This window comes from Quercus suber, unplaced genomic scaffold (genome assembly GCF_002906115.3).
Source record: "Quercus suber isolate HL8 unplaced genomic scaffold, Cork oak 2.0 scaffold_4, whole genome shotgun sequence".
NCBI classification, from domain to species: Eukaryota; Viridiplantae; Streptophyta; class Magnoliopsida; order Fagales; family Fagaceae; genus Quercus; species Quercus suber.
In genome coordinates, this window is record NW_027069470.1 from 2,020,720 (window position 1) to 2,084,801 (window position 64,082).

A 64,082-nucleotide genomic window follows, 5' to 3' on the forward strand; every position below is an offset into this window, starting at 1 on the left:
TTATTATGTGTTTTTACTTTTGACACAAACTAATCATTATCCTGCCATAAGTATATATACATATATCTTTATTTACGAATATGTGTATATATTTGAGAATATGCTAACCCATTTAAACTAACATTTGTTTGATGGGTATTTTATTTGGGTCTTAGATTTGTTTATGTGCAGGAAGGGGAAAAGTATTTTTGCAGTAAAAATGAAGAATAGTCATTCACACGGCATAAGGCTTTAAAGTACAACAGACGGCTTTAATGCACAGCAAAAGGCTTTATGGCAGGAGGCTTTACGACAGGAAGCTTTACTGCACAGCAGAAAGCTTTATTGCACAGCAAACAGCTTCACTGCATAGTAGAAAGTTTTACTGCACGGCAGACGATTTACTACACGGCAGAAAGTTTTACTGCACAGCAGAAAAGTCAGACCTATGTTAGAAACTGGAGAAAAGTTCCTTCTGCGGCAAAAACTTCAATCCTGCGACAGAAACTAGTAGCAGCAGAAATAGAAAAATCAATCATGCGGCAGAAACTGGAGAAAAGTTCCTTCTGTGGCAGAAACAGAGGATAAGCCCACTTTACAGCGTCTTCCTTTGGACTTGGACTCAACGTTTGCGCATAAGTCGAAACAAATTGAGTTGCAGTTGGACCGATCTAACTCCCTTACTCAGAATATTTGGGCCTAGTACCGCAAGAGCCAGCCCAGCCCAATATAACAAAAAGGCCCACTACATTGGGCTCCTTCTTTCTTTTGACTTTCAAAATGACCATTAACACCAGTCTACCCTTTGCTATTGTGTATTTAAAACAAAAGGAGACCTCTAGTTAAAAAAATACTTGAGGTAAACTAAACCTATTTTTCTATATATTATATTAACTACTCAAGAGTTTCTCAAGATGTTTCTCTCCCCAACCCATACCTATCTTAACTCTCTTGTCTCTTACGTTTTGGGGGTGGGTTAGGAGTTGGTCATGGTGGTGGTGATAATTGTTGTAGGGTTAGGTGGGTTTTTGATACAGATTTCAGGCAAGTTACTTTATAGAAGACTTATTTTATAATATTTTAATATGATTTATTGGAAAAATAAAGAATGAGATATAGAATGAGTTGTAAAAGTAAATATATAAAATGAATAGAATGGTTTTTGATAATGCAACATGCATATTTTTTTATGCATAAGCAAGTAAAAATGCTCTAAAACAAAGCTAACAAAACACTGTTAAGTGGGTCCACGGGACCTTACTTCTTCCAAGTAGAAGATAAATAGTCATGTGGCATAAGTGCATAACCATTGGCCGATAGGCATCTAGATTTAGAATTCTTTTTCCTCATAAGGGCTACGTTTCACCATATTATTTTAATTTAGAGAACTTTAATCTTGCCACTTGGCAAAAAGGGAGCTTTTTCTCTCTTTTTTTTTTTTTTTTTTTTTTTAAAAAAAAAAAAAAAAGGGGCTGAAGCGTTGTCACTAATAGCTTTAGCGACGAACGTTTTTGTCGCAAAAAATTAATCTTTTAGCGACGAAACGGTTCGTCGCTGTAGCTTAACTGAGTTTGGCGGAACTCTTTTTTTTTTTTGGCGCCTAGTTCATATATGTACCAAAGCTTTTAGTGACGAAATATGGTTTCGTCACTAAAAAAAATCTATTATTGTTTTTAGTGACGAAATTCATATTTCGTCACTAAAGCATATTTTTAGTGACGAAATCATATTTCGTCACTAAAAAATCTATTATTGTTTTTAGTGACGAAATTAATATTTCGTCACTAAAGCATATTTTTAGTGACGAAATGTTATGTCGTCACTAAAAACATATAAGTGCAAAATCTTTATTTTTTTAGTGACGATTATTTTTCGTCACTAATACTTACTTATAGCGACGAACGTATTTTCGTCACTAAAACTATCTATAGCAATACTTACAGTGACGAAATATTTCGTCACTAAAAATTTTAACTTTTAGCGACGAAATATTTCGTCACTAAAAGTTAATTAATTTGGCGCCAAAGTTTCCCTCCATGGTGCTTATTTTTCAGATCACAATAGCGACGAAATTTATTTTTCGTCACTAAATGTAATAATTTTTTTCATTATTAGTGACGAAATTAATATTTCGTCACTAAAAGCTGTATTTTTAGCGACGAAAAATATTTCCTCACTAATTTTCGTCACTAAAAGTACATTTTGTTGTAGTGCAAGCTCCATAAGCATATAAAGAGTTAGTGGGGCGCTCTTCTATCCGATGTGGGATTCCAGGCTTGGGGCTGAGACTACGAAACCCTCCTTGCTTGCCTGCACTCGGGGACGAAGGCAAAAACCGAATCGCGCCTGGCACCACGGACGGACAACAATCAAATGTAGGGTGTGAACAATTTCTCCCCTACAAGTCTTATTTAGTTTTAACTAGCCTTTGAGCACGAGTGTAGAGACTCTTTTATTTTTTTTGGGTAAAATTTAATAATTTGCATAAATTATAATTTGGGATTAATATATTTTTCAATCACAAGCAATACCTAGAAGGTGTGATGAAATAGCCATTCTGATTTCCTCCTGATTTTTTCATCACACTTCTAGGTATTTTTTGTGATTGAAAAATATATTAATCTCAAATTATGATTTATGTAAACTATTAACTTTTACCCAAAAGAATAGAAGAGCCTAATTATCATCAATTTTAATAATATGTGCAATTCTTATAAAATTTTAGTAAAAGTGGAAGCATGTGCTATGTTAAAATTTATGGACATAACAATAGTACTCAATAATTTGTTATATAAAAGTTACACAAAATAATATTTCAACCTTATTTTTGAGCTGTGATCGTTTGACACTAAAAATATGTAAACACAATATTTTAGCCGTAATATAATGTTTTTTTTTAGTAATAGCTCAATTGAATTGTGAACTTTGTGATGACATAAAAAGATATTCTGGTCATAGAGTGTCCCAATTATCATTTTTTTTTTTAAATGAGGGTTATCAATTTTTTTTTCTTAAATCCTTAAAGGCAACTGCTTAGTCCTAAAGGCTTAAAGGTAGCTAGTTATTGCACATGCATAACAAAATTTTCAAATGCTAAAAACTGCACGTTGTAAACTCAAATTTTTTTTCAATTCAATTTTTTTAAAAGATTGCCTACAAAATAGGACCACCATTTTTTTTTACAATTTCAAGAAAAGAAAATACTAAATTTTAGGATTTTAGAATCCTCTACTAACAGCCTACTTGCTGGTTTTCCATTTAAAAAAAAAAAAAAAAACTAATGTTTTAGGTATTTTATTCTTAAGTTTTTCCTATTATTTAGAAGCAATTTTCTCCATAATTTTATAATATAATTTTATCTTTAAAGAAAAGAAGAAGAAGAAGAAAAAAATAAAAAATAAAAACCCATGTTTTAGCTTTCTCCACGATTTTTAAATCTTATCTTTAAAGATAACTTTCCCAGAATCATTTTTCTTTTTCAAGATTTACGTATATAGGTTTCTCATTAAGAAAAAAAAAAGATTTATGTATATAGTAATTGCTTACAGAATCATCAAATGTGCAATGAAAGACATAACAAAGGACAATATTAAATTTCATATGGTAGCATATGTTAGGATTAATGCCCTTAAATCCTATTGTATGATGCTATGTATGACATTATGTATGACTTAATGTTGTGATTAATAAAGTTGTTTTATTATTATCTGAAATAATGGTAACAAGAATATTTGGACATTATCATATAGTCCATGAGATGCATAGTATGTGATTCATGTGATTTAGTCACAGAAGATATAAGTCACAAGTTCTTTGTAAACTCAGAATTTTAGTTTATAGTCGGTGATGAAATTGGGCATTTAATCTGCGAAGACTATAACATATCAACTAAAATGATTTGTCTTGATCATGGAAGTGGAGACTTCTAGTTGATGTGTTAATATGTTTTAAGAGTTAAGACATATTGAACTGGACCGTTGTGAGATTTATTATTCTCCTAACGACTGTCAATTGAATAATAAATCTCACAACTTATATTTGCATGAACTCTTAATCCTGAGAGAATAATGGACCTAATCATGAAGTGTAGGTTGCTTTGATATATCAGGAGTGAGATCTAAAGTAACGGTCAAAATCTCAGTATGTTGGGCAGCCACATTTCGTGTTGATGGAACATATATTCTCAAGATGGAATTCATAGTCTCTTAACAGAGATTTAAAATATTCTCTTGAGATAAGTTTAATGGGTTTAGTTATTCAGAGAGTTAGGCCTAACCACTTTTGTAAGAAATTACTAAAGTATATATTTATGAAATTGGATTTCATGAATATATAATGAATAACTTAAAAGGATTAAACCGGGTACTCAAGGATTAAAACGTAGTAATCTTCAAAGTGATAGTTTATATTTATGACTTTGAATTACTATGAATATTTTATGAAGGGGTTGCATGTATTATAAAGTTTTGGGATATAATTTATTAATAAGGCCTAGAGTGCAATTATATTTATATAGTGGTATTAAATATAATTAATGGTAATTTTGGACTTGTCAAGAGTTGACAGAAAAGCTCAAGGCCCATTGGAGCTAGTGTCTTATTGGTCCTTTTGGTTCCACTCCAAGCCACAAATTAAAGCCCAATTGGAAAGGCCTAATAGGCCGGCCCAATTAGATAATCAGTTATATATAAAGGGAGAGACATACAGAATTTTTATTAGAGAAAAAGTGAGACACCATTGTGAAGTGGTGTGTATGTGCGAGTGAAACCACTCAATTATTCTCCCTTGGAAATTGATTGAGAGACCACACTTCTTGGGTGTAAAGTGGAATTGGAGTGAAGATTGAAAGTGTTCCCAAGGACTTATAATTTTTTGTTTTGAATTTCACCGCACCAAGGTACGCTAATTCTGAAATTTACATAATGCAAGTTATCAATCATGAATGAAATAGATCTTTGTTTATTGCTTCCGCTATGTGTTTTGTATGAGATACAAAACCAGATTTAACCAATAGCATATTCACAAAAAATGGTCTTTTAACAACTACTTGATAGATTGACTACCACTTTATTCACCCGAATTCATCCAATGTGACTGCTATGTAATCTAACAAAATTGCTGATATGTCACCCTAAAAAAAATACAAAAATATAGAGAGTAAGGCATAAATGTAAGAAAAATAACAGATAAAAATAATAGGAGAAAGAAAGAGCACCACTTAAAACACATACACTAAAATAATTAGTCAAACCTGATAACCACAAAAAAAAAAAAAAAAGACAAAAAAAGACAAAAATATATATATCATTACCACTCTTTAAAAAAGAGTCATTAATTAGAGAAAATATTAAATATTCATCAAATTGACCAAATAATAGAAAATATTAAAAAAGAAAAGTGTGGTCCTATTTATAGGCAGTATTTTACGTAGGAGTTAAATGATTTTTTTTTTTTTTCTCTTTCATACTCTAAATCACGATAAGAGAATAAAGTTTTTTTTTTTTTTTTTTTTTCTAAACTCTAAGTTAGCATTCAATTAAATTTTTTTTTTCTTATATTCCCATTTTCAAATGAGTTCTATTTGAACACAAATTTTCTTATATTCACCATCTGGCACCTTAAACATGGAGGAATGGACGTTGGTTAGTAGTAAAATATCTTGTACTTGATGATAATTATCCTTCTTCTTATTTATGTACCCATTTTCAAAGGCAAATACCTCAATCAAAATATAACCATTACGTTGATATCCTTTTTTGGCTAGATCTCACTCAACAAATTCGACTGCTTTTACCATCATCTCCAAGAGAAGCTAAACAACAATTGATCTTGCTTTCATGATGATCATATTTGAACAAAACAATTGGAATATAAGAAAATGTGGTCGTGTAATAGAAATATAAGAAAACGTGAGTGATTTTTTTTTTTTTTTTTCTTTTAAGATAAGATAATGATATGAAAAGAATAATAATAACAAAGTAAGGAAAACAAAATATAAACCAAATACAGGAAAGCAAATATTGAATGGCAACTCATAAAAGCAAACATAATGCAGAGAGCCCAATACGCATGAAGCATCTAAATAGAGGTGATCAAAGATACTTACATTTTTGTCGTTGACTACACTTCAAGTCCAAAGTCCAAACAGTCTGTTAGAGTTAGAGGACAAAAAACACGAAAATCTTGAAGATCAACACCCTAGTCATGTTCTTTGAAGTTTAGATATAAAAATTTTGAAGATAGACACACCAATGCACGTTCCTTGAAGAAATGTGTGAAAGAAATTAAAGATGAGGATATAAGGGCTATTCTACACAAATATTTGATTTGTTTCTAGAATATAAGAAGTTGTTCATGAATTAGAAAACCAAAATAGAAAAGACCAATACATTAACATACACATACCGTTAAGTAGGAGCAAATTTGAGTAGATCAAATAGAAAAAATGATGATAATGGTGAAAAGAAGATTAACACAAAATTGAGAGAATTTGAGAACTGAAAAAGAAGCAATATGAGTTTGAAAACCAACGTGAGTATAATGGGAGTGAGGTCATATTTTGAAAATAGTGTTTTACATGGGAGTTAAAGAAGCATTTTTACCAAGTTTTATCCTTACTTAAACGTAGGCTATAGGGGTATTTTAGGAAAAAAAATCTGGTCCAAACAGAAGAAGCCCCTTAAATAGTAGTGTAGATGAGAAGCTATCATATCACCCACTAACTAAATAAAAGATGGAGAATAAAGCTCATTACCAGTTGTAGTGAGCCTTTTTATTATATTGGGCTGGGCTGCCTCCTACGGTACTAGGCCCAAGTATTCCAAGTAAAGAAGTTGATACTAGTCCAACTGCAACTCAATTTGATCCGGATTGTGCGCAAACTATGTCTCGTCTACCAAGAGCATGCTTATGGCAAGCAAAGCTATTTTAGATGAGTCGTGGTAGATAGACATGATAATAATAAAGAATAAAAAAAAAAAAGTATTTCGGCTTCTTAATTAAAGTGAGTAAATAAGCCCTAAAGAAGGATAATCATAATAACAACAATAACTTTTATAAAGAGAGCAAGGGAATAAGTAGATTGCATATGGGTTAATTAAAAAGAAAGAAATCAGATCAAGTCTGATCCGCAGGACCGAAACCAAACAGAGAATAGCGTTTTTTTCTCAATGCGAATAATCTCCTAGGGAAATCCTACTGTGAAAATTAATCACTTTGAGAGAAACAGACCTGAATGGTTGGTGCCCAAGTGAACTCCTTGCTACTAGTAGAAAGCAGGACTTTGAGAGGGAGAGAGAGAATCAACTTATTGGTGCATGTCTGCCGATCTAACTCTTTGTTTATTTCCTTCTTCCTTTTTTAATTTTCCTCTTATTTTTCTTTTCTTTCCTCCACACTTGTTTTCTATTTCACAGTTTTCCTTAGAGGTTCTTGTTACCGTGATTGTGATCTCCCCCTCTTATGCATGGCAATGGTCTCTTTTTATAGTGCCTGTCGTGACCAAGTTTTACTGTTTTAGTCCTTAACCACATTTTTCTGGTTTGGGTGTACTTGCCAACCACCACTGGTCCGTTTATGTGCCACTCCCCATTACCAAGCAAAATAAAACTATTTTGTTTGTTTGTCTGTCGTGGCACCCTTTCTTGCTATAGTGTGGGTGCATTCTCTCCCCCTATCCCTCATGGTATGCGCCTAGTGGTTCTAACTCAACTTTACTTCTTTTGGGCTGTATGTCATCCCAGTAGGAAACTTTCCCCAAAAGAGCCTGAGAAGGAACCTTAGAATAGGGTTTTCCCCTCTCCCCACTACCAAACTATGCTCTCTTACCTCTGACTCGTGACCTCACCATATCCCGTATTGGCTAGGTACAAGTTGGTGATATCTAGGCCTTGCACGTGCCTCCCTTCTATATGTGTCAAAAATTTGTTTGTTGCTTATGCGTTCGCTGCGGTCTGGAGGCTTGCCTGCACAGTCTACCGTCTGTCCTTTACCTTTTATGTGAGCTGCTTTCTGATTTCCCGCTCCCTTTAGGAGCTGGGCTTTGTTTGATGTTGGGTTTTGCCTTCTTTCAGTCTACTTCTTAACTGCTATCATTTCTTGTCATATCACTCTGTCATTCCTACTGTGATATTTATTTAACCCAATCCTGCTGGATGTCTTTGGGCCTGCCGTTTATTCTTTCCCCAGTGGCTCAGTATGACCATTGGTTTTTCATCACATTACTTGTAGGCTCCTGTGTCCCATTCGTTTTCTCTTGGGCATCCTTGGCCCATTTACTTTTTCTTGGGCTTCCTTGGCCCTTTTCCTAACTCTATATTCCCATAAGTTTTTACTAATTTCATTGGGCTTCCCCAGCCTAATTACCTTATCCTCATCCTTGGGGTTCATGGGCTTGCCATCAACCCTTTACTTTCTTTACTTTCATTACTTCGAGCCTATTGTGGCCCATTCTCACTCTTCTACATAATATACTACCCATGAGTTTTCTATTTCTCTCTTTTCGGGCTCCTTTGAGCCCATTTGCTTTCTCAAGACCCATTTGTTTATTTTATGGACCTGTGATTCATTATTCCTGCCGCTTGGATTTAATGGTTTTTTCTATCTATTTACCAACTCCTTTTTGCTCATGTTGCTGGGTGTTGATGCCCATTTTTGCAAATCTGTCTCCAAAGGCCCATGAGGAAGAAAGCCCAATGAGAAGCAAGGCCCAAAGACCCACCAGGAACACCGAAGAGTAAGAAAGGACCAAAGAAAGAAGTGTAAGTGAAAGTCATCTACAACAAAACTCAAATCTACAGTAGAATACAAATCTACTGTAAAATACAGCTTTACCGCAGAATACATTTTTCTGGGAAAATGGTTTCGGCAAATGAAGATAAATTGGGCCCAAGACCCTTTTGATCAAATCAACATTATTTGGCCAACAAATCTGCTGCAGAATACAGCTTTACTGCAGAATACAGTTCTCTGGCAGAATGACTTCGGCAGATGAAGATAAATTAGGCCCAAGACCCTTTTGATCCAGTCAATATTATTTGGCCCACAAAGGCCCAAATCCTTTTGTATAAAAAAGATAGGCGTGAAAACTGATATGAAGAAGCACGATGAAAAGAAATAAGGAACAGCAGGAAGTATAGTAGCAGGAATTACGTGAAGGAAAGAAAAGCCAAACCAAAGGAAACGACAAAAGCAGCAGGAAACGCATGAAGAAATAAGACAAAAACATGCAATAGGACGAAACAAAGCTAATCTGCTATGACATAAATAGTGTGGGAATGAAAGAAGACAAAAACAAAAGGGTCGGAGCACCACCAGCATGTACCCAGCCAACACAAGGAAGGTGGGCCCACGATCAAAGGGATTCAGAGGGCGTGGTTTGGTGGTGGGGAGAAAAATGTGGTCTATATTTGGTTTTCTGCCATGACTTCTTTTGGGAATATATCCTGCTGGAATGGTATCCTACCCAAAAGAAGTAATATATGGTTGGGACCATCTGATGCATGCTATAGAGCTAGGTAGTGAGGTAGCCCAATCTTTATCTTTGAACCAAGAGGTAGAGGTATATGGCAAGAACAAACAAAAGGGAATTTTGTCGCGAAATGAGTAGTGGTGCGCAGACATGTACTGGAGCAATGGTAGTAGTCGGGGCAACCAATGGGTTGGTGGGTAGTCTTGAAAGTATGCTCACAACAAATCAAAAATAGTTGGTGAAGCCCTAGGGGTAAAAGAGAAAAATTTCATTGAATCAATTCACTATAAAAGAAGGAGCTGGCCATGGATAGGAAGGAGACCCAATGGAGACCAGGGGGGAGAACCACCTAAGGGAGAAAATCCATTGTTAGAGAGTAGTAAGCATCTAGAGAGAGGGACCCAGGAAAAGGAAAGACCAAAAGATGGAACAATCCACGACAGGAGAGTAGTAAGAAACTAAAAGTAAAAAAGAACGGAGAGAAAGAAAAGGAAGAAAGAAAATGTGGCAGGAATAGGGGCATGCATCAATAGACTATCTTTTCCCTCCCTCTTAGCAAACCCACCCTTTGAAGTCTCCAAAAGTAATAGCTAGTAGCCATTTAGGCCTATTCTCCAAAATGTACAATTTTTATGGCAGGAGCCTATGATAAGGTTGTTCAAGTTGGAGTCTGGGTTTCTTCTTAGTTTACTTATTGTATGGGCAGATTCAATACTTGATTTTGATTGCAAATATATTTGATTTCTCTCATTATAACTTATATCTGTCGTATTTAGTCATCCTGCTGTAGCACGTTTTTATCACGTCTGTTGCATCAATTGTCTTGCTGTGGTGTCTTTACTTGCTGTACTAGTTATTCTACTGTAGTACCTTTTTATTATATTTACCGTGTTAACTATTGTACAAGCTAAACCTTTCCTGCCAAAACTTTCTTCTTTATTTGTTATTAGGTGTTTTTACTTTTGACACAAACTAATCATTATCCTGCCATAAGTATATATACATATATCTTTATTTACGAATATGCGTATATATTTGAGAATATGCTAACCCATTTAAACTAACATTTGTTTGATGGGTATTTTATTTGGGTTTTAGATTTGTTTATGTGCAGGAAAGGGAAAATTATTTCTGCAGTAAAAATGAAGAATAGTCATTCACGCGGCAGAAGGCTTTAAAGTACAGCAGACGGCTTTAATGCACAACAAAAGGCTTTATGGCAGGAGGCTTTATGACAGGAAGCTTTACTGCACAGCAGAAAGCTTTATTGCACAGCAAACAGCTTCACTGCATAGTAGAAAGTTTTACTGCATGGCAGACGGTTTACTACACGGCAGAAAGTTTTGCTGCACAGTAGAAAAGTCAGACCTATGTTAGAAACTGGAGAAAAGTTCCTTCTGCGGCAAAAACGTCAATCCTGTGACAGAAACTAGTAGCAGCAGAAATAGAAAAATCAATTATGCGGCAGAAACTGGAGAAAAGTTCCTTCTGTGGCAGAAACAGAGGATAAGCCCACTTTACAGCGTCTTCCTTGGGACTTGGACTCAACGTTTGCGCATAAGTCGAAACAAATTGAGTTGCAGTTGGACTGATCTAACTCCTTTACTCAGAATATTTGGGCCTAGTACTGCAAGAGCCAGCCCAGCCCAATATAACAAAAAGGCCCACTACATTGGGCTCCTTCTTTCTTTTGACTTTCAAAATGACCATCAACACCAGTCTACCCTTTGCTATTGTGTATTTAAAACAAAAGGAGACCTCTAATTAAAAAAAATACTTGAGGTAAACTAAACCCATTTTTCTATATATTATATTAACTACTCAAGAGTTTCTCAAGATGTTTCTCTCCCCAACCCATACCTATCTTAACTCTCTTGTCTCTTACGTTTTGGGGGTGGGTTAGGAGTTGGTCATGGTGGTGGTGATAATTGTTGTAGGGTTAGGTGGGTTTTTGATACAGATTTCAGGCAAGTTACTTTATAGAAGAGTTATTTTATAATATTTTAATATGATTTATTGGAAAAATAAAGAATGAGATATAGAATGTGTTGTAAAAGTAAATATATAAAATGAATAGAATGGTTTTTGATAATGCAACATGCATATTTTTTTATGCATAAGCAAATAAAAATGCTCTAAAACAAAGCTAACAAAACACTGTTAAGTGGGTCTACGGGACCTTACTTCTTCCAAGTAGAAGATAAATAGTCATGTGGCATAAGTGCATAACCTTTGGCCGATAGGCATCTAGATTTAGAATTCTTTTTCCTCATAAGGGCTACGTTTCACCATATTATTTTAATTTAGAGAACTTTAATCTTGCCACTTGGCAAAAAGGGAGCTCTTTTCTCTCTTTTTTTTTCTTTTTTTTTTTTTCTTTTTTTGAGCAAAAAAAAAAAGGGTGCTCTTTTCTAGTTTTGTTAGTTGGACTAAAACGGTAAAACCGACCATTTTCACTTTGGATAATGCTTTAGACGTTGTACTAAAATTTTAAGATTATGTTTGGATATTTGGACTAAAACCGACCTTAACGTGCATTAAAACGGTTCAATTTGACAAGGTCGGACATTTGCTGACATAAAAAAATTAACAAAGTTCCCATAAAAATAAAAAATAAAAATTAAAAAAGAAGGGAGAGAGAGAATTAACAACTTATATACACCAAAATATTTGTTCTTATAAATTGAAACTGTGAACAAAGAAAACAAAGCAAAAGCAAGACCAATGGTCCTGAAACTCCTGACATAATAATAGGAGTGTAAGTCTTCGACTTAAAACAGAAGACCATAACAAATTGAAAATTGGTGACATATGTAATAGGAAAATCTTCAACTTAAAACAGAAGACTTCCAAACCACACAAATAAAAACCAATCCTGTACCCATTACTTATAGTCCTACACAACACAAGCTTCATTTCCATTGAACTTAAAACAAGCACTAAGCAGCAGATGGGGCATTAATGTAGTGACCAACAGTCTCGGACACTGCTGTCAAGAATCGTTTCAAGCCATTTTTCTCAACTATGTAGTGACCAACAGTCTCGGACACTGCTGTCAAGAATCGTTTCAAGCCATTTTTCTCAACCAATGTGTTCTTGTAGTCCAATGACTTTACAGAAGCCAATGTGTTCTTGTAGTCCAATGACTCATCATTATATATGTCCCACCATTTCTTCACTAGTAACTTGATGTCTTCCCTGTCCATGTTCTCTTCCTCACCAGTGTACCTCCATGGCTTTGAGCCCTGTAAACCAATCAAAGACATATTTCATTAGTATTACATATTAAAAAACGAATTGAAATTTATTAAAATTTAAGATTGTGACTATAAACAAAGTGGATACTTACATTAGCACAGTAGTGAACAACTTTAACTTTGTCAAACTCAATGTTTTCTGGATGACGCCATAACATGGCAAGTACAAGATTGTAAACCGAAGAGATTGGCTTGTAAATATCTTTAAAGAACATGTTCAAAAAGTCCTGAAAGAATAACAAATTATTTTAGTAAGGTAATATATATTACTAGTATTCACCTTTAAAAAAAAAAAAAAAGTCAAAGATTTATGTGCTTCAAAGTCAATGAAGCACATCCACAACTTAATAGTCCAATAGCTAGAAAGTAGCTTGATATGAATCTATCAAATCAAGCCACATGACCTCCAAAATGGGTCATACAAAAGCAAGGAATTAATGTGACAATTACTGTGAAAATTAAGATTTACCTGCTCAGCAAAAGTTGTAGGAGAGGTAACTTGAAGGGTCTCAAGGAGTTCATGGTATGTGGATAGGTTAGGCTCATACACAAAGAAGCCAGCATTGAAGTAAAGGGGAGGCTTGGGGCCAAGCTCAGCAGGCCAGTTAACCTTGTCAGGGCACTGCTGGCAATAGCCAATCTTGTATTGTGGAGTGTTGCTCCAATTTTTCTCACAAAAGCAATCCATAACAGCATAGAAGTGGTTGTCCGGTAAGTCAAAGAGGTGATCAATGTTTTCAAACACTTGAATGTCTCCATCTAGGTAAATCATCTTGCTGTACTCCACAAACTGCACACAAAGAATTGGAATAATTCAATTGGATAACAAAAAATCCTATTAATGAAATCAAATAATTGAATAAAAAGAGATTAAATTATCTTATAAGTATATCTCTTTGTCATTATATTTTCCCTTGTCACAATATTACATCAATTAAGAATAAAAAATTAATAAAAATAGGGCAGATTACAAAAAGTTCTTTAAAGATAAAGCAAACCCTTAGACTAGATTAGGAAAATTCCTAAAACATGAAGGCTCTGTTGGGACCGAGTGAAATTGTACATTTTGAAGAGTTTTTCCCCAAATATTTAGAAGAAAGATGCACACTTTCTCATAAAAGCAGTCAAACTAGGCGTTATCTGCAACCGAACAGACTCTTGATACGAAATTACAAAAATACCCTCACATGCATTTTTGACATAACACGTCAGAAGCCCACAACCACAACACGGTTTCAAAAACAAACATCTTGTCGCTCGCAGAAAGCAGAAACTACGTGTAAGTAGTCACACATGCAAGCAAAGAATGGTAACATCAACTAATATACATACCTCCCAAATACGAAGCTTGGAGTAGTTGATGACATAGTAGGCCATGGCGAACTGGGTTTGGTTCTCAGGTGGGTACACAGGCTCAATCTCCCTCACTATGCACCCTTGTGAAACCAATATTTCACGGTGGTCCTCTGGGACATCAGGCAAAACAGCAACCACTAGAGGGTACTTGGTCTTGACCTTTCTCAGGCCCTTGGCTAAGCCAACCACACCTTTCACATAGTCACCGTTACCAGCCAAAAAAGTGACATAGGCCTTGCTAGGCATGCTAACGGGTTTGGTGGTAACAGTGGTGGTGGTGGTGATGTTAGGAGCCATTTGAAGTGGGTTTTGAAAGAAAGTGAGATCTGAACAAAGGTTTGAGTGCTTGTGATTTGGTTTGAGAAGGATTTAGAGTGTTTGGCTAGAAAGAAAATGGGTTTCTCTAGGAAACGTAGAAGAAGGGTGTATGTTTAAGGATTGTAAAGGTTGAGAAAGAAATGGGTTTTTGAGTGTTTTTGGTTTGGATGAGAGTAGGAGAGGAAATTTGTGTTTGCTTGAGAAGAAAAGTTTGTACTCTGAATGGTTTTTTGTGATGGACTTGGGAGTGGTACCGGGGGTGTTTATATAGAGTTTGGGATTGATTTGATTATGGTAAAATATTGGGATTAATTGGTAATTAATAAAAAAATCGTTGTCGGTATGGAAAGAAAATTAAGCTAGAGATGTGGGTCCGATTGGTCCCACTTTTTGCCAAGACCGCTTCAATAAGAACTAACAAGGAATCACCCATTTTCAAAACGACGACTTAACTAGGAGTAATGGCTAATTCATGCCATGGTATCTTTGACCTCAAAATTTACGGTATGCGTTACTCAATCCCAGTGAAATCGGACTCCTGCGTGTGGAATCGACCTAAATCTGAGGGTTATTAAGAGGCTTCATGAATTGGACGGTGCACCAAATGTAGGGATAATAAATAATATATACTAGCCTCCTGCACTTTGCATGTGTGATGATACTTTTTTATTTTTTTGTTTTTGATATAACGTGGGGGTGGGTAGTTTTTGTTTTTTGATAGGAACTATGGGTAATTTTTTTAGTTTTTAAGTTATAAGAACGTTTTAACCAAAAAAAAAAAAAAAGTTATAAGAACGTGGGGTAGTGGAAGTACGAAGGAACTTTTTAATAGGGATTTTTCATATAGAAGTAAGGGCCGTGGGGTAGTTTTTCTTTTATGGGAATATTTTTAATTTTTTATTGATTTACTATTTTAACCCATGGAATAATAATAAGTTAATTAAATTATGAGTATTTTTTATAGTAAAAAAAGACAATAATTAACTTTTTAAATTCTCTTAATATATACTAGCCCTTTGAGCACGCGCGTAAGTGCGAACTCAGAGGCTCTTCTATTTTTTGGATAAAGATTCATCATTTGCATTTATTATAATTTGGGATTTCTACTTTTTCTAATCACAAAAAAAAAAAAAAATCTTTTAAAAAAATTGAAAAAAAAAAAAAAGGAGGACAGAAAAACAAATACATCGTGATGAAGTAAAAAAAAAGGAATACGTGGGGTGAGTTTTGTAGATTTTAGGAGTTTTAAAACTAACAAAAGATAATAATATTATAAGATAATAACATTTCCAATTTTATGACGAAATGAATACGTGGGTGGATACTTTATAAGATAATAAGATTGGCTACTTTATAAGATAATAACATTTCCAATTTAGTTTGCCAAAAAAAAAATGTGATTTTTAAGGTAAAAGTGATTTATGATAAGATTTCATATCAAATGAGATCCTTATATGATAAGGTTTCAATTTTTTTTTTTTTTAGAGAGATAGATTCAACCTATGATAAGGTTGAACTAATTGAAAGTCATGATAAGGTTTTATAACTAAAAGTTAAAAAAAAAAAAAAAAAAAAATACTCAACCGCTAAAAAGTTTGTAATTATAGCATTCACAAATGTTTAAATCTCATATTCATGTGTGAAGAGTCTTGTAATTTAATTAGTTGAATGATATGTTCTGATATTTCCAATAAAGATATTTAAGATTCAAATCTTTCTCCCCAGCTATCGAATCATAATAAAAAAATATATTAAAAAAGGGTAAATTATAAATTTGGTCCTTAATCTTTACACCAAATGTCAATTTAGTTCTTAACATTTTAAATGCGTCAATTTAGTCTCTAATCTTTTGGTATTGTGTCAAAATAGTCCTTACCATTAAGTGATTGGTGGAAAATGCTTACCTGAATAATAGTTAAAATAAAAAATTATTTTTATGCCAATTCATATGACATGTGTACTACCATTCGGAATTTTTTTAAACAGTTTATGTTAAAATTGGGATCTCAAAACCAATTTATGTTAATAAATCACTGATTCAAATCTTTACTCAAGCCTTGTGAAAAAGACCGCAACTTTTTATGGACATCCTTTTTTTTCTTTTCTTTTTTTGAGAATCTTTTATGGACATCTATTTGGTTGCTAAGAAACTTGAGAAAAACAATGGAAACTACGATCTTGAATGTTTGTTTTGTGATTTTTTCATGTTTTCAAAAATTGAAGGTTTTCTTCTACTGTGCCTGAGATAACTGAGCTATATATAGATCTACAATATGATTGTGTTAGGTTGAGATTGAAGTAATATTGTTTGGTAAGTTTAAAGATGGGGATAAATGTATGGAATAAATCTATTAATTATAATCATTTTTCATTGCTGGTTAACCAAACACCAACTCCCAAGTGTTCTACGCTCAGGAGAAAATCAAGCCAAAGAAAGTGAAGCACAAAAGCTTGCCGATTCCTTCTTTTCTTACAAGTTTGATTGCCAAAACCAACAAGTTATTCCAAAGCTTGAAGCTTTCTTGGTGACTCATAGTCTAATTGGAAAGCAATTGAGAGGTCCACATTCTTGACCTTGATGCTTTAGAATTCAGATGATCAAGGTCACTTGTATGGGGTACAATGATTTTGAGATCCTAATTTTAACAAAAAACTTTTTTTTTTTTAAATAAAAATTTATTTTAAGTAACAATACACATGTCATCTAATGTGGCATAAAAATAATTTTATATTTTGACCGTTAGCCACCTCAACATTTTCCATCTATCATTTAACGGCATGAACCATTTTGACACAATATCAAAAGGTTAGAGACTAAATTGACACATTTGAAATGTTAGGGACCAAATTGACATTCAATGTAAAAGTTAAGAACCAAACTTATAATTTACTCTAAAAAAAAAAAATAAATCTTCTATTCATACGTTGTAAGTGAAATAAGAAGAAACAACAACAAAAACAACAACAACAACAACAAAAAAAAAAAACTTTAGTCCTAAATTTTAGGGTTGTTTATAAATGTTGGGTTTTGTGAAACCTAGTTGTGTTTGATTCGGATGATAACCTGATTCGAAATAATGTGGTTTTTTAATGGGAGATTTTCTGAGGTTTAGTCCATGGAGCAGAGGCTTGGGCCGATAGGCCTAAGCCGTAGCACTCATAGACAAGCCTTTTGGGGGTCTAGGGGCAACGCCCCCAGTAAAATTTTTTGGCCCGTTTTGTAGCCCATTGTGAATCCTGTGCGCAGAATATAGAAACTATTGTAATGGTGATTATGGTTTTTTTGATGTCATTTTTTAGAGAGAAAAAACTGTACTGCCGCACTTGTATTTTTCTTTGATAATAGTGAAATCCCTACAACTCTGTGGACGTTGGCAAATTGCCGAATCACTTAAATACTGTCTTGTGCATGTAATTATTATTATTATTTTTTGGCGTATGTTTTCTCTATTTTATTTTTCACAGGTTTGGGAATTTCATGTTAATTTCCTTCAATAAATCTACCGCAAATTAGTTAAGATTGGTCACGTGTATTCTTTTCCTCCATTCTCTTCAATTTGAATTCATACTCTCTTTTATTTTCTTTATTGACATGTCTTTTTTTACTAATTCTACATATGTTATTTTTTTGTCTTCCTTTACCCATTTTCGTTTCCCAATATTAAATCAACTCAATATTTCTTATCGATGCATTAGTCATTCTTCTTTAAACATGAACAAATCATCTCAAGCGACTTTAGCTCATATTTTCATCGATGAAGACTAGGGGCAGCGCTATACTATATTAAGGGGGTTTAAATGAACCCCCTAACTTCAAGAAAAAAAAATTATATATATATATATATATATATATAAAACATATATTTTTTGTTAGTTTGATACTTTAATTTATTCTTAAAAATATTTTTGCACACCCTGACTTAAATTTTGCACACTCTTATTACAAGTATTTTCAATTCTAGTAAAGAGTAAGTGTTTGTGAATTGTAAGTGTCACTCTTTTTTATAAATTTATATTATATGTGTAAGTGTGTCTAATATTGATTGTATGCATTACTTTTTGTTATAATATTATTTTTGTGAATTATGATGTGTGTGGATGTTTGTGTGTACAATATAAATATAATATAAATTTATATAATTTAATAATTAGAAAATAGAGATGGTTTGTTACATGTGTGTATTCTTATCATATTATAATAACTTTTTTTTTTTTTTTATAAATTTAGTAAAATTCAAGAAAAAAAAATGTAAAATTAGTGATTGTCCAATCATTTGATTGGTTAAGTAGACATATAATATATCATTTTATGTATGAATGAGTGTGGTTGTGTGCGTCAATAATTAATACAAAACTAAAGAGTTTAGTTTAGTCATTTAGTTTAAAATATTTTTTTATAAAAACAATAAAAAATAGATAATAACAATTGCATAAAAATAAAAATGTTAGATAAACTTAACAAAATAAAATGGTTATAGGCTCATAGCTACCCATATTGGCAACAGATACTCGTAATGAACTATTATATAACAATTCAAAATTTGAAAACTTGTAAAAGAAATTTGTAAAGCTTTGTATTATTATCATTTTTTTGTCGATAACTCGATATAGTTAAGTTCTTTTTTTATTAAATTTTTTTTTTTAATGACCTCTCTAAACAAAATTTCTGAAACCGCCACTGATAGTGACCACTCATATCTTTAAGTAAATATCTTCATTTCAATATTATCTTTTGTGTATTTTTACTTATCCATCTTAACGTTTATATTTCACTTATAATTATTTTATAAATATGTTGCTTCTTAACAGCCCAACATTCAATACTATAAAGTTGGTCTTATAGTTGTTATAAAAAAGGTTATCAAAATAACTTTTTCTATCTCTCTTTAATATATAACATTCTTTTACCAATACACTTTAATCTTCATCTTTAATTCCATTCAAGTGTATTTTGACTTTTATAGTGGAAAGAGATTGTGTACACTATTAGGTTTTTACTATCATCTTGTTAAAAATTGATTTCATGTAATTATAATAAGTATAATATTTGGTATCTATTACTTACACTCCACGTTTATATGTAATCTATAATATATATATAAAGTTAAAGTCTCTAATTTTTTTTAAGACTTGGTTTCAAAAAATAATTTTGTAGACTTCTTTTAATATACAAACACATTCATAATAAATGTCTATTAATAATCACTACAATTATCAAATTATATATTAAAAAAAATTAAAACATGAACCACACAAGTGAGCATCTGGAGAGAGAGAGAGAGAGAGAGAGAGAGAGAGAGAGAGAGAGAGAGAGAGAGAGAGAGAGAGAGAGAGAGAGAGAGAGAGAGAGAGAGAGAGAGAGAGTCTTTCCTCAACTCGGCTTCGACTTGAGCCTCTCTTCACCTTGTCAAAGGGCATTCTCTGTGCCTCTTATGAGGTGGTGTTTTTTTTTTTTTTTTTTTCAGCCCTTTGTGGCAATGTTTTCTCCCCTACATAGGTCTTGAGCCCATTTTATGTGGCTATGTCTCTCCCGTTGATGGCAATCAGGCCACCCGTAGTAGCCTCTATAAGGTGGTTTCGATCTAGATTTACATTGAATCGGTTTAGATCTAAACTCCTTCACACCAAAAAGTTTGGATCTCAAGGCTAGATTTTTAGTACTAGATGGATTCCTACTCATGGATACCAAGCATCTATGTTTCACAACAAGGTGGGCTCTCTCTTATAGATATGGCCCATTTGGTACTATTGTTTAAATAACAGTTTTCAATATTTAAACAACATAACACTTATTTCCACAATATTTTTTAACCCACACATATGTCCACAATACTTAAACAATGTTACTAGAAATTTCTTACCATATAGGCCTGGTTTTTCCTAAGTTGCTTTGTTGGCTTTAAGCTGGATAATTGGAGAGCTTTTTTTTTTTTTTTTGGTCACTCAATTTATATTTATTCTTCTATTGATTTTGATAAAGTTTTCTTGTATTTATATTCTAGTGTATATAAATTTGTCTTGAGAGTTTTGTTCCATACCAGCATATGCTACAAATGTAAATTTCTTTTACTTGTATATCTTTCACATGTATTATACGAGTTACTGGCCAGTGTTAAATTTATGGACAAATTCATATAAATAGGGTGACATAACAATATTATAGTCACTTAATTTTTTTTTTTTGTTGAATAATATCATATTTACTTATTTACTTGGATATAAAAATAAAACATTAATTCTAATAAAAAAAAATTAAGTTTTAACTATTTTGTAATAAATTTCTAATAAACTAAAAATTTCAAGAACCCTTCTCTAATTTCAAAAGACATGTCACAATTTTTCAATAGTTTACTAGCGAACAAATCCGATGTATATTTCATTTTCTTTAAGAGCTTAGTTATATAATTTAGTCCTAACCATTAATATTTAATCAGTAGCCAATCGATCCATGAAAACTATGAAAATTGTGAATGCATAAGATTCTATTGAAAATGTTAGGAAAAAAAAAAAGATTCCATTTAAAATTTAAAATTGAATCCCAATTATTCAAGATATTTTTCTTGAATATGTCTTTCCATTCAAAAAAGTGTTATTGATTTCATCTATATATCCCGAGTCATGACCTTTTGAATTAATCATAGCTAGGATTAAGAGTTGTAGAATTTATCATAATCATTAGTTTTTCCTTAAAATTCATGATAGTCATACCCAATTCTCAAACTTTGATAACTAGTATAATATATGTCATTTTCGAGTCTTTTGACTTCCTAGTGTGAATTAAAACCTCATCTAAACAAACAAATAACAAACTCACAATTTCCAAGATCCCAATTGTCTTCTACACATGGGTGCGACTCTATGATACAAATTAAAAAAAAAAAAGGGTAAAATTACAAATCATTTCACAATTTTTTTATCACAACTTTAACGTAATCATTACTTACACTTAAATCTATTATTTTTTTTGTACTAATTACACTCTGTCACAGTACAGTTAAAAGAAGAAGTTGTGAAAATTTTATAATTTTGTTTTTTTTTTTAAAAGAAAATTAGAAATTCATCATCATGAAGCTTCCTTTGATTTTCTCCACTAACAAAAGGTAAACCCCATCATAGAAAATACATTTACTGCCTAGTGATCATAGCCGACGATGGCCTACCATGTTAGCAACAAGAAGATGAAGCAACATCCTCTAATTACTACACACGAAACTCCCATAGGCCATGAAGTTGAAGTACGTAGACTCATTCTTGCAACACATGGCCCTCCCATAGATATCTCTGTGTCATGTCAATGTTTTTCTTATTAAACAAAGCTAACTTGTTTACTAAGCAAAAGGAGGGCAAAACAGTAAAACAGTCTTAAGTGGGCCCATGGAATTCTTCCACGTAGAAAATAAATAGCCATGTGGCATAACTTTGGACATCTATTTGATTTATAATTCTTTTTTTCCTAGTGGGTCCACGTGTCACTATATTATTTAGAGGACTGATTCTTGCCATTTGGCAAAAATGGTTCACTTTTCTAGTTTTGTTAGTTGGTCGAAAAGTCTAGGACCTATCAAATATTAAATTAAGAACTTTTTTTTGTTTTGGACTGAAACCGACCTAACGTGCATTAAAACGGTTGTAATTTGACTAAGGGACTACGTTCATGAGAATATTCGATCATATTCTTGGTGGGATTCTTTGATTTTTTCTCCAATTGGAGAATCTTCTATTCCTTGAAACATGGATGACTTTTATTAATATTTCTTTTTTATTTTTTTGAGTAAATTTTGGGTATTAAAACGTCAAAAAATTCATGAGAATATTCCATCATATTCTTGGTGGGATTCTTTGACTTTTTCTCCGATTGGAGAATCTTCTATTCCTTGAAACATGGATGACTTTTATTAATATTTCTTTTTTGTTTTTTGAGTAAATTGTGGGTATTAAAACGTAAAAAAAGAAAAAAAAAGTGTTATGTTCACTATTTTTATAATTTTTTATAATAAATTATAAATGATAAGTTACTATTAGTTTTAATTTAAATTTAACACTAAAATTATTTTTTTGTATATCAATAATAATATGATTTGTTGCAAAAATATTATGGACATAACATTTCTTAAAATATAAGAATCTTTGGATTTATAAGTTTATTTTTTTAGTCAATCTCTCACTCTAATCCTTGGTTACAGCCACTAATTTGTAAATACTCTTCATATATTTTACAATCTAAATCGTAGGGACAATATTATAAAATATTTGGTGTAGTAACGGAAACAAAATAAGATTTCTTTCGTGTCCCATGATGCAAATATTTTACCTTATTTACACTTTCGGTGATATAATACCATTTATTTTTTGCCATATCAGCATAATACCATTTATTTTTTGCACTAACAGCACCTCCTAACAAAAAATTCTTAAAATATATAGAGAGGAAAGTGAGAGGAAGGTGTTGAAAAGCATTGTAATATGTCATACATTTATCCTCAAATTGCCACGACTTTTGAACTAGATTGGTTTGGTACAACAAATACACACTAAAATGAATGTTGATTTGATTTTTCATGGTGACACAAGGAAGTGTCTTATTCATATGCCTATCCAAAGAAGAAAAATAAAGACATATGGATAGATTAGGATTTGGTTAGTTTTATTTATTTATTTATTTATTTTTTATGAGAAAGAGTATTTGGTAGTTGATGGAATGAAGGAGGCAACATTTTTTTTTTCTGTATTTTTTAATGGACTAGTCATTACATAAGAAATTTTCAAAAAGCTTGTTCATAATTACTCACATGGTAAATTTTTGCACGTGTAATGAGTAAATATAAAAATGATATTCTTCCAATCATAATTTTCCAATCATAATTTACCACTTAACGGTTAATGTATAGTAAAAAAAGGCACTTGGGTTTTGCTCTTTTTTAATAGATGGATTTGGATGAGCCCAAAGTGTTTTAAATTTTGTTTAGGGCCCAAAGGGGTACTTGTCTTGAGTCATTCCTTTGGGCTCTGTCACCACATATGTAACAAGGTTGTTGTAGATGGCTGCCTAAGATTGATTCATGGCCCAGAAAAAGCCAACGGGCCTAGCAGAGACAAGAATTGAAGACCGTGAGGATCACTCTGATGCCTCCTGCTACTTTATTATAATTTGGAAATCCATATATCTGGGTTGTGTTTAGGACATAGGAACTAAGAAGGCTCACTTGGCCATTAGGCTAAGAAGAAAGCTTGAATTGCTTGGGCTCTGTCCCTTGTGTTGGCCTGTGGAAGCATGATGGAGCCAAGACTTGTAGTTAAGGGGGCAACTTTGTTGTAGGTTGTGTACTGCTAAAGGTTTTTTTTTTTTTTGGTGTGCGTGACTTTGATGCAAGCGGTTGGATAATGACAAAATTATTGTGTTTGTTTCGGTTAAAATTAGTTGATTGGATTTAATTTTTTTTAGTTCACTATTGTTAACTTTTGTTGGGCTAATCTTTTTAGGCTTGTATATTTTATTTTAAATTTTAGATTTATAGATTTTTGCATGGTCTTTAAAAGGAAAAAAAATGCTAGTTACAAATTTTTTTACAAATTGCTGGTGAGTGGTTAGCAAGTAAAAAAAAAATAGTGTAAGTGGTGGGCCCAGATACGAACTAATAAAAATTTACTACCTCAACAATTTGTAAAAATGTTGTAGAAAAATTTGTAACTATAACATTACTTTTAAAAGAATCAATAATATTATTAAGGAGACAAAGTGTAATTTTATAAAATAAAATTGTTAAAATTAATGCCTATGTTACCTATGTATATACTAATATTTTAAAGAAAACATTTGGGGGTGGGGGGAGGCAATGCCATTGCTCCTCTAGTCGAAGGCTGGCTGCCTCTGTCCGTGTGGAAGGCTGCACAGAACTCTGGGCCCAGCAAGATAAAGTAGGTGTCCAGAGGGCAAAATGGATGATGGGCTTTATATGTAGGATCAGAGCCCAGGCTCCGCACTAACAATGTGGCTTGAGTTGTGGTTCCTTTCCCCCTCTCAATGCATGACTTATCAGTCATAAGAACCTGACTAACAGAACCACTTTCACACAAAGAGTCTAGTAGCTTAGTGGTATTGCCTGATTCCCTTTGTGACGAGAACCTAGATTCACAAATTCTTCAAGTTTGTTGTGATTGAAAGGTTGGAAATTAATAAGACCCATATGGGAAAAATAATTTTTTCTTTATGCATACAGCATACATAGAGACTTGAAACTTGTATGTGTAGCTTTCAATTTTGCTTTTACTAATGATAACATTGTCCCATTACAAAACATGGCATTTGCTTAGTTATTCCTTCTGAACTTTGAGTGGGAAATTGGATGAAAAGAGGAAACACTACAAAGGAATGAAAGAGAAGAATGGTCTAGCTCTGAAGGACAAGACTCTTGCCCAGAATCAAGTCATCTGTTGAAAAATCGGCCGCTTTCCTGAATGTTCCCCTACCAAAGTCTAAGTTGTAGGAGTCAGCAAGCCCTTCCACTAGGTCAAATTCTGGTTTCCACCCAAGCACACTTTTTGCTTTGTCAATTGATGCAAAGAAATGCTGCATTGCGTTAACAAAATGATGATACCATCAGTAACAAGTGGAAAAGAAGGTGCCATATTAGTAAGATACAAATATGAGGTCCTTTTATGTATATCATAGGCTATTTATCAATAGGGCAAGACTTAGGTTAGTTCTTTAGCTGTTGTATGTTAGGTTCCCAATTAAATTCAAACACATAGTTGTATTGATCAATGCAGCACAAACAATGTTTTTTTCCCAATGACAATTGAATCCAATGCAGCCATATATATATATATATATATATTATTTTTAAAAAAATTTAATAGAGGAACCTAAGGTAAAGCACCTAAGGTTGCTTATGCCCTTATCTATATTATTCACATTTTCAGCTATGTGTTCTATACGTCAATATGTACCTGATCACGAAATGGAAATGCCTTCTTTTTACCAAAATCAAATTCCTTAGGGTTGAAGTGAATGATCTCAGGCTCAGGAAATCCACCAGCCTGTCCCAAGTCAAAACAAATGAATAATAAATAACCAAAAGAAGAAAAGTACATGGAAGAAAGTTTTCTACATATCAGCAAATCATAAAGTTCCTTAATTGTGTGTCCATTTTGCAAATTGTTTGCAAGAATTACCTTTGCACATGCTCTTGCTAATCCATCAAAGGTGACGTACTTATCTCCAGAGATGTTGAAGACTTGCCTGCTCGCCTTTTCATTTCCAAGCACCTGAATAAAAGCTCTAGCCAAGTCCTGGATTGCAAAACTATGTCACATTAACATCCTCTCACATTCAAATACATTGAATTCTAAAAAGCTGTATATATATCATTCTACAAATTCTTAGCTCAAGAATATCATGTGCAACTTGCTAAAGGTGTGTTATGTACTTTTTTTGTAGTGGTAAGCTTCATACTTTTTGTGTGTTTTGAACTCACAATCTCATTCTCTACCAATTTTTATGAGATCAGGAAGTTTCATTTGAGCCAAATCTCATGGGCGTGTTTTATACTTATGTGAGTTGTTGGAATTGCTTCAGCATGCTTGGGGCAATTGTCTAGACTACTGAACCTAGAGAGGCCAATACATATTATGATTGTAATTTATCTAACCTTAACATGACCGAGTTGTGTTATTTGAACCCCTGAGTTGGGAATTGGAATTGGACGACCAGCTTTCAATCGGTGGAAGAACCACTCTTCAACAGGATTGTAGTTCAGCGGTCCATAGATGTAGACTGGCCTTATAGAAGTCCAATTAACACCCTTTGATGTTAGTAAGCTCTCTGTCTCAAGCTTTCCCTTGTGCCTGCTCTTTGGATCAACTGCATCAGTCTATGGTCAAGGTACCAACTAGTTAGAAAAAGATATGGAAAAGATTTTTTTTAAAAGTAATCTAGAAAACGGAAATAAGTAAAAAAATATTAAACAAGTTGGAAATTGGGTTGTCATCTAGTGCAACCAATGAAGGCTTAATGATTGCACTCACATGGTAAAATTATATTTTTCACACTAGAGGTAAGGTTGAAAGTGATGCATCTGGGTTGAACAGAGATTGAGCTCCTAAAGTTCATTGGTTTAGATCAGGGTTAAATAATTTGAAGCTGTCTTTTTCTCTAACTTTGATAATGCCTCTCCTTAAGTCTCTATCATTTGAAAAACTTCATATACACAAATTGTCTTTGATCTAAAAGGCTTGTTCCTTTTGGTGATTTTATAATCTCTTGTTACCCTCACTGCATTTATGGATACAAGTGAACAGTAACCTAAGCAACTCAATCCCTAACTTACCTCGAAGTGGGGTAGTAAATCAGACTTGAGATAAACACCAGCCGAAGAGCAGTAAATATACCTGAGAAGTAGTTAAATTTTAGGATGAATCACATAACAAATCTCGAAATTTAAAATATAACATTTCAAATTGAGCACAAACTAGTCTTAAAATTAAGTGAAGACTAGCAACTCACTGCCAATGGAGCATCCAAAGCTCATAAATGAAAATATTGAGTGTATCAAGTTATCTAGTTTTATCAATGTTTTGCTTATGCAGTAATATTTAGACCTATGATTTAGTATGAATCACATAAAAAATTTCAAAAATTAACATAAAAAAATTTCAAATTGAGCACAAACTAGTCGTAATCAAGTTCAAGACTAGTAACTTAATTACTAGTGGAGCATCTAAAGATCATAATGAAAATATTAAATGAATGGTTAATTAGATTGTGTGAAATCTCCTCCCCAAGCTGTTAAGAACTTACTGTTCTAGCTTTGGTAGTGCATCCAAAATGGGTTCAACTTCCTCTGCCTCTCGTCCTGAAAAATTGCTCAAATTTAACAATTACTTAAAAGCTGAAGAGTAAGAAATTGTGCCTCTGGTGATGAAAAGTTTTATCATAGTGGAAGGGTGCAGAAATGAGAATGTACACACCATTTATGTCATAAACAACATCAAAGCCTTCAGCTGAGAGACTGGATTTCACAAATTCATAATCCTTCCTGTCTCCTTTCAAATGCAAGATCTAGCATTACAGTCAAGTTTAGTACCTACTCAGCACGGTAATTTATTTCTCCAAAGATGAAACTACTGAAACCAGAACCAGAAATTCAGACAGCATTTCATATTGGCTAATAGATATTTTCAATCCTAAGTAAAAGCATACCTTGGAAGAAAAATCAACAAAGTCCTTGTCAGATTCACCTGGCAATTGTTGAGTGATGGGTGCTTTCCCTCTGGTAAACAAAGTCACCTGCCAAAAGTTAAATGTACTCTTAAAATTAACAAGGTGTCCCAGATTTCATTGAGCATCCATATAGTGATTATATGGATATATGCCAAAAGAGATTCAAAGCTATCAGAAACAGAAACATGGAAGGGAAACGGAACAAGAAAGAAGACAATGAAAAACAAAGGGGGAAAACTACCTGATGACCCTCTTTAACAAGGAGTCTAGACAAAAACACACCAATGAATCTGGTGCCTCCCATTATGAGAATTTTCTTGGCACTTGATGCTGAGACATGTAATGCTCCTTTTGGCTTCCATACCTTTCTTTTTAACTGTAACCAGAATTAGAAAGTTTGGAGATGCATTAGTTACTATGATGCATAAGGAGGATGTGGAGATTTCAATTATGATAAGGAACAGCTCTATTGACTAATGTTTAAGACAAACCACTTCTCTATAGAAGTAGCTGTTGACAGACTTATTCTTGCATCATCACCAATCTTTTGTACACTCTGAATTTGTTGATACTATATAAAGTGATGGAAACTTGGAAAGCATTCAGTCTGTTCATTCAAATTGAACTAAAGCAAGTGCCATGATTGCAGATGTAGCCGGTCTGTTTGGTGATCCATATGTGAGCCTAGAATTATAGTTTCTTGCTAAGTTTGTAGTTGACAACTGAGTTCCAACAAAACCAGGCAAAACTTATAACTAAAAACACCACACAACGTCAATATATATGTCATCCATTTCTATCTCCACTTTGTACAAAGATTTTTGAGAAAGTGAAATTTATCAAGCACCCACCTAGAGAAAATATAAGAACAAAGGCTTATTGATGTATATTCAATTTATACATAGACTTATGGCATAACCAATCAGAAGTTCTTCATTTTCCCAAGAATGAAAGGCATCCAAACTTATATTATATAGACACAAGGCCAATAGGTCATCCATTTCTCTCTCCACTTTGTACAAAGATACTAGAGAGTGAAATTTACCAAGCATCCTCCTAGAGAAAATATAAGAACAGAAATGCTTATTAATATATAAATCAGTTTATTCATAGATTCATGGTATAACCAATCAGAAGTCCTTCATTTTTATTCCAAAAAAGAAAGACATCCAAACTAATATCATGCACACACAAAGACACAATGTCAATATGTCATCCATTTCTCCCTTCACTTTGTACAAACTACAAAGATACTTAAGAAAGTGAAATTTACCAAGCATATTGATTATTGATATATAATCAATTAATACATAGACTTATACCATAAGTATAACCAATCAGAAATCCTTCATTTTTCCAAGAAAAGTTATATTAAATACACACTAATAAAAATATAGGAGGAACCTGAATTTGAGATTGGAGTCTGGTGCCATTGAAGTCAGAGAGAGAAGAAGGAAGAAGAGAGAAAGAAGGTTGTTTTTGTTGCACCACCACCAACTTTGCCATGCCACCCAATATAGCCTATCCACCTTTTCTTTTACTTGTGACTGTTGGAGACTGAACTTTTGAAGGATGTTTTTTTGGCCAGACATCACTTCTTTGGCTTGGGTTTCTCTCAGTCTAGCAGTTAGGATAAGACAGTGACCCACCTCACTCACATTGGTTGTATCCTTAACCCCTCATTTAAATAAACGGTCATTGCCACCTCTTCTTCTTAGTTCTCTCTGTTGACCTCTCATTTGTACTAGAAAGTAGAAACCAAAGAGAAACAGATTGAACCAAATTTTAAGCCCAATTGACATAGCTTTTCGGTTCCAAAATTCTGGATTTTGACATTGTAGTAATCTTAAAGCCCAAGAGGTTGGACCTATAGGTAAACCCAATGACAAGATGACCAAGCCCATTTGCTAAATTGTACCATTAAATGGTAAGCAAATATTTTAGTACATTTTCAGTATATACTTTGATCCCTAAGCTGCCTTTTTTCTATTTTTTTTTTTTTTAGAGAAACCCCTAAGCTGGTATTCAATTCCGTTACTAGAAAGACAAGTCTCTTTCAATTGACGGTTGTAACAATGAATGCAACTTACTTTGTGAAGAAGTTCAAGTTCGTTTTAAAACATTAAAAATTCAAGCTTACACCTAAAGCAAAACTCCATCTAAAGCCCCAAATCAATGTAACTAAAATAAGTCAAACGTCAACAAGTTTGGCTTGGCTTTAATTTCGCTACAAGTCCTAGTTTAGATGGAATAATGAACAAATAAAGTTTGAATTTCTTTCAATTTATTTTGTGATAATTTATATGACTATTTATATACATATTTATTTATCACATGACCAATGATTTTTCTCTAGTAACTGTGAGGCCTGTTAATCTTTTGTTAAATTAATCATTTGTTATGTTCATGAAGAAATAAATGGAAATTAAAATACTTGAAAGGCAAAACTACATTATTGGTTTATGAAATTTACTATGTGAGTGCAATTGGTCCCTCAAATTTCAGGTGAGCACTTTTAGGCTATCAAGTTTAAAAAAATGAGCTTTATTAGTCATTTTGTTAATTGTAGTTACTGTTAATGTCTTTGTGGCTAACGGGGCAATGATGTAACTAACAAAATAGTGATGTGATGTCTTTTTTTATTAGAAACTTACAAAACTCAAATAACACATCATAAATTGATAATCCAACACCTGAACAAGTCCCAAACGGGTTACCCAAATCAAATCTCCCAAATTACCGATGAGATCTACGATCAAAGAATATCACCGTTCACCATCACTCTTCAACGCTTTAAAACCACTTTGTTAGTTGTTGTTATGCATTTTTTTAAATCTTTGTACTGCTTTTCATACGATTTGCAGATCCTTGTTTTTTTTCCTTCTTTCCTTGCCTCGCCATTTCTATCTTCAAGACTGTAAGTGTATACTTCTTTTCAATTCTTTAATACAATTATATCTTTTATCTCAACAAAAAAAAGGAGAATCACAATCAAGTATGAACGCACCACGAAAACAATAAAATGCTAAAACACAATTATGAAAAAAATGCCTACAATATGACATACACATAGTTTCGGAGAATTAGCCAAATGATGGTTTAACCGTTCAAGCATTAACACAAATAGATAGTGTGCATAATGATAACAAGAAGATCTAAAATTTCAAAGAAATAAATAATCTAATTTGAAGGACTATGACTACAGAGAGAGAAAAAAGAACAATATTTGAGGGATTGTATGAAGAGGTGAGGAGAAGCGGTGAGACACTGGTGGCTGTGCAATCACGATGAAGCAGTAGTGGCTGTGGCAGACAACACTTAAAAAGCTACAGCCAAAATGGGGTTTTCACCACTTAATGTCGCTGTTGCTATCGTGTGGAGGAGGATGACATTGCCGCCAGGCGGCATCACGGCGTCACATAGAGGAGGATGATTGGGTAAGGAAAGATTTGGGGGCCGTTTGGTATGGGATTTTAAGCAACAATTTTCAATTTTTAAACAACATTACACGTATTTTCATATACTTTTTTATCCACATGTATTTTCAAAAAATACAAAAAAAAAAAAAACAAACAACGTTACTAGAACAACGTTACCAACGGGCTCTTATTTGGGTAACCCGTTAAGAACCAGATCAACTGTGGGGAATTTGGGTTCTTTGAGGTGTTATTTGAGTTTTATATTTTTTAATATAAAAAAATGCCACGATACTTTAAAGGAGCCATGTCACTACTTCGTTAGCCACATAAGTATTGACCCTAACAGTAATTAACAGAAGAATTAATAATGCTTATTTTTTAAACTTGAGGGATTAAAAATACTCACTTGAAACTTGAAGGATCAATTATGCTCAAGAGTAAACTTCAGGGACCATAGTGTAGTTTCGCTTACTTGAAAATATATGGATATTAGTATTGAATACCATACCATACCCTTAAAAAACACAACCAAGCCTTAGAACCTCTAGTTTTTTTTTTTTTTTTTTTTTTGAATTAAAAAAAAATTCCTTTGATTTTTGATTTTGTTAACAATTTAACATCCTTCAATGACTATTAACTCATTTAGGAGGAGTCCTTCATTCTCTCACAACAAGTGTGAGTTATGAGAGGAAGGAGGACTCTTCTTATAAGAGTGAATAATTTCACATGATAAAAATCTTACCAAAGAAAAATGTAAAGATCCTACTATGTAACCAAAAAAGAAAAAAAAAAATAAAAAAGGTGAGACAAAGCCTATTCACAGATTTTATCCACTTTACCCTTTTTTTTTTTTTTGGGAGAAGAATTATCCACTTTACCTTAGCAAAAAAGATTGCAACAACATTATTGATTTTTTTTTTCCAGGTAAAATAAACTATGTAGAATTGAGAAAATGTTTACATCTACGAATTGTGATAGTTTTGATTTTTGATTTTTTTTTTTTTTAAACTTAAAAAGAGGATCCCTTGTTCTTTTATTTCGATTATGATCTATTAAATCATTTCACGACCATTAAGCAAACTCAATTAATCATATGAATAAATTCTGTCATATAGCAAATGGTACAAGCGAATGGTCAAATAAATTATTATTCAATGACTCCTCTTATGTTTTTTACAAAAATATACAGAGTTCAAATACCTCTCTTCAATCTTCATTGTAATTATCAATTTTTTTTTAAAAAAAGTGTTTTTAGAGTCTTTTTATTAACAAGAAGTTCTTAAGGATACAGTATAATATGTCAATGGATATTCGATTGAATTTGTCAAATAAAGAATCAAGTGGGTCTCATTATATTAGAAGAAAGTAGCTAAAAATATACATTTTAACTAAATGTTGTCTGATCTCTCAAAAAATACTAACTAAATGTTGTTCGATCTATTACGTATTAATGACAAATTTACAACAAATCATGTCAACAGTGTGAAAAATATTGTGACTTGCGACCCAAAATTTAGAGAGGCATCATAAATTAGAGCCGAGAAAAATCAGTAATATTTTTATACTTCAGGGGCTATTCTGCAAATCTCAAAAAATGTCGGATCTGCGAAAAGGAAACCCGGTCCAAGAAAGAAAAACATTTTCCTTCTGAAAATCTCTCCCCATTTCAAGAGAGAGAAAGAGAGAGAGAGAGAGAGAGATTGATTTCCCAAAAGACCAAAACTTTTTGATTTCTCGAGCTTTTCCGGCATGGCCAGCGTGGATCTCAACCCGGTGAGTTGACTCACTTTCTTTTTATGTAATAGTATCTTTTTTCTCTCTATATTCATGTATGTATATATGTGTATATGGTGAAAAATATGATTTTGGCGGGTAATTAGATCTGGGTTTTGGATTTGGGATTTGGGTTTTTTAGCTTACCCTTTTGTTTGATTGGTGATAAAGTTAATTATACATTTGATTCTGATGGTATTGACAAAGAAAATAATAGGAAACTTGATGTAATTGTGGACTAAACACACACATAAACCTACAATTATATTGTGTTGTCTTAGCTGTAATTTAAAGACTAAGGAATTTACAGATTTATCTAATTGATTCAAATGTCTGAAATTGGTTGGTTTAGTGGGAAGTTTGGCTGTGCTGGGTTGTACATGCTGAGAATTTGTTAAAACTGTAATGGGGTTGCTTTTGGCTTCTGAGAAAATGAATGAATGGAAAATAAGTTGGAATTGAAGAAGAAAGGTAATTGGATTTAGAAGAAATTTTTCATTGTTGACTTGCCAAGAAGGCATTCAAATTGACTTTTGTAGGGCTAATATAACTATTTGGCTTAGTTGGGGACAAACAGCAGTAAGATCATGAAATAAACTTGAAAGTTCAATCTCTAAGAGGGAAAATTTTCAGGTACTTTTGGCACAAGAAGAAGAACTATTTTTGAATCCCTTTCACATTATTAAGAAATAGTTCAATTTTGGTTGGACATTTGACATGGACTATAGAAATCTTTGTGATAATTGTTTTAAAAATTTCTAGTTTTTTTTATACAGGATCTTGGTAAGTCAGAGTAATGTTTAAATAGGCCTATTTAATTATTTTGGGCTTGTTTCAAAGATATTCTTCCCTTTAGATAATGCAATCTTACTCTCATGTGCAGACTGCAGTAGAAAATTATGCCAACCCGAAGACATGTTTCTTTCATGTTATTTTCAAGGTCTAGTATACCTGGTTATCTTCCTCTTTTCAGTTTTTTTTTTTTTTTAAAAGAAAAATTTTATTTCAATGCATAAGCTCATTCTTTTTGAATTTGGCAGGCCGCTTCATTGGCGTTTTACATTCTTTCTGCCCTATTTGTTAGTAACTTTGTCATCATTTTTGTGGTGACTGTTCTTCTTGCTGCTCTTGATTTTTGGGTAGTCAAGAATGTGAGTGGTCGTATTTTAGTTGGGTTAAGGTGGTGGAATGAAATAAATGATCTTGGTGAAAGTGTATGGAAATTTGAATCTCTTGACCAAGAGGTTAGTATTACATCTTATGCTTTTCTCATGTCAACTTATCTTCACTTGGTCTCATCACCATCTATTAGTAGTCATGTTCAAGCCTTTTAAGAACATATACCATTTGTTGTCAGTTCTTGATTCTAATATATGATGGTTCTTTTTTGCTTTAGTCATTGGCCCGCATGAACAAGAAAGATTCATGGCTGTTCTGGTGGACCCTATACCTTACGGTAAGCAAGTACTATGATTTATTATAGCATTTCACAACCCACATAATTCCTAATTGTTTCTCAAAACCCGGGGGTGGGGGGGAGGAGTAGTTCATGTAGATCTATGCAAATCAAGAAAATGTGGAATGTTCCACTGCTAGATTTTAAATAATAAAGATCTGAAATTTTGTGCGATAACTGAATATGAATATTCTTTTAATTGGATTTGAAGATTAGAATTTAAAGCTGATAAGATTTTTAAAGTAAGTATTGCTGGGACCTTTCTGTTTGTAGTTTGGCTTTATTTTGTAGTTTGTTTCAGTATCTAAATCTGCTATTCTTTGATTTATAGGCGGCTCTGTGGATTGTGTTAGCAATATTCTCTCTCATAAGGCTTCAAGCTGATTATCTCCTTGTTATAGGAGTTTGTTTGACCCTCAGTATTGCAAATATTATTGGCTTCACCAAATGCCGAAAAGGTGTGCAAGCAGTTTATTTTCCAGAATTTTATAGCCTTCTAATATTAGTTGTTAAGTCTGACCTATAAAATATCTCTTTCCTAAATATGAGTTAATATTGGATTTTCAATAGTAAGCTATCATATCTTACCCAAAAAAAAAATCATATTAATCAATATTTTTGTGGAAGATAATTATCCTTAGTAGGAGGTTTTTCCTTTTTTTTTTTTTTTGGGGGGGTTGGGTGTGGGTGAATGGGGCTTGGTGGTTTACATGAGACTTAGAATTTCAACATAAGATTTTACTCATTATTCAATCAAAAATCCATGGCCTGAAAGAATTATGTTTAGGTTTGAAGCAGTGTGTTGGTTTATGACTTCATGATGAGTTGAGCTTAAATTATTCTAGTAAGCAAGCAAAGATCCCGTTATGATTTTAGTGTCTCACATGGATTAAGTATAAGCTTAACCATATGTTTATAAGCTCTTGGGCACCCTCCCCTTGCAAGCCGGTTTTCAAGGGTGAATTCTTCTCTTAGATTTGTAACATTTGGTATTGGATGAGCCACCTTCTCTGGAAAGGAATAGTGACAAGCCATGTCACTTGGAACGAAACTGGTTGCCTTAGTGGAACCACCAAAAGAGAAAGGGCTACCAACAGGTCAATGTTGCTAGTATGTTATGATCCTAATGTTCCACATGGATTAAGTATAAGCTTAATCATGTGTTTATAAGCTCTTGGGCACCCTCCTCTTGCAAGCCGGTTTTTAAAGGTAAGTTCTAACTTATTGTCTTGAAAGGGAAAAGATGATTAATTTTCTCAAAGTCTATTTTGGCACAACTCTTTAATAAAAGAGGGTGTGGGTGGGGGGGGTGTTTCTGAATTCCTCTTGAGCTTTGTACTTGTGTATGCATCAACATATAGCTCTGCGTTCTTTTTCTCAAAAGGATTTTGGATTAGACTATGCAACATTTACAATGCTATGGCTCAAAATGCCCCAAAAATAAGTTAGGAAGTTTATTACTAGAAACTATTAAATGAATTCAAAATAATGTTCCTATAAATGCAATCATCTTGATATACCTATTTGAAACGTAAGTGGAACACAAAGGAGTGATTTAATGAGTACACAAATTACAGCTGCAACTTTAAGCATTATTGCCACCTTTTATCATTTGTAGATACTTATCTATCTTGTGATTTAACTATTCATATCTTTTGAAGCTCTAACATTTACAATGAAAAATACATGGTGTTCCTTTTCAGATGCTAAGCAAAAGATTCAACAATTTGCTTCTCAGACCATTGCATCTCAGTTCTCATCCACCATACAATCAGCATTCAGTGTTGTCTGAATCATTCACTGGGGAAGATGGAAATAAAAGGGAAATACACTTGTGAGAGATTTTGAGAAGTGGAAGAGTCATGTAAATGCTCATTATAATGGCCATTAATTGGAATCCTATTGAACCGTGTTATGGTATAGACGACAGCAGCTTAGAAATTTTGTTTGACTTATATTTTTTGGTAAAAAATCTCTAATGGTTTGTATAATTGTATTGAGAGCATACGAAATGCAGTAGTAGAAAGATGAGATGCTAGTTTGCCTGTAAATTGTTTGCTTATTTCAGTTTTGGGTTGTAATGAGGCCGAGGGCCTGGTCATGACTCATTATGCAAGACTTTTATCTGCCATTCTGCCTTGCGTTCTCATATGGCGGCTGCTTTCATTGGAACCCTCTAGGCAAAAGTTAGCCCAACCTTGTGATCATTGGCATCAAATCTGTTGGGGAGGTATCACAGCAGCTATACATATATTTGTGCTGTAAGTTTAGGCTTAGCAATATCAAAAAGTACCAACTCTACAACTAACCATGAAATGACAACTAAAATTGGGGACAACTTAACTATGAAATGCAACACTTTTCCCTAAAACTAAATCATCAATTTCATATATATAAAGAGGATAGAGGGGTGAGGGGGGTTTCAAGGGTTTCACTAAACCAATTAAACACACAAGGACAATGTAAAGGAAGCAATAATTTACATGAGTATGAGGAGCAAAATGAACAATAAAAGCCTTTTCTCTTGCTCATGTTGTTTTCCACCAAGCTTCTTTTGTAATCTAAGAGGAAAGATTCCCACCTCCTCCATTCCAGATGTTGTTTTGTTCCCTTCAGAAGGAGATTGTGACTCTTCCTCTAACTTGTTCTTGATTTTTTTTTTTTTAATATCAAATATTCCTCATTATTTAGGAAAAAAGGGAAAAGTATTTATATCTGTATAATTTAATTGATAAAATCAAAAATGAAAATCAACCCATTAGTTGAATTCATTTACAATATTGATTAAGCAAGATTCTGGCTCTTTCATTATTAAAAAAAAAAAAAAGTTTAGCGGCACAAAAATGTTCATAATTTTTATTTTTTTATAATTGTGAAATGTCATTTCATAATTAATATTAATAAAAATGATATTAGTAATGCATCTATATAAAAATGTTTTTTCTTTTTAATCATAACTTTCCACCATTAACCCTTGTGAGAAAGCGTGAAAATTTTGTATCGTTACTCCTATTTTTTCTTTGCCCTTTCAAAACCAAGTCTTACTTGTCTTTAATACTTAATTAATAAAAGATAATTTTTTAAGTACAAATGGTTCCTTTTTTTTAGACCTTTTTTTCTTCAATTATAATTAAATAAAATGATATTAGTTGAATTCATTTACAATATTGATTAAGCAAGATTCTGGCTCTTTCATTATTAAAAAAAAAAAAAAAAAAGTTTAGCGGCACAAAAATGTTCATAATTTTTATTTTTTTATAATTGTGAAATGTCATTTCATAATTAATATTAATAAAAATGATATTAGTAATGCATCTATATAAAATGTTTTTTTTAATCATAACTTTCCACCATTAACCCTTGTGAGAAAGTGTGAAAATTTTGTATCGTTACTCCTATTTTTTCTTTGCCCTTTCAAAACCAGTCTTACTTGTCTTTAATACTTAATTAATAAAAGATAATTTTAAGTACAAATGGTTCCTTTTTTTTTTTAGACCTTTTTTTCTTCAATTATAATTAAATAAAAAATTTAAAAAATTATAATATAAATAATTCTTATATAAAAATATTTTTTTAATACAATTTTATAAAAACTAAGGAAGGATAAAATAAATATTAAAAAAAAAGAAAAAAGAAAAAAAAAGAAGAAGGACAAAAGGGCCAACCTCTGAGAACTTATTACTCTGGCAGTGCTGATCCGTTGTCCATCCGCATAAACACGTCTTATAATTGAAAATCAAAATTTTTTCATCGTAATATATTCATTCCCACATTTCCTACACAATAGAAAGGCCAAAAGAATTGCTCACAGGCATAGCTGAAAACAACACAACACTAAACAACGCACCCATTTCAACTAGCTCGTAATTCTTCTGGTAAAGAGGGAGATGTTGCAGTGCATATTTCTTCTATCGGATTCTGGGTAAGACCCATTTTTTCTTTTTTACTTTCAAGCAGTTTCAAATTCCAAGCTTCTTTAGATTTATTGGCTACAAAGACTAAGACTTGGCAAATCATATAAACCCCATAAAAGTTTTTGGATTTCAAAATCTTTTTTCTGATGTCTGTGTGTTTTCTTTTGGTGAATGATTGTTAGTTCTTTGATGGGTCTGAGTTGTAAAGACTGGTTTTTTCAATTTTTTTTGTGAATTTTGGATTGCACAGAGAGGTAATGCTTGAGAAACAGCTAACTGGGCATCGAGTGGATCGGTCTATATGTGATTGGTTTTGGGGGCAGGCCATTTCTCAAGGTGATTCCTTCAAGGTACCTGTAAATTACTTTCTTTTTTTGTTGTTGTTATTCTTGGATAGATTTATGTTCTTCTTTTGGTTTCTAGATTTATTTTATCATCAAAATTCAGCTTTGTGAATAGTTTGAGCTGGATTTAGTTGTTTTCTGTGTTTGCCTGTTTGGTTGTCTGATCTCTTTGAATTCAAAGTTTCTGAACAAGGTTTGCTTCATTTGTAGATTCTAATTTCTGGGTGTCAATGTCAATTAATTACTGTTTATTTGTTAGTTTAGGTGGTATGTGCATACTGTGTTTGTGTTTTTGTACTGTGTTTGGAATTTGATATTAGAATTTATGCTTGTTTTATGAAATTTTTGCTTTATATTAACATTGTGATTTCAGGAGTTTAATTTTTTTTAGTTTTGCATATAATTCTAGTTGACATGGTTGCCTTTTGTGTATGTTAGTCATGTCTTTTAAAATGTGTTGTTTTTGTAATAATTTTTTTTTTTGGTTTTCTTGAATTCTTAGCTTTGTGCTTTATTCGAGATGTGTGAATTCTGGTTCTCAACTTCTCATTATAATAGTTTTTGTTTGTTGTCCCTCCTTTTGAACTTTATTTTCTGTTTGTATATAGCTACAACCAGTAATTGCATCACCAACTCATTATCTATTCCAAGTTGTTCGTGAAGGGATCACATTTTTGGCTTGCACGCAAGTTGAGATGCCGCCTTTGATGGCCATTGAGGTAGATTTTCTAGTTGTCTAACGTTTTTGATAAATACTTTCTTTTTGGGTGCATTGAATGAATTAGAGTTTCTTCGCCTTCAACCATCGTTTTTAGTTTCTTTGCAGAGTAGCTGATGTACTCTCAGATTATCTTGGAGGTTTGAATGAAGATGTGATAAAGGATAACTTTGTCATTGTATATGAGGTACGTTTATCGAATAAACCTTCTGGTGATTGTTATTTTTGGTGATATCATTAGAGTTGGTCTTCAGTAGATTTGTATGTACGTTTGTTGCAAGGATGGGTTTTATGTTGACAAGTGTAATCTATGTGGGATTCTCATACTTAACTTGAATTTGGATTTAGAGTTCGAAAAAATGCAGAAAAAAGTTATCATTCATTAGGTGATGGATTTGTCTTTCGATACATGTTCTGTTTAGTGGTTAGAATATGGACTATTCGTTGAGGTTAATATTGTCACTCTCCTCTGAGGAGTTGGCATCTTTTAACTTGATATTGTAAATTTTCTTTTTATGGTTCAAAAGAAAGGCATAGAGGAAACAGCTCAATTCTCCACTTTAGAATTGGTTAAAAATATTATCTTTTGAATGGCCAGATATCCAAAAAGTAGAAACCATACTGCTGATTTGGGTTAACTTCTCTGCATTTTAAATGATCAAACTAAAGAGATAATCATATTATTGATAAATGAAGCTTCTTTATAATTTTTATTAAAAAATAAAGCTTCTTTATAATTGGATATTCTATTTATAAATCTCTAATTTTTCTAATTGTCTTTTCAGATTGTTCCCCATTCATCCGTGTTACTGTTAATTTTCATCATTTAGGTTCTTTCTCACTGTTTTCGATTTTTCATGGGTTGAATACACCATGTCTGTTTGTACTTGCAGCTTCTGGATGAGATGATAGACAATGGCTTCCCCCTAACTACAGAGCCTAACATACTGAGAGAGATGATAGCCCAGCCAAACATTGTTAGCAAAATGTTGAGTGTTGTGACTGGTAATAGTTCCAATGTCAGTGAAACACTTCCAGGTGCAACAGCATCCTGTGTTCCATGGAGAACTTCAGACCCAAAATATGCTAATAATGAAGTTTATGTTGATCTTGTTGAAGAAATGGATGCAACTATTAACAGGTATGAGAATAGGTTTGGCTTAAACATGGCTTCTTCAAGTGATACTTTATTTGATGATTCGGATATGGAGAATTATGCTTTTACTTTTAGACTTCTGGAAATATGAGATTTGATTAGTTTCCATCCACTTGAAATGTCAATTCTAGAACAATAGAATAATTTGCTGCACTTGGATTCAGCCAGAGAAATATTATTGGTATGTTAGATAGGGCAACGCCTTTTCTTGGTAATTGATGAAACATTGTTGTTTACCTTTTGTTTTAAAGTGTATCATCTTCCATCACATTCCTTTTTTGAACATTCATATAGTTTTGCATCTTCATGTTGCTTATGCAATTTTTTGAATGTGATAATAACTGACTTTTTCATATCTAAATATCAGCATTTGGTGGTTACATTGACTATGGGAGTCCCACATATGTCTTGTAGAAACTTTCTTATTTAGTAGTTAGAACAGTATGGTATGTTTGATATATCTACGCTGATTTGTTTTGCACTTGAGGTGTGCTAATTAATATTCTTTTTGTTCCTTAAAAATAAGTAATATTCTGTTTGTGAATTATACTCAGGGACGGAGTCCTGGTGAAATGCGAGATTTATGGTGAAGTTCAAGTGAACTCCCATCTCTCAGGTCTTCCCGATTTAGCTCTTTCATTCGCAAACCCTTCCATCTTGGATGATGTGAGATTCCATCCCTGTGTTCGGTTTCGACCTTGGGAGTCCCATCAAATTCTATCATTTGTGCCTCCTGATGGACAGTTTAAGCTCATGAGTTACAGGTGTGTTTCGTTGATGAGATACTGCAGTGGAGTTCTGCTGTAGACTGTAGTTTTTAGCTTTTACTTACAAGGGTTATATTAATTGTGTACCCGAAAGAAATGTATATGGGTGTCATAGGTGGGTTTGGGGAAGCAAAGCAAGGACGATCACACTTTTTATAATCTGCCACTTAGTTCTTGTATATGAGTATTTTAGTTTAAAAAATCGTTTATCTTTGTACAGGGTTAAAAAGTTGAAGAGTACTCCCATATATGTAAAACCGCAGCTAACATCCGATGCAGGAACATGTCGTGTCAATGTGATGGTTGGAATACGAAACGATCCTGGAAAGACAATCGACTCAATAACCATACAATTTAAACTGCCTCCTTGCATTTTATCTGCTGATCTGACTTCAAATCATGGGACAGTAAATATCCTCACTAATAAGGTACCCTATGTTTTCATCTTGTTACTTATATCATTTGGTGTAAAACTTACTTGTTCATGTATTTTCTAGAGGGAAGAGATGGTTTTCCATGTATTTTCTCATGGTTTGTTTTGTTCATTATAGATAAGACTAAAAAAGTACACTTTTGGCCCTTAAGGTTTGGGGTTGTTATAATTTAGACCCTTTCAAAATTTATATTTAGGCCCCTTCATATTTGATTCCATTTTCATATTTGCTCTATTGTGCATTTCCGTTAGTAATTGGACTATTAAGTGCCAGATAAGTGGTGTTCATTAAAACACATCACCAATATAATGTCAGGTATCACTAGATTACTAACAGAAATGGATGGTAGGGACATACGAAAACGGAATCAAACATGAATGGTCAAAATGAAAACAAACCCAAACTTTAAGGGCCAAAAACTCAGAAGTGTACTTTATTCTTGTAGATAACATGATTTCACTTGTCTGGAATATAAGAATATGTCTCCACTGCTGCTTAGATGAGTAGTTAGATTTCTGATAATGGTATTTCCTGTTTGCATTTATAAAATTCCTAGTTTCTTCTTCTTCTTCTTCTTCTTCTTCTTCTTTTAGTTTTATTTTTATTTTTTTATAATAATAATAATAATTATTATTTTTTGTATGAATGAGAATTTTTATTAAACAGAAACAAGATACAAACAACTGAACTACTCAAAAGCCCACTAGCAGCAATGAGCTCCAGACCCAAAGATAAACCAGCTATCCTTACACTTAAAAGAATAGAAAAAGGGATTCACAAACTCTACTATAGAGCACCCTGTTCATGATAGAATTTTTAACATTCTTGCATAAAACTCCTAGGTTAAGGATTTAAGAGACATTTTTTATGAATTTTCTTTTGTTGGAATTTGATTATGTATAGTTGGTGTGCTTCTGCAGACGTGCTCCTGGTCAATTGGACGGATTCCGAAGGACAAAGCCCCTTCAATGTCTGGAACTTTTGTTCTTGAGACAGGGTTAGAGCGTCTTCATGTATTTCCCACATTTCAAGCGTCATTTAGAATTATGGGTGTTGCCCTCTCTGGCCTGCAGATAGATAAACTGGATCTAAAGAATCTACCTAATCGTCCCTACAAAGGATTTCGAGCTCTCACACGTGCAGGGGAATTTGAAGTTAGGTCATGATTTCAAATTGTCACATCAATCATTTTTAAATTGTGATGTGTTTTAGGGTAAAGATAGTTGCCATGTATACAATGTTGTGGTGTCATTGGAATTTCAAGCAATTACTTCATTTTTTATATGGCACATTTGGTTGGTTGGTGGTTAGGACTTGGGAGAGTGATTTAAACTTGAGTTGATTTTGTTGTACTAACAACATGCCTTGTCATGGAGATATAATATGAGTAAGTGATATGAAAAGGGAAATTAAGGAGCAGAATGGCAAGACTGTTTTCAATAGCTTGGGGTTTATGAAGTTTATTTGAGTGTATATATGTGAGTGAGAGTAGTATTGATCTATTTGGTTAAAGATGATGTCCACGTGAATACTGTGGTATGCTACTACTTCAGAGTCTCAGACACACCGCTTGATCTACCATGTTTCAAAATCAACACTTTTATAAGTGCTGATGAAATAGTTGTTCACTACTGTTAAAAAGGATTGGATCGTTACTAATAGTGAGAAAATGTACAGAATAGAAGAATGTAGCCATGTAGGAGATACAGATAAACTCTTTGTTGATGTGGCTCCTCCTTGATGTGGCATTTTCTACATAAATATCATAGAAATAATATTTATTTAATTTTTTATATTATAAGATTTTATTTAAAATTCATTTTTCTATGCAAAATTACCATTGCATCAATTTATATCATAGTTATTTATCCCTTAGGTTTTGTTAACTTCTACTTTTCAATTGAGAATATAACTATTTCACTAATATTCTTGTGATATAATTACTTTTAATTAATATTTTGAAAAACTTCTTTTCACATAAACAATTGCAACTGGTATTAATTTGTTAATAAAACTTCATAAGTGATAATGCATTTGACAAAGAATTTTCTTTTTATATAATAAAAAAAATTTATATTTCAACTTTCAACATCATTATAATTATTTTCATTGTTATCTTTTTGTTGTATTATTTTACTATTTACTCTTTTTGGATGAACTCTCGTTTATTTGTGAGATTTCATATAAATTTTATCTTATATTTTAGAATCCTAGTAATAGATATATCAAGAGATCTTATGTGAGATTAAGCGATATTTTTGGCTGAAGAAGAAAGGTTTTGACACTGCCCTAATGGTTTGTAAAATATGCAGTAGTAGAAGGGAAAAGGAGATTTCTCAAAACACCAGTTCCTTTTGGCATCACAAAGGTCAGCAATTTTTCTTGTTTCATTTTCCTTACAAGGGGGCCTTCAATGAATCCTCGAGCACCCCTCTTACCCAACCAATTGTCATACCAAAGGCTTTTACAACCTCACTCTGCTGACTAATCCGGAAGGTCCTTATCTAAAGAGAAGTTTATGACAACGATTACCAATGTCTAGCCATAGCAGAAATGTGGGAATCTAGTAGAACCTATCAATGGCAAATAGATATATGAAACCATACCAATATATGCTTAACTCACCAAAAGAATAAAACAAGTTTGTACTAAGCGATCTTATCTCCTTTCTTACGATCACAAATTATTATGGAGATAAAGGGTAAGCATTGGTTTTTGCCTTGAGTATATGATACATTTTTCATATGAACAATTGCATTCATGTGTTTCAAAATCATGAAACCCAAAGCCATTTTAGCTAGCAATACTAGAAAAAAGAAAATGACCATAATCACGGATGACTACCACAAATAAGTATATTTCCAAGTTACTTACAATAACAGCCTCCACGGCTGGACCTTTTATGAATCAAGCATGGTCATAAGGCTAGCAAAATTTTTCAAGTTAAACATAGTGACTACGGCTAGATCTTTTACAGACTTTAGCAAGATATATTTTCACGATTAAATAAACAATGCAAAGTCACTCTTCAAACTAATCACAACTTAGCTAAATAAAACACACACACACACACACACACACACACATAAGACAAACCAAGGAAAGAAGGTTTTTAGAAAATGATTAATACAACCCAAATAACTACTAGAAAATGAAGAGGAGTCAAAAGGCATTATTCAAACAAGCCACTGCCAAAGGTTTCTGCAGAAGATGAAGTACCGATGGAAGACATATACTTCATGATCTCATCTCTTTGGCTTGTCAAAGAAGACAGTTCATCAACAAGCAATGCAATGGTCTCCTGAACTTTAGCTCTCCTCGCTTCAAGCTCCTTCAATTTCTTCTCACTACTACGAGCAAGACATGGTCCAACCGCAGAACGAACGTGGTCAAGTATAAACTGCACATCAAATCCCATGACCAATAGGTCCTTAAGTGCATTTTTCCACTCGAGCACGCGTTTCAATAAGACAAGTGCGCTGCATATCTAATAGGACGGCAACAAGCAGCTGGAACATCAGCCCTCTCATGGGAGCACCTACCCTGCATCCAGCCATGAAGTTGGGATGCCTCTTCACGATATCCTCAAGTAATGATAGACCTTCTGCAGGGACATCAAACATCTGAAACCTTGCCACACTGCCTGAAAGATGAAAGAAATGTGAAGGATAGTTGTCATTCTTTCCATCTTCATCAAACTGTCTCAGGAACTCTTGGAGATCGGTCCTCTCGTGAATGGAATTGCCATCAAAAGATTCTGCTCCGGTCACTGCCAAGTAAAATATTGATGTCATACGTCCAACAATAACATGTACAGGAAAAGTAACAATTAAGAAAGACTTAATCCTAGAAATCTAAATGACCCAAGATCAACACTGGGAATCACACAAGGCATACCTGAGGAACCTTCGCTTGGTGACGCACCATGCAAGGATAGGGGGCTAACAGGGCTATGGCTGGATCCTCTAGGAACAGTTTCTCCAGCTGGGTCAGCATCAACAGGAACCTTGTTGGTATCCACTGCATCTTTTGGCAGCGACACATGAAGTAAAAACACCAGCACAGGAAATGATAATTGTTTAATTTTGCATATTTATATCAAAGAGCATTACCATACTTATTTTGTGTTAATTCATATATAAACATGTTTTGAATAATGTTCAATAATTAATTTTGTGCTTAAAATGAGTTTTAATACATGGATATATATATATATATATTTAATATATAAGAATGGAATTGATTCTAGCAAGATTTACCAAGAAAGGCATAAGAGAATTTGTGTAACGAAGAAAGCTAATGGACTAAATTTTAACAAAGGCCATAATGAAATTAAAGAAGGTCAACCCAATTTAATTTGAGCACAAATGAGCAAGGAATCAAAGGAATTTTGCACCGAGTCCAAGTCAAATTCAAATAATTAGGATTTCAGCTTGTGCAAACCTTACTATTTTGGGCATAACTTTCAACTTAGATATTAAAATTGAAGTGATTCAAGTTGAACTAAAAAGATATTTCAAAGGGTTACAACTTTATAGTTAGTGAAAATTCCAAATTCTAATGTTTAAGAGGTCAAAAAGGGCAGTTAAGTAAAGCCTGAAAATTAAGGATTTTTCCTACAAAAAGTTACTTGTATTAGGGTGTCATCTCGGTCTCCTACCTTATGGGACTTTGGCAAATCCATGTGGAGCAAGCAAGCATCAGCATACCTTTACTAAATAGGAAAGAATACCAAATAGCTTTGTTGATAAGACATTTCTTTCTTTAAACCCAAAGATCTAATCAAAACTTAATTTCTAAACAATGCATTTTGTCCAGCATTCTGCGTACCTTTACTAAACAGGAAAGAATACCAAATTGCTGAAGGGAAGTGGACTTGCTATCTTTAGCTAAGAGAGAGTCAAGAACCTTTGTTGATTGGTCCATACCTCTTTCATCTCTACCAACCCTTTTATGGGACTAACAAGAAAGGGTGGCACCTAAACAAGAAATCTAGCTATAATTAGATACTCACAACAACTTTAAAAATACTTCACCCTTTCTTCTCTCCCTAAAACTCACTTATCCACTCACTCAACTTCCTAGATTCGACCTTCATTAGAATCACATAACATCCCATCACATAAGCATCTTCTTAAGTATGTCTTGTCAAAGTGGAAACTTGCTTAAATATTGCCGCATTGTTGAGCATATACATGTAAGTAAAGTCTCATATTGAATAATGATAAGAATAATAAGGGTGAATATAACATAATGTGAATCATATTATAATCAAATTAAGGGCCTGGATGAGACCTATCCAAGCATGATTGTTTGGGCCTTGGGCTGAACTAAGCAAATGCACATTGGTAACATCTGTACTTTTTCTTTGGTCCAACCCAACGTTGAGTTGCAGGCTAGCTCCCAAAAACATCATTGCACAAAAATCTACCCGACAAGACATTAACAATGCAAAAAAAAGCAAACGTAACCAACACAAGAGAAAACAGTTCAGTGTAATAATACTACCTGGATATATTTGGCCTCTTTTCCTCAAGGGGTTTCCTATTTTCTTCGACGGTGGATACTGATTGAAGTCGGAGACATCATTCATAGAGGAACGGGCCATTGAAGACAAACCCAAATCAAACTCATCACCAGCAATTGAGTCAATTTCCAAATTTGGCTTACCCAAACTAAAGTCAGACCCATTTTCCATAACCATTGGAAGCTCTGAATAATCATTTTCATGGTTGATAACAGAACTCTGAAGACCGCCACAAATACATTTCACATGGACCCCTAACCTTGCAATGGTAGGAGCGATTACTCCGCCAGTTTCGCTAGTCCAAGAAGAGATCTTACATGAAATTTCAACATGATTCCGATCTCCTTGAATAAAGTTTCCAAAAATATGCTGCATTAACCTATGGGATGCACCGTAAAACCACCGATTATCACGATGGAAATTATCAAAGAGTTCCTCTATGAGCGTTTGTTTATGACCATTGGTCAAAACATCAACAGCACAAACATAACCGTATGCATTTTCATCTTCCAAACAAAAAACAACACAAAGAGCAAATGTCGGAAATTCTGGACCAACCCACAATGATATCGAACTTCTAGCGCTTTGATGGTTGAACCACTTTGGAATCTCATTTCCAGGTACTCTAATGTGACAATCATGTCCAATGTCATCTTCTTGAAAACTCCGGTACACATATGGACTAGCATTAAACTCAGTTCGAACTTCAGGGAGCTTGGAGGGATGGAACCAAGAGGGGTCAATCTGATGCGATAATCTGCTAGATGACTCTGAATCCAATAATATGTCACTTCTCACACCTGAACACGCAATATTTTGTGGAAACCCTAAAATTCTTCCAAGCTGCATGCAATTAGAAAATTAAAAAATATATATTAAATTTAATAAATCTAGCAAAGCATTTGAGAAGGTAACAAAAATTGCTCTTTATAAATTTAACAGAGAGATACCTGAAGCAATAATTTGTACAATGATTTTGAGGTCAACAAGCTGTTTTTTAGTTCTACTCTTCTTATACTTTCTGGAAGCTTAGGAACTTCTTGAAGGAAGATGGAATCCCAAATGTGAAGCACACGTAAATTTTTGAACCTCAAAATGCTTTCTGGGAGGGTAAAATCGTCACTCTGTATTAGTAATTCTTGCAATGAGAGTGGGCAGCAAGAAGTCAAAATAAAATCTATTTCTGGACTATTTTTAGAAAAAACAAGAGCTAGAAATGTCAAGCTCCAAAACCCATATTTGGAAAAGCCATCGTAATCATTAGACAATGCTTGTCTATCAATCTCCATGTCCTTTGGAAATTTTACATCACCCCAAATATAGAGCTCGCGAAGATTTTGCATATTATAGATGCCACTTGGAAGATAACCTGAACCTAGGTGCAATCTCTCAAGCCTAGTGAGATTCCCAAATGATGGAGGTAACTCTTTAATAGCAGTTCCAATAAAAGTTAGATACTCTAATCCATCCATTTCATGCGAAATATTGGGGAACTTTTCAAGCCTTCTGCACTCATAAAGAATTAATTGTTTAAGAGATTTCATCATGAGGCAGCTTGGAAGAATTTGAAGTCCAGTGCACTCGGTGAGGTCCAACATTTCAAGCTTATCAAGATGTCCAACAGAGTCATGAACTTCGACTAGATTTCTACATTGACAGAGATCCAATTCTTTTATGTTTGGGGTGGCAATAGATAAGTCAGATAATTTCCTTATGTATTGACATGAACGGAAATTCATATATGTCAAGCTTTTGAATGGCCCCATCTGTACCAAAAATAAATAAACAAAATTTTTAAAAAAAAATTTAGCTTCAACAAACTTTAAAATATAATTTAATGAAGTATAGATAAATAAAAATGATTATACCTCAATAACTTTATCCAATATAATCTGACTTTGTGGCATGTTGAGTGCAATGAGTTTTTGAGAACGAAAATTAGATGGTAAGGAAGGTAAAGAATATTCGGGCCAATCAAGCAACCTTAATTCATTTGGAAGATATTCAATACTTCCACAAATATCTACATTATCAACCATAAGAAATTTGAGATTTTTCATCTTTTCAAAACATTTAGCTTCTAATTGCAACTTCACTCGTTCAGGAGAGCAGATCATCATGCCTCGAACTTTTTCAGATCCCTAATTAGGCAAAAACATTTAGTGAATCACATCATACAAAAGAATTCACCAAAAATATAAGAACTATAAAATTTTAACCATATAAATGGAATTGAATTTCCTTTCATAACAAAATATATATATATATATCTCACAAGTAAAATAATTGTTAAACTTTTCCTATCAAGAAAATGAAATGGGAAAAAGGTGAGTGAAACCATGTTATACCTTATTTTCAGTTAGCACTTCAACAACATCCTCAAAACACCATAGCCTGCTACGCATTCCAAGTATCTGTGGTGATTCTTGTCGAACAATTTCTCTACCCATTTGTTGTACCAAGTCATGCATCCATAATTTGTCATATCGATCAACAGTTATGAGACACTTCTCAATAAGTCTTTGAATACCAATAATTGGGTATAAATTGCAAGAATTTAGTATATCTACAATATAATTCTTGCAAACTCCCTTGAAGAAACATGCTATATCAAGGAAGATAACTTGTTCAGTTTCGTCCAATCCTTCATAACTTATTTGGAGTATTTTTTGAACTTCTTTGTTTGGAATTCTTTCATACTTATCTAACGTGCTTTTCCATTCCATTTGATCTCTTAAATACAAATCAGCACCTATTATTGCTAGAGTTAATGGAATGCCTTTAGCATAACGTATAACTTGGTCTGTAAGTTCTGAATAATCTTCCTTGGGCTTGTTTCTTTGGAATGCATGCAAACTAAATAATTTAAGAGCTTCACGATTATTCAATTCCTTAACATCGTAAGTTGAAAGACCTTTTCCAAGGGTAGCTAGTGAGTGTTTGTCTCTTGTGGTTATTATGATTCTACTCCCAGGAGCAAGCAAATCACATTTTCCAATTAATCTTTCTATCTGGTCTGATTTATCCACATCATCAAGAATTAAAAAAATCCTTTTACTACAAAGCCTTTCCTTTATCAAATTCATTCCTCTGAATACATTACCAACCTTTAAATTCATATCCCCTAAAATCTCATGAAGAAGTGTCTCTTGTAATTGGATTACACCATTAAATGTCCCAAACCTCTCTCTGACATTTTCTAGAAAGCTGCTTCCTTCAAAAAGTTCATAAATTTTGTTATAAACAGCTTTAGCGATGGTAGTCTTACCCACTCCACCAGGGCCATACATCCCTACCATATGAATATTATTTGATCCAATGTCTAAAAGCGATTTTATGGCCTCTACGCGATATTTTATTCCAACTGGGTATCTAGCAACAAATAATGGTGTGCGGTATGATTTTGAGCAAGAGATCTCTTCGACAATTTTTTTGATAAATTCGAACTCTTTGCAACTGTCATTCACAAAACATATGAAGATGTGATGAGTTAGACTACAAAATAGAAATATGAACATGAACTAAATTCAAGATGTTTAATTTGCGTATTACATCTAAACTATTTTTAATTAAGGTATCCAACATTTAATTAATAGATTTAATAATTATTACTCATTCCGTTCCAAATTGATAGTCCTCTATTCCATTTTAGGATTTCCCAAAATGAAATTGTCTTTGAAAAGTAAATAAATAATTTTGTAACAGATTCTTTAATATAATTAAAATGTTAAAATGTCTCTTTCACTAAAGTTTCTTAATTAAGAAAGGTAATTTTGTAAACTTGTACATTTTTATGTGAAAGATAATGCATTAAATGATAGATCCTTAAAAAGTTGGATTTTCTAAATGGGCCTAATAATATGAGTAGGAGGGAATACTGCATTAGCATTTTTCCTTCATTAAGAAATTAGTTTTAGGCTTTTGGCACGAAATTATATGGAAAGTCCACTTAGATATGATCAAGAATATATTGGAATCCCACTTCTCATAATAAAACATTATTAAGAATGCCTTAGAAACTTTTATAAATAATATATGGGAGACATTCCTAATTAATTGGTGAGATAACCTAATATTAGAACCCCCCCCCCCCTCTCTGTGCGCGCCCATGGGTGGGGAAGCAAATAGTTAGGGGTAGTTGTTATTAACAATAGAATCTAGTGGTCTTTAGAAAACTATTAAAACTCATAATAGTAGAAGAGTAATCACTAAATACATACTTGTTCTTGTAATGCCAACCGGTTAAACTGGCCGCTTCATATAGAGCATTCCTCCAACTTTGTACCTTCCCATTATCCTTAAAACTTTTTTCAAGTTTATCTAGCGCTTCCCCATACTTTCCTTTTTGTCTACGAACTTCTGATGGATCCACGTTGTAAAAAATCGGTCGCACCAATTGATCATTCTTTCTACACTCAACAATCTCGACAAGTTCATCCAAGCACCAAGGGGAGGATGCATAGTTTTCAGAGAATACAATTATCGATATCATTGAGCTCTTAATGGTTTTGATAAGTTCTGCAAAAATTTGTTTTCCTCTTGGGATTTTATCATCGATGAAAGTGTGAATACCCTGCTGAGACAAAGCATTATACAAATGGCCTGTGAAACCATAGCGAGTATCTTCACCTCTGAAACTCAAGAAGACATCAAAGTTCTTGTATTGGTGGGTGAAAGAGGATGATGAGGCTCCTTGGCTGATCATTAAAGCCATTAGGCTCTATAAGGAGACGATTGAAAAGATCTGATAGAAGAAAGAAAACTATGAATGAGTTGTCAGTATAATATAACAGAGGAAAAAGAATTGACAAATTGGGAAGAGGGTAAAAGCTAGCAAGAAGAGCCTTTCATATAGATGCTTTTTACATTACTTTTGGTGTGAGTAGTAACCCTTTGAACATTCCAAGTACTATACTAATTTGAAAAATTATACAATATTCTATACTTGCTCATTCCTTTCACATGAATATTAAATCGCACACAAATTTAATTATTAGACCTCACATTTATGTGAGAGAAGATAGTATGCATTTATTGTACTCTTGGAATATTTTATAATTACCTTATTGATTCATTGCAATATCATGGATGTTTCTAAGCATGATACCTAACACGGAGTAGTAAATAATTTCTTATCAATAGTCAATAGAAGGTGAGTTTTATTTTATTTTATTTTATTTTTAATTATATTGAACACTTCTCATAAATAGTTCATTTTTTATGTTAGCAAATGAAAGTGGGGCCGCTCATCACTATAAAGATAACCAAAAAGATTTTTTTGTGTGTTTTTCAATGAAAGTAAAAGCAGATGTTTTTTTAGCGTTAGTACTAAAGCAATGAACTTGTTTAGGGAGAAGAGAAATCGAGACTTGGTTTTTGTTGACGTAAGTTTATGATGGAGCAAACATACTAGAATGCTAAATTGTAACGAGACTTTTGATCATGAATGAATTTTAATTAACTCTAGAATGCTAAATTCCAGAGGCCACTCTCTATGCAGAGGAGTTATCCATCTATAAGCCACTCAAAGCAATTCTCACTTATTTCTAGATCCTAGCCTACTTAGTTTCCATTTCACATGCATCGGAAAATTTAGCGACATTTCACCGGTATGTTTGGACCTTGGTGCACTAATGTATACCGATGACTTCCTACATGATGCACATCTTGTGACAAGCTAACACAAGCGGGGGCAATCACACACAAAGATGCATTGTGCATGCATAGTACACAGACACATATCTGCACCATTCGCTTTGAAGACATGCCTACATTGCAATTTTATGAAAATTCATGATCACAAGGGATCACCCTCAAATGCACATGCGCATGCATGCTTGCTCACACATGCACACACACGTATATGAGTTTTGAACTAAATACAGGTGACCTAGATCAAGGAAAAAAAATGCATTACGATTTTACATGCTCTATCAGAAGTCTATCACTCTGAAACAATTGAGTCTAGGCAACTTGGTGTCAAATTGTAATTTTAGAAAAAATTGGGCAACATGTAATATTATAAAAGGTTCGGAATCAAAGTGTAATTTAATTAAATAGGGTCAAATTATAATTTAGACAGTTTAGGGTCAAAATGTGAGTGAAATTGTAAATATGCAAGTACAGATTGGAGATTCGCTGTCGGGTCATTATAAAAAAAAAATACAATCAGATTTTAAACCAACCCAAATAATGACCCGACAACGAATGGGTGAGGATTGGGCCCCAATTGGGAGTTTGATTTGGTTTGGCATGGGCTGACTGTGTCAAAGATTTCGTATCCGTTTCAAGAGATTTGGCTGTCTGGGTTTTAATTGTATGTGGGTTGTGCTAGATGTTTTCGGATTTGGGCTTGAATTGGTGGGCCAGCTGAATTTTAATTAGAGTGGGCTGGAGTTATAAAAAGGAACACCTTCGGCCATCCAACAGGGGCCACGTTGGACCTTACAAGCACAACTCTCACCCTTTGATGAATCTGGCATGTCAATACTCAACTGTAATTGAACGGGGGAACGGTCTGTCAAGTCGGTCAATCCGATTATAAGTTGGGTTAGGTTAACTCATATTTTTTATATGAATTTTTTTATTTTTTTGTTTTAAGAAAACATATATTTGTCATTTGGAAAGTCACACAATAAATTATTATTATTATTTTTTTTTTGATAAGCACACAACAAATTACTTGTGGTACGTTTGGTATCCTGAATGGGGATTACGACATGAATTATATTCTTTATTATTAATAATAAAGTGTGTTGTAATGTAATAACTAAACATATTCATTAGTTTGGTTGTGAGTTATTATAACATTAGAATGAAACTTAACATTTATTTTAGGAAATATCTTACTCATATAATTATATTTCCTTAAAATTTGTTATTTTTAAATTTAAGAGAGATATGTGTTATTTTTTATGATTTTTTATTTTTATAATTGTTAGATGTATATGGAAAGTTTGTTTATTTAGAAATATATTAAAATTTAAAATTATTGCACTTACTAAGGAATAGCTAATACAACCCTTTAAAGAGGAACAGTTATTCTTCATTTTGAAGAATAGCTATTCATAAGAATGATTATTCATTGTAATAAAAATACAACCAAATTAAAGAATAACTAAACTTTAGAAATAACTATTACATTACAGTGTCTACTATAGTCTACCAAACATGCCCTTGATGTAAAATGTATTACTTTGAATGCACCACTCATATCAAGAATGAGCTCATTTAAACAAACTAATACTTGTTCAATAAATTTAAAATTATACAAATCCTAACAATTCTAACCAAAACAAAATAGCACAAAGATAATTAAAAAAAAAAAAACACACAAGTTTTATTTTTACACAATATCAACATCCCAAAACATAAAACAAAATTACAAATGACTTATTGGATAACTCATTTGACAAAAAATAAAATCATATAAGAAATTTACAATCTTGGAAATTTATTTTATAATTTATTATCAATTGTGGTTGACACTCTATTTCAATTTGAGAATATACATTAAAGCTATTTATACATGATCTCTTTACTTAATTGTGATTGTTTACTTATTTATACATGATCTCTTTTATGAGTATTATGTCATTGTTAAGCAATAACCACTCTAGGAAATATTATAATTTATTTTAAAAAGCCATTTATTTTATACATAAATTGTTAAAAAATAGGCTTTAAAATTCATAATTTATGCTAATTTCATTGGTACTCTAGCTTCACTCTTTCCACACTTATAAATGTTTTTTACACATGTCTACATAACTAGAGTATCTTGGCATATATTTTGCTATTTGATCTCTAAAAATCTTTATTCATTATAGAATGCCTCAACCATTTATCTTTTAATTCATTTGCATGCAATTATTTAAAGATTTCAATTGTTTCCTTAAAGCTCACAACAAAAAAGTAAACCAATATTGTCTTAATTTTATTATTTTTTATTTTTTACCCAAAAAAAAAAGTTTTTAAAAAATGGTTCACTGGTTGACTTGTAAAAAAAGGGGTTGAGTCACAGGTCAACCTATTTTTGCTTTGAGTTAAAAAATTTGGGTTTGGGTTAGATATTTTTTAGGCCAAGTTGAGTCAGCAAATTCTGACCTGTTTTGCCATATCTAACTGTAATCAGCTAGGGTCATCTCCTTTTCTTCCTCTAGTTTCCAATTTTTACCAGTTTTTGACTGATTTTGGATCTTTTTTTAGGGATTTTACCAAACGGATTGGTGCTCATTCCTGATTGAACCGGCGGTTCAATTTGGTCCAATTTTAAAACTATGGTAATAATCCTAGCCAGATCCATACCCTTCTAAAACTCTCGGGCCGGGTTTGTTTGTTGATTTAGTATTTCTAACAGTTGTGTGTTAGATCCATGAGCATTTAACCTTTGTGACACTCTGTTTGTGTATGTGAATGTTAAACAATATTAGGGTATTGTGAATTGGGTAGTGCTAGTTACACGCACCATTAGACATACAATATCATTCACATTTTTTTTGAACTAAAATCCTGAATTGAAGACACAATTTCAAAAATTTCACATTTTTTATCCATGTGAATTTTCTGTGTATGAGTTGTATCAGTGTGCGCGTGTGTGATTTTGTGAGTGTGTACACTGATGTGCAAGAAAATGATAACTGTTACCTTTGTTCTCTGTGCTGTTGCTGTGGGGATTTTTGTAAATTTTTAGGCAGCTGGTCTCCTTTGTTGCTGTGCTTGTAGAGTTGTTGATAGTTTTCGTGGTTGTCTGTGCTGCTGTCTTTGCTGTTTTCCCTTCCTTAATTTGCTGGTTCTGGTCCTCTTCCCTGATGTATCTTGTTATTGCTTGTTTGTAGTCCTGGACCTAATAATTGGGTGTTCTTTGTATAGTTTGTACTGTGATTGACATTTTTTCTCTTGGGATCTTCTATTTCACAGCACTCCTCGTAACAACTACATTTTTTATATTCATAACAACTATATTCATAACAACTACATTTTTATATTCGTAAATGAGCTTTTCATTGAGCAGAAGAAGGGACACAGCCCGACGCATCCTGTGCCAACTTAGAAAAAGAGGTCGTTAGACTTTGTCTTACTATTTTCTAACAATATACGACAGAATCTTCTATTACACTTTTGGCAATTTTTGAAATTTTAAGTTTAGAGTTATTATTTCTTTATTTTTAGGTGATTTTAATGTTTTGTTAGTCAAATTTGGTTCATGTTATAGTTAGGTATTAATTAGGAGTTATTTTTTAATATATTTTCTTATTTGCTAAGTTTTATAGAGTTCTTAAATAGGCCCTTAAGTCTATAAACATTTTTTTAACAATTATTCAAATAATAAAACCCAAACTTTGTATTACTATTTTCTAATAAATTCCAGATTCTTTTTTCTTTTGGATTTAAGGTCCCTTGTGGATTCGAGGTTATTTTCAGAAGCAAACATGTTTTGTTTCTTGTTTTTGTAGAAGTAGACATGTTCACTTTTTGACACTTCCATATCCCGCATCAAATGATTTTACAATATTTTTACAATACATTTGGTACAAATCACACATGATAAGTTGTTATCGGTTTTAATTTCAACCTATAATTAAAATTATTTTTTACTTACAAATAACAACTAATAACAAACTATTATTTAACATTTTTTTTAGTAAAAATATTGTGAAAATATTATGTGCTGATATTTTTCTAAATTAAAATGCTGAGGAATATACTTAGCACATCTCTCCTTGTACACACTACACCAACTTTAAAAAGAAGTGAGTAACGATACTCGCACATGTTAGAAGTATTGGTTAAATGATTAAATTTACCATATCTCAATAGTTTAAACTTTTGGGACAATGAATAATTTAACATGGTATCAGAGCATGAAATTTTGAGTTGGATTCTTATCTCCTCCACTCTACCTCCTATTTAAATTTCCACGTGTTGGCCCTCACCTATTAAAAGGTAGTTTCGACCCACATGTGAGGGAGAGTATTAGAAGTATTGGTTAAATAATTAAATTTATCATATTCCAATAGTTTAAGCTTTTGGTACAATTAGTAATTTAACAGCACCTCTCTCCTCAAACACGCACTATGCGCCAAGTCGCCAACTGCATAAAAAGAACCAATCCCAATTCCACCCGAACAAAACTAAAAAGAATGGATCCCATCCCAATTCCTCCAAACTATTATTCCAATTATTAAAAGGAGTGGTGCTACGAAAAAATGTTATTTATGTTCTTTTTTTTTTTTTTTTTTTTTAGCAAATAAGCTAAGTTCAAACTCAAGTTTAAATTTTTTTTTTTTTTTTTTTTTTAGCAAATAAGCTAAGTTCAAACTCAAGTTTAAACTCGATTATTAAATAAGTTAAATGCAAATATAATAAGGAAAATGTTAACCAATGCCTTATGGGTATTGGTTTAGGAGCTATTTTCAGGAATATTTTATTGAGAGAATAATAAAATAATAAATATTGTTGATATATATATATATATTTATATTTTCTATGAAAATAGTATCAAAACTTTCCTATTATGGTTTATTAATAATTGCCCTAAGGGCATCCGTTAACATGACCCACACAATAATGTATTTGTAAACAAGCTCGTGAACATGAATCTTGATTTAATTATATATAATACTAGTCGTTAATCCATGCAATGAATGGGAAAGCTACTGTGTATGAAGATTTAAACAATTCTTTGTTTCTTCCTCTTTGATTGTACACTAGGATTTCAATCTTAGAAATTCCTCTCCTTCGTAGGAAACATTACATTAGTAAATGGAAAATATCAATCAAATTAAATTAAAATTAAAATAGGATTCCAATCCTTTACATCTCAATTATCCAATAAATGTTAAAATATCAATTTCTAATAAATGAAAGACAACTTTAAGATTTTTATTATTATTTGTTTGTAATCTTTTTCCTTTGTCGTTTCATAGTAGTCACTAAATAACTCTTTTTGTTCTCCTTGATTGTAAATGCTGGTGTGAGTTGTATATTGCTTTAACATCAATTTTTTTGAACTTTGTAGAATCACTATCTTGTTCACTTGATAAGTTGCTCTTAAATTTATTTGAAGTATCACTGATATAAGCCTGTAAATAGAACATGTTGAGATTGTATTAGAGGATTGGACAATCTACAAATTAGGCTTGGATATATTTATTATGCAACATCTTTGAATGGTAGAAAAAAATTATAACATTAAACTTAGATATGGCTTACATGACAATTTGTTAGCAACATCATAGTTAGAAATAGGTCAAATACCCATCGGACATCATTGAAACCATAACGATTATAAATGAATCTACCAATCAATTAAATAGCTATACAAATTCATTAAGGAAAAAACTGTTGGGTTACACGTGTGAGTGAAGTCCCACATTGAATAAAGATAAGAAGAATGAGTGGTTAATATAACATAATTGAGTACATACCCATTGGGCTTAGGCCTTTTGGGTTAAAGTGTGTCTCTATATGTTATATTAATTATTCAAGGAAGCTCCCCAAGGTGGTTATCTCCCCGACAAGTGGTATTAGAGCCCATGGTGGTGTGTGGCGAAGATGGTGAGGTGTTCATGGTTCCTACCCAGCGGGGACAGAGAGAGCCTTAATGGCCCACACACAAAAATCCTGGAGAAAAGAAAAAGCCCAACAAAGGAATATTGCAAATGGTGCTAAATAATGATGAGGTGCGAGGTTCCCATGGACATGAACGTGCGGGGTTCCCATGGATGTGCATGCGAGGTTGACACGTGATTCCCATGGATGGCGTACGAGAGACCCATGGATGACGCGCTGATGAAGTGAAAAGCCCATTAGGCAAGGGAGAGCAAGTAAGACTTATTCATGGCCTACAGAGAAGTCTTGAAACCCACAGAGTGCAGAGACTCACACGTGAGGGGGAGATTGTTGGGTTACACGTGTGAGTAAAGTCCCACATTGAATAAAGATAAAAAGAATGAGTGGTTAATATAACATAATTGAGTACATACCCATTGGGCTTAGGCCTTTTAGTGTGTCTCTATATGTTATATTAATTATTCAAAGAAGCTCCCCAAGGTGATTATCTCCCCGACAAAAACCATATACAAAACACAACCATAACAAAATTATAACCAAAAGCAACAATTTAAGAATAACAACATAGATAGTAATGATACAAATTATTCAAAACCTGTCAACAACACCAAATTGTGAGCAGAAAAAGAAACAATGAATCAAAGACCACTAACAAAGCATGAGTTAAGCGATTTCTCAAATTCCATCTCCAACTCTTTGTTTCATAATTACACAAATAATTAAAAAATAAACAGCGGCTAAATTTCAGAAAACTAAAAAGCAGAGCCAGGATTAGAATCACTCACTCACCAAAATCAGAAGCAGGATTCACTACTTAGTCTGTGTGGAGTGTGATCAGTGTACTAATTTTTACATAGGTCCATGATTCAAGGATATAATTTCTCTGTTTATACAGAAATGCACAATGTGCTATTTGAATTTGATTACATATTTACCTGTAAGCCCTAGACCTGTTAAGATACATGCCTTAGATCTACATCTCACGTTGCCTTCTACAACTTTCAGATAAAATTGCAGAGGATTTGGTTCCAACTATTGTATTTTATTTAAATTCAAATGTCTCATCATTATATTTTATCCTTAGCTTCTGTCTAGGACTTACAGTAGTAACTTGTAATCTATTAATCTAATAGTTTTCTTTTGTATGTTTATATATAATTTCAATACAAATCATGGGTTGGTAATTAAGCCAACACCAATTATTTGGATTTTGATTCAACCAACTATTCTGTGAAAGTAAACAGGAGTACAAATCATCTCCTTCGCCATTACCAGCCCAAATTTGGTTGGTTTTCTTTTATTAATTGCCTCTTAGAAGTTCAGTCGCTCCACCATAATTTTGTGGTGCCTTGCTTGATGTACAACCCCATATTCACAATCACATATCCACAATTCTTTTCAATATACATTTAAAACACTAACAGTAGTTGCACTACCATTAAATCCCAAATTTCCAATAACAATCATAATAAAAAATAAAATAAAATAAAAAAAACTTCCCATTAGGCCAAAAAATCAAGTTTATAAGAGGTAGCCACATGAATCCAAATAGAAGTCCACAAAATTAAAGCTAAAGCAAAAGAAAAAAACTTAACAACAGTAGCACTACCAATACCCAGGCTGAATTATAGGTAAAATTACCAATTATATGCCAACAACACCAGTAAAAGAACTTAATGGAAATTGGATGCAACGCATCTCACCTGTGTAAATTGGAGCTAGAGTTCGAAGCATTGGTGACTGGGCCTGCTTGTTATGACATTGGAGTTCTTGTGATTGCTATGGTGGGTAAAGGTAGCTATGGCTTGGTCATGGGTGGGAGAAAGAAGGAAATTAGGGAAGAAGTTCTTGTGTCTTTCTTCTATGCCTTTGAGGAGGCTTTCGCGTTTGGAATGCTTTTTCAAAAACTATCGGGAATATAGAGAGGAGCTTAGGGTCCGTTTGGATAGCACTTATTGTTGCTAAAAGTTGATAAAAACTGATTGTTGCTGAAAACACTGTAGCAAAATAATTTTTAAATGTGTGAATAGTGTTGTGGGACCCACTTTTAATATTAAATATTGTATGAATAGTGCGTGAACAGTGCGTAAACAGTGCACACACTGTTCACGCACAGTAAATTTTGTCCTCCCAAAGTCAACAAAGTGTGGCAAAAAAAAAAAAAAAGGGAAATTTTCTTCTATGCCTTTGAGGAGGCTTTCGCGTTTGGAATGCTTTTTCAAAAACTATCGGGAATATAGAGAGGAGCTTAGGGTCCGTTTGGATAGCACTTATTGTTGCTAAAAGTTGATAAAAACTGATTGTTGCTGAAAACACTGTAGCAAAATAATTTTTAAATGTGTGAATAGTGTTGTGGGACCCACTTTTAATATTAAATATTGTATGAATAGTGCGTGAACAGTGCGTAAACAGTGCACACACTGTTCACGCACAGTAAATTTTGTCCTCCCAAAGTCAACAAAGTGTGGCAAAAAAAAAAAAAAAGGGTAAAACGCAACTTTACTTTGAGTAGCAAAACTTGCTATCCAAACGCAGGCTTAGAGAGGTAGAGAAAATAGTTGGTTTTAGAGAGAATAGCTTTTAGAGGCCGAGAGAATGGGAAATTAAAGAGGTAAATTTGTAGGGACTATAAACTTATAAAGTTGAGGTGGCTAACTCTCATGAGGTAAACAAATAGTTAATAGGCTTCAATTTTATACTATATATATATATATATAGAGAGAGAGAGAGAGAGAGAGAGAGAGAGAGAGCAAGACTTAAATATAAATTGTATGGTACTTAGGTGTTGTTTTTCAGGTTTCTCTTTTAAGATTTTGCTATTTTTTCTTATGAGATGAAAGTGTATTTTTTAATTAAATAGTCATATGATTGAATTTTAAAGGGAGAATCTAAGGAACAAGTTTTGAATGTATATATATGTATATACATTACCTAAGTTGAAAAATACACTGTACCTAATATATATATGGACAAAACTTAGGTATTGTACCTAAGTTTTGTCCATATATATGTATATTTGTCTAACAACAAACTTATATAAACTTGAGATTTGAATGTATAGGTTTATAAAAAGATTCATATGATACCAAAATATTATTTATAGTTTTTTGATAATATAAACAATCTATTAGTAGTAAAAATTCATAAATTTGTGAAGTGGTAAAAAATTTTGTCATATATGGAAAAATAATAAATTAAACAAGTAATTTGTAAACAAATTTGAGCTTGTTTTGCAACAAAATGAACAAGCTTGAACATGTATTTTGTTTGGTGATGAGCTTTACCTCAACTTGTATTCAAAATAAAAATGAAAGAATTTAAAATTTTAATAATCAATTCAGCTTGACTGCTTTATATCCCTACTAACTTCCTTCTCCCCCTCCAAAAAAAAAGAAAAAGAAGAGGAGAAGAAAACACATTTTCCCTTTATTTATGGAGTAGTTCATAATTCCTCCCCTAAACTATAAAATCAAGTAATGTCCCCCATTAACTATTGAAAATGAGCACAAATGCCCCCTAAAGTTAGTTAACCTAACAGAATTCCTTTCATTCATGAAATATTCCAAGTTCTTTTTTGGTTTTTAAATAGATTTCAAAATTTCACAATTCCAAACTCAAAACTTTTTTTATTATTAAAAATAACTTTTAACTTTCCTGTTGTATTCTATTTAAAAAAAAAAAAAAATTCTTAACATGATGTATTACAGCAATATCTCCTAATCAATCGGCTAAATTAAATATAAGTACAATCACCAAACCATTTGTAAGTTAAAACGATATCTAGGTTAGAAAAAAATAGACATTGATACTTGTAGCTGAATTGACATCTCTCCATATACAAAGTGTTTGGGGGTCTAGAAGAAAAAATGTTCGAACTGCGAGATTAGCAGCATGTTGTAACTATTTCTCAAAAAAAAAAAAAAAAAAAAGTTAAACACATCATACAACATTTGAAAAATCAAGGCTTACATAGAACATTTTAAAATTTTGTATCATATGATCATATTGTTAATGCTTCTGAGTTAATTTATTATTTCGTTTTAAGTATTCAAATGATTTTTTGGAATATCTTAAAATAGATTAATCTTTTAACTTCATATATTAATGACTAGTTTTTTTGCTTCTTCAAGTGATACTTCATTTCATTATTTGGATTTAGCGAATTTTGTTCTTACTTTTAGAATGCTGGGAATATTATCCACTTGAAATCTCAATTCTAGAAAAGTGAATAATTTACTACACATGGATTCAACTAGAGAAATATTATCAGTGTCGAGGGCAATGCCTTTTCTTGTTAATTGATGAATCTTTACATAAAACACAGGCGAAAAAGGTTATGAAGCAGAGGTGTTTAATTCTTGTCAGTGTATCATCTGCCATCACATTCCATTTTTTTTTTTTTTTGTATACCAAAATAGCATTCTTGCAATAATTAATTGATGAGCCCAAAGTTGCTTATTTAGAATGGGTCTTACTGATTTTATTATTATTATTATTATTTTTATTATTATTATTTTGCTTAACACCTTTTGACACTACGGTGAAGTTTACTCGCAGAACTCAAGAGATGATAGTCTTTTGTTATTGTATTTTTTTAGAGATAATTTCAACTTATGATGTCCGCTTCTGATAACTGCTCTTTATTATAGGTCAAGACACAAATTGATTTTTAATGTAGACTGGGTTCGAACTCTTATTCGATGACAATAAACTTTACTAGTTGAGCTTACTAGAACATTATTGTTGTTACTATAGATTTTTTTTTTTTTTTTAATTTCTTAAAAGGTTAGAAAGAGAAATATCCAATTTATCTAGCTGAAACTATCATGATTTTGAAACCCGAATCATTCATAGAACCAGAAAAGAGAAAGGTTCAAGGTTTTTAAGGTCGGACCGAGGTTCAATCGAGGTTAAACCGTGATAACGTCATAAATCATTTAATAATTATATAAAATACAAATAATAGATAAATTTTAAAAAAATGAGCAATATTAATTTAAAAAACATGAAAAAATTAAATAATTTTCAAATAAATTATCACAACTTTTAAATAAGAAAAAATAATAAATGATAAAGCATAAAACAATACATTACAATTATAATTAACAATTCAAGTATAAGTTATTATGAGAAATACAAAATAGTATTAAAATACTTGATAGGCATGTCTTATTTACTTTTTTTATATAATAGTTTCAACTAAATAAGATATTAATATTATATAAAAAATGTCTATTTTGTTTTTAAAAAAATTGTCAACTCATGAGATTTATCTCACTGAGCACGTCACCCAACCAGGTCTTGGGCTTTCCATTTTAACTTTTAAATTTAAAAATAATTTTAAATAATAATAAAAATGACAACTCATTCCCACAATCACATTTCCCAAACAATTTTATAAC

At 32.7% G+C, this 64,082-nt stretch overlaps 5 protein-coding genes across 6 annotated transcripts; 2 read left to right on the top strand and 3 right to left on the bottom strand.

Annotated features, from left to right (window-relative positions):
* Positions 1 to 12,085: 12,085 nt before the first annotated feature.
* On the bottom strand, positions 12,086 to 14,624 carry LOC112026042 (galactinol synthase 2). Its single transcript, XM_065770925.1, has 5 exons — positions 14,038 to 14,624; positions 13,175 to 13,495; positions 12,798 to 12,932; positions 12,565 to 12,693; positions 12,086 to 12,489 (listed from the first exon to the last, which is right to left on the bottom strand). The coding sequence occupies exons 1-5, from the start codon at positions 14,356 to 14,358 to the stop codon at positions 12,388 to 12,390; spliced, it is 1,008 nt and encodes a 335-aa protein (XP_065626997.1). The 5' UTR covers positions 14,359 to 14,624; the 3' UTR covers positions 12,086 to 12,387.
* Positions 14,625 to 24,623: 9,999 nt separating this feature from the next.
* Positions 24,624 to 29,201, bottom strand: LOC112026043 (chloroplast stem-loop binding protein of 41 kDa b, chloroplastic). Its single transcript, XM_024058718.2, has 10 exons — positions 29,003 to 29,201; positions 27,840 to 27,974; positions 27,578 to 27,664; positions 27,346 to 27,436; positions 27,176 to 27,230; positions 26,706 to 26,766; positions 26,028 to 26,249; positions 25,552 to 25,668; positions 25,327 to 25,416; positions 24,624 to 24,946 (listed from the first exon to the last, which is right to left on the bottom strand). The coding sequence occupies exons 1-10, from the start codon at positions 29,102 to 29,104 to the stop codon at positions 24,767 to 24,769; spliced, it is 1,140 nt and encodes a 379-aa protein (XP_023914486.1). The 5' UTR covers positions 29,105 to 29,201; the 3' UTR covers positions 24,624 to 24,766.
* Positions 29,202 to 32,637: 3,436 nt separating this feature from the next.
* Positions 32,638 to 36,377, top strand: LOC112026046 (Golgi apparatus membrane protein-like protein ECHIDNA). The gene is made up of 6 exons (XM_024058722.2): positions 32,638 to 32,790; positions 33,674 to 33,730; positions 33,831 to 34,034; positions 34,187 to 34,246; positions 34,578 to 34,704; positions 35,950 to 36,377. Exons 1-6 carry the CDS (start codon positions 32,767 to 32,769, stop codon positions 36,036 to 36,038), a joined length of 561 nt encoding a protein of 186 aa, XP_023914490.2. The 5' UTR covers positions 32,638 to 32,766; the 3' UTR covers positions 36,039 to 36,377.
* A 1,545-nt stretch (positions 36,378 to 37,922) lies between these two features.
* Positions 37,923 to 43,052, top strand: LOC112026045 (AP-3 complex subunit mu). 2 transcript variants are annotated; one of them, XM_024058719.2, is made up of 8 exons: positions 37,923 to 38,168; positions 38,411 to 38,510; positions 39,113 to 39,223; positions 39,320 to 39,409; positions 40,116 to 40,363; positions 40,933 to 41,142; positions 41,366 to 41,573; positions 42,500 to 43,052. In XM_024058719.2, exons 1-8 carry the CDS (start codon positions 38,134 to 38,136, stop codon positions 42,743 to 42,745), a joined length of 1,248 nt encoding a protein of 415 aa, XP_023914487.1. In that variant the 5' UTR covers positions 37,923 to 38,133; the 3' UTR covers positions 42,746 to 43,052. The 2 variants fall into 2 exon arrangements, with proteins under 2 accessions (XP_023914487.1, XP_065627001.1); XM_065770929.1 differs by lacking the exon at positions 37,923 to 38,168 and having other exon boundaries at positions 38,410 to 38,496.
* A 1,958-nt stretch (positions 43,053 to 45,010) lies between these two features.
* LOC112033829 (disease resistance protein RUN1-like) lies at positions 45,011 to 56,030 on the bottom strand. Its single transcript, XM_065770294.1, has 8 exons — positions 55,753 to 56,030; positions 51,327 to 51,850; positions 49,455 to 50,562; positions 48,975 to 49,247; positions 48,057 to 48,872; positions 47,088 to 47,949; positions 45,477 to 45,605; positions 45,011 to 45,348 (listed from the first exon to the last, which is right to left on the bottom strand). The coding sequence occupies exons 2-8, from the start codon at positions 51,818 to 51,820 to the stop codon at positions 45,011 to 45,013; spliced, it is 4,020 nt and encodes a 1,339-aa protein (XP_065626366.1). The 5' UTR covers positions 51,821 to 51,850; positions 55,753 to 56,030.
* Between the last annotated feature and the right edge of the window lie 8,052 nt (positions 56,031 to 64,082).

Coding starts and splice junctions, on each gene's coding strand:
- LOC112026042 (XM_065770925.1), bottom strand. CDS start 14,358: ATGGCTCCTAACATCACCACCACCACCACTGTTACCACCAAACCCGTT. Junction 12,933..13,174: donor CTACAACTTTTGCTGAGCAG/GTAAATCTTAAT, acceptor TTATTCTTTCAG/GACTTTTTGAACATGTTCTT. Junction 12,694..12,797: donor TTGTTCACTACTGTGCTAAT/GTAAGTATCCAC, acceptor ATTGGTTTACAG/GGCTCAAAGCCATGGAGGTA.
- LOC112026043 (XM_024058718.2), bottom strand. CDS start 29,104: ATGGCAAAGTTGGTGGTGGTGCAACAAAAACAACCTTCTTTCTCTCTT. Junction 27,665..27,839: donor TTGTTAAAGAGGGTCATCAG/GTAGTTTTCCCC, acceptor AACTTTTGGCAG/GTGACTTTGTTTACCAGAGG. Junction 26,250..26,705: donor ATTTACTACCCCACTTCGAG/GTAAGTTAGGGA, acceptor CCTTGACCATAG/ACTGATGCAGTTGATCCAAA.
- LOC112026046 (XM_024058722.2), top strand. CDS start 32,767: ATGGCCAGCGTGGATCTCAACCCG. Junction 34,247..34,577: donor GGTGGACCCTATACCTTACG/GTAAGCAAGTAC, acceptor TTTGATTTATAG/GCGGCTCTGTGGATTGTGTT. Junction 34,705..35,949: donor CTTCACCAAATGCCGAAAAG/GTGTGCAAGCAG, acceptor GTTCCTTTTCAG/ATGCTAAGCAAAAGATTCAA.
- LOC112026045 (XM_024058719.2), top strand. CDS start 38,134: ATGTTGCAGTGCATATTTCTTCTATCGGATTCTGG. Junction 39,410..40,115: donor ACTTTGTCATTGTATATGAG/GTACGTTTATCG, acceptor TTGTACTTGCAG/CTTCTGGATGAGATGATAGA. Junction 40,364..40,932: donor ATGGATGCAACTATTAACAG/GTATGAGAATAG, acceptor AATTATACTCAG/GGACGGAGTCCTGGTGAAAT.
- LOC112033829 (XM_065770294.1), bottom strand. CDS start 51,820: ATGGCTTTAATGATCAGCCAAGGAGCCTCATCATCCTCTTTCACCCAC. Junction 45,606..47,087: donor AAGAGGCCAAATATATCCAG/GTAGTATTATTA, acceptor CGCTGCCAAAAG/ATGCAGTGGATACCAACAAG. Junction 45,349..45,476: donor ACCAAGCGAAGGTTCCTCAG/GTATGCCTTGTG, acceptor TTTACTTGGCAG/TGACCGGAGCAGAATCTTTT.